Genomic DNA, 66686 nt, shown 5'->3' with positions numbered 1-66686 from the left:
AATACTAAATAACACACACATTTCCTCTATGTAAATTAAGCATAAACACATTCTTTTCCAATACATAAACAAACTCCAGTTATTTGTCGAGCGTCCAAGATTGGAGTCTTATAGTTAATTAATTACTATTGACTGTTCTTTAATTATATTGTGGAAAGTCAGTAAATTAAGTGACTTTTTGAGGAATACGTATCTCTGGACAAGTGGCCTATACATAATATTCTTTATAAAATATAGTTCCGGTTTACTAGGTTGCCTTGTTCATAAAATCAAAACTTGCTGGGTAAACTAATCAAATGCCAAATAGCTATATGCCTATCTGTTGTCCACAAAAAAAGTGTAGTGAGCAAAAAAAGTAATTCCAATTTCATAACTTTCTTCTAGAGGTAGAGTAAACAATTATTCAAAGTAATTGAAACACACAAAACAAAATCTGAATCATAAACTTTCGCTTATAAAACGTCACTGTACTAAATTCTAGAAAACTCGTTGGCTGATAGGTACTTCTTCGAAAGTAGCATTTATCACCCAAGCATGACGAATTCATAACTTATGAGTTTTGGGTTATGCTATTACAGTATCAGAGAAAACGAAATATTGTATTTGCGGTTCGGGCAATATTAGAACAGATAACGTATTTATCATAAACTTAAGCTCATTACGTCATTAGCCCAAAGGAACAATTTGTTATCAATACCGGTTTTAAATGTAATTGTAAAAACATCAAAACCAGCACGTGACGTGAACACTACGTGACGTCATTTGTTTTGGTTTACTATCCATACTGTTTCTGTTCTAATATTCGTGGGTTCGTCGGTGGTTCGGGGAACATGTTCAATTTTGTTAAAAATGTAAACTAATAATTATAGTCTAATTATTATTATTATTATTGAAATTAGTAATTTATGTAGAGCTAAACCTCAATCAAGGATATTATTGGGCATCTATATTAATCTCCTTAGGCATATATACAATAATAGACTATTTATTACAATTTCCCTCTCATAAATTTCTTTTTCTTGCAACTCAACAACATATTTTGAGCCACTGATCTTAAAACAAACTAGGTGAACCTGTGTGAATTCGCACGAATAATAAACTAGGATATATTGCTTTCAGAGCGGTGAAAGCCAGTTGAGCGGAGAAAACTTGTTTTAATATTAGTGTAACTAACTAAATAAAAAAAAACAATATATGTACTAATGCTCTTTTTATTGATTAAAATTATAATAATTTACCTCTTGACTACAACTTGTGATTCAGATAGGCTACCTCTTGCAAAAGTAGATTAAATTATAACCAACGAGATTTTCTTGTTTATTAAAATCATAGGAATGGTTTAAAAACGTTTAAAAGAAAAGTATAGAAAGTTCAGAAATACCTTATGATTCTCTTGTTTACATTGTAACGAGTTATTTTCCTAGGGGGGTAAATATTTGCTATTTGGCCGCGCACCGATTGTTGAGGTGAGCGAGTGGCGGCAGCGAGGCAAGCGAGCGCCCTTTGACCCGGCTTATCAGTGCCGATAAGCCTGGGATATCCTAGATTTTCAGGATAGCTAGAACGGACATTCTAGTCGTGGATCCCGTGCAGTGAACAGCTGGTTCGTGATTGTCGAGTGAGACGAGTAGTGCTTTGGTGACATCGGTGTGATATTGGTGCTCAAGGCGTGTTGGTGTCAAGTTGGGTAGTAAGTCAGTGACCCACTTGAGGTGAGTGGACGACTTGATATTATTAGTTTGATAATATTAATATCTGATTTATTTGCGAGGGTTAGAGTTGTAACCGTGCTAGTCAAAGCCTGACGATAGTTAGGATTTATTTATTAGTCAGGAATAATATTAAAGTATATTCCTGACGGTTCTGGGCAGGTGCTAGAGCGCAAATAATATAATTTATTGACTGTAGTAGTTATTATTTTGCGTTGTACCAAGAGTTAGTTATATTACTAATAACTCTGAGGCCCGACAAACCTAGGTTGCACGATTTAGCGTGCGTAGTTGGAAACACGTGGCCAGTAGGCTAGTAGCTAATATTATTAGCCTATTAACAGAAGCCCAGCTAAGTAACATAAAGTTGGTAGTAGCAGTAACAGTAGTAGGGTTGTTATTGTATATTCATTCGATTATTTTAATTTAATGGTAGTCCAACACGTTATCTTGGTAGCTTGGATAGCGGAGTACCGGCTATCAGATAATATATTTATCTAGTGTTTGGAACGTAGTTAATATTTATTCATCTGCTACTAAGTTGCTCAATAATTTTAATAGTGCAATTGCCATTTAGTTTTGCTTGTTTAGCTTGGTATTTATTGAGACCAGCTACTAGCGGTGTAGTCACTCTACCTATAGTGTACTTGTATATTATTATGTGGTACGATTATTGAGTGAACTGTTTGATTCTTAGCTTGGGCATTAGAGTTGTGTATTGGATTATAGTGGCCTAGTAGACCCCGCCTGGTGATAACACGCGTTGTGGTTTTTATTGGCAAGTCGTCGTGTAACTCACCGTGTTTTAGGCACTCTGGGCTTAACTATTGGATAGTTAGGACGAAGCCCGAGTTGCGTAGTCAGCAACGACCCCCTAGGAGTGTGGAGAATCGGCGTAGGCCTGGTAGTGATTATTGCACGTTTGTTTTGGTGACTTGTTTTTGACTTGTTCACAGTGCCCGTGTATGAGCCAGTCCTATACCGGTTAGACCCGGCTTTTGGCCTAGTGGTTTCCCTGACCTTGTCGCAGACCCTGGAACTTTACCCAGCCATTGTAGGCTGAGCTATCCCCGGCAAACGGTTGCGACTGCTGCACTTTTAATACTATATTTTCCCAGTGCAGAAAATTTCGTCGCAAGATGGCGCCTGCGAACAGGGACTGAGGTTGGCAGTGGTGCTGAGTTGCTGACGTATTAACGGCGCCCGAACAAAATAATTTTATATGTGTAGATTTGCTGCGGACTTGTGCAGATTGGCTGCGGACCTGAGCTGTTGAGCAGAGTTTTAGGCAGACCTGCTGTGATTTTATAGTCGGTTGGGTAGGCCTAACCTGTTTTCTGTTACAGTGTGGTGTGTTGTGAACCCTAATTTATTTAGTGGTTTTATACATAGATATTAGTTAGTAATTTTAATTTTGCCAATTAATTGAGCCTTAGTGTTGAATATTAACCCTTATTGTGTATTTGTGGTTTGACTTTCACACCCATAATTGGTTTGATTTATTATTTTGCTAATTAATTGAGCTTTATCTTTGAATATTATTTGAGTAAGAACCCTTATTGTGTATTTGTGGTTTGACTTTCACACCTATAATTTGGTTTGATTTATTATAACGGTGTTAAATATATTTTAATTGGTTTCGCTCTTATTTTTGCGGATTTGTCGTGGGATTTGAATCGTAAATATGGTTGTGACTACGAATACGACGTCTGTGCTAGGCGGTACGCCTATTACGTCTGCTATTGCTACGACTAGTTCTGGGGTTAGCTCCGAACTGTCGGTGATGACGACATCGTCATTGTGGCCGGCGTCTTCGCCCGTTTGGCCGACAATTTCTTCGGTAGTGGCTACGACTGTGACAACTTCGTTGACCTATTCCGCGCCAGCGACTATGTCCTTGGGGTCGCAGCCCCGGGACGGTCGCGTGGGTTGGATATATGACCTCTCGAAAGGGGAGCTCATGAGGACGATGGACCAGTATGGTTTGGTGACCACTGGAACTTCTGCGGAATTACGGCAGAGATTTTCGTCGTTTTGGAAGCAGCGGAATGCCCGTCGGTACAGCGAGGATAGGCTGTGTACGGCTGGGGCTGCTGCACCGACATATGTACCGCCGGCTACTACAACTATAGGTCATCCTGACCCCCCGAGAACCGTACCTCAGGTACTGGGTAATACGGAATCGGGCCAAACAGAACTATTCGGACTTAGCAGGGAGTTAGAGGCGATTAAAGAGATCCTTGGGTTGTCTTCGGAGACCGATACCCGGACTCTTAGAGAACATCTGGCATCGGTGGTGCGACAGGCGAGAGGCTCGCCGAGTAATGAGGTCGGCTATGGGTTCGAAAGACCCGCCAACCCTATGTCCCCTGTTGTGGCTGCTCACATGCCTACCTTTGGGTTACCAAGTAGACCCGAGGGATGGCAACGACCTAGTGATCATTCAGAGAGACCAGTCCGTCCTTCTAGTGTTGAGGTGCCACGTGGATCGGATATGCTCTCGAATGGGGCCAGCAGGGTGGAGCCGAAGGACTGCTCCAAGATATGTGACATGGTCCGAAAGTGGGGTTTGAAGTTTGATGGACGTAGAGACCCTGTGTCATTTCTGGAGCGTCTTGAAGAGCTGATGGTCTCGTACGCTATATCGTCGGAGGACCTGCTTAGAGCGCTGCCGGAGCTGTTGCAAGGCTCAGCACTTCTTTGGTACAGGAACTGCAAGGAGCTCCTGTATTCTTTTGAAGCTTTTCGGCATCAATTTGAGATCCAGTTCCTCCCACCTGGTTATCAGAGGAATTTGGATGAGGAGATCCGGAAAAGGACACAGGGTGAAGGCGAGCACTTCCGGGACTACGTTGTTGCCATAAGTACCTTGCTTAGGCGTAGCGGTACGTTGTCAGAGCATGGTAGATTGGACCTAATCTACAATAATATGCGTCCAGAGTACAAGCTGATGGTACGCCGGCGTGACTTCCGCAATCTGGCCGAGATGATTGAGTTGGCTGAAGATTATGAGGCCTATTTGCGAGAGAAGGCCGCCTTCCGACCTCCTCCTTCACCAAACGTAGCGCTGGTTTTGGAAACCGCCTATGTTCCCAAGAAGAAGGCTGAGAAATATTATGAAACGGCCGCGGTTGAAAGACATTATTTTCAGAGACCATCTCTTGAGGATAAGTCGATTGGACAGCGAGTAGATTTTGACTCTAACCGGGTCCGTGAACAAAGGCCCGTAATGACTAGGGAAGTTGCAGATGGTGCAAAGGATGTACGTTGTTTTAGGTGCCAGGAGATTGGTCACTTTGCCAGAGGCTGTGGCAAACTGAGGACCGTCTCCTGTTTTGGGTGTGCGAAACCCGGTCTTACTGTGAACCAGTGTGGATGTCGTGCGGGAAACGGCAGGCCAGCTCAGACATCAGGAGGTCAACTGGGCAAGGCCACCGAAAACGAACGACCTCAGAAGAGTGGTCCGAGTGGCTCGGAAAACTAAACAGCCTGGTTGGTGGAGTAGACGAGAACCGGCTGGTTTCGGAGACAAGGCCCTTTGTTGAAGTTGTGCTGATGGGCAGCGTTTTTAAGGCGTTATTGGACACTGGGTCCGTAGTTAACCTGGTTGGGCGAGGAGTCGCCGAACATCTTCGACGCCAGGGGATTGAGCCTTGTAAGATTACCGCTCCTCTAAGGATGGCAGATGAGACACAGTCAACGGCCGAGTATTCGTTTCGGCTAGCAGGAGAAGCTGCGGGAAGACGGTGGATAGGAGATGCCTTGTATGTCCCCACTCTCACCACGGACATGATTCTGGGTATGGATGTCATCCGAGACCTCGGATTGGTGACATGTGGGACAGAGGTAGTAAGAATGGGCGTGGGTGATGACTGTTCTGGCCAAGGTGGCCGCATGGACAGTGTCAAAATTGGTGACGAAGACCCCGAAGGCCCTTGCAATGGAAATCCCCGTCTGGTTCCTGATGACAAATCATTCAGCACCATGTTGGCTGGTAGTGGCGAGTAGAAGAGTTTTTCTTTGTTTTAAGTTTGAGACCTGTGGTGTAGGGTTCACCATTGGGTTAGGGGTTGGAGTATTTTGTTTTGGCCGGAGTTCAAAGATTTTTTTTTTCTTTTTGGCCGTTTTCTTTTTTTTCATCCCGATGTAAGTGGGGGATGTAACGAGTTATTTTCCTAGGGGGGTAAATATTTGCTATTTGGCCGCGCACCGATTGTTGAGGTGAGCGAGTGGCGGCAGCGAGGCAAGCGAGCGCCCTTTGACCCGGCTTATCAGTGCCGATAAGCCTGGGATATCCTAGATTTTCAGGATAGCTAGAACGGACATTCTAGTCGTGGATCCCGTGCAGTGAACAGCTGGTTCGTGATTGTCGAGTGAGACGAGTAGTGCTTTGGTGACATCGGTGTGATATTGGTGCTCAAGGCGTGTTGGTGTCAAGTTGGGTAGTAAGTCAGTGACCCACTTGAGGTGAGTGGACGACTTGATATTATTAGTTTGATAATATTAATATCTGATTTATTTGCGAGGGTTAGAGTTGTAACCGTGCTAGTCAAAGCCTGACGATAGTTAGGATTTATTTATTAGTCAGGAATAATATTAAAGTATATTCCTGACGGTTCTGGGCAGGTGCTAGAGCGCAAATAATATAATTTATTGACTGTAGTAGTTATTATTTTGCGTTGTACCAAGAGTTAGTTATATTACTAATAACTCTGAGGCCCGACAAACCTAGGTTGCACGATTTAGCGTGCGTAGTTGGAAACACGTGGCCAGTAGGCTAGTAGCTAATATTATTAGCCTATTAACAGAAGCCCAGCTAAGTAACATAAAGTTGGTAGTAGCAGTAACAGTAGTAGGGTTGTTATTGTATATTCATTCGATTATTTTAATTTAATGGTAGTCCAACACGTTATCTTGGTAGCTTGGATAGCGGAGTACCGGCTATCAGATAATATATTTATCTAGTGTTTGGAACGTAGTTAATATTTATTCATCTGCTACTAAGTTGCTCAATAATTTTAATAGTGCAATTGCCATTTAGTTTTGCTTGTTTAGCTTGGTATTTATTGAGACCAGCTACTAGCGGTGTAGTCACTCTACCTATAGTGTACTTGTATATTATTATGTGGTACGATTATTGAGTGAACTGTTTGATTCTTAGCTTGGGCATTAGAGTTGTGTATTGGATTATAGTGGCCTAGTAGACCCCGCCTGGTGATAACACGCGTTGTGGTTTTTATTGGCAAGTCGTCGTGTAACTCACCGTGTTTTAGGCACTCTGGGCTTAACTATTGGATAGTTAGGACGAAGCCCGAGTTGCGTAGTCAGCAACGACCCCCTAGGAGTGTGGAGAATCGGCGTAGGCCTGGTAGTGATTATTGCACGTTTGTTTTGGTGACTTGTTTTTGACTTGTTCACAGTGCCCGTGTATGAGCCAGTCCTATACCGGTTAGACCCGGCTATTGGCCTAGTGGTTTCCCTGACCTTATCGCAGACCCTGGAACTTTACCCAGCCATTGTAGGCTGAGCTATCCCCGGCAAACGGTTGTGACTGCACTGCACTTTTAATATATTTTTCCAGTGCAGAACACATCGTCGCAACATCTTTCTTGTAAACAAAAAACTGTCATAGCTACTTTAGTCCCATAAGCCTAATGTTAAAAATTTGAAATTTTAAGTTCGTTTTAAATTGCATTAGCATTATCTAATTGAAATTTGTTTGTTTACAAACCATCTCATTATTAGTCTTAGTAGTCTTGTTAAGTTTGGCTGAAATGTATTCAGCCGTTATTGAGTGATGGTGTTATATTGTTTGCATTGAAGTTGATCCCAAAGAGCTTAACCAACTATTCCATTCCAAAAGATAAAAATTATATGGTGCAACACAAATAAACAACCCGATCACCTACCTATAACCTACACTTTACCTTCCTAATCTAACCTTACTTCAAAACACTTAATATAGTCACGAATACTCATAAACCCCGACCTACCTCCCCACATGCCTAAATTAGATCAGTGTTCAATCTGCGTTTTATAAATTAATAAGTGTAATAACTTACTGTACCATCGATGCAATTCAACATAATATAACCTATGAGGTATTATCGGATTAAATACAGATTTCGATGCGGTTCGATATATCGCTTATTAAATCCTGATTTCTAACATTGGCTGTTTCTAATCAGCTGGCAACACAAATAGGTTCCCAAGAAAGTAGTCACCGGTCTGTATCCCTCCGCTCCTTGTTTATGCTCCGCGCATTGAGAAAGTAGTTCCGTATATTTTCTCGATTTTCAGTGAATTCCGCACCTTAAAAAATGTTTTAACGGCATTTTCTTGTTTATTAAAATCATAGGAATGGTTTAAAAACGTTTAAAAGAAAAGTATAGAAAGTTCAGAAATACCTTATGATTCTCTTGTTTACATTTTTCTTGTAAACAAAAAAACTGTCATAGCTACTTTAGTCCCATAAGCCTAATGTTAAAAATTTGAAATTTTAAGTTCGTTTTAAATTGCATTAGCATTATCTAATTGAAATTTGTTTGTTTACAAACCATCTGATTATTAGTCTAAGTAGTCTTGTTAAGTTTGGCTGAAATGTATTCAGCCGTTATTGAGTGATGGTGTTATATTGTTTGCATTGAAGTTGATCCCAAAGAGCTTCGCTCGCTTCGCTCGCTCCGCTCAATTAGGATATTATAGCAACGTCATTAGAAGTTGCGTCGTTGTATCGACGTTGGTCTTGAGCTCGATCGTTGACTATATGCGTTCTAAGTTCTTTTTGCTGTTCAGTAGGGGTATTTTGCAGGACGGAGCTCATCATGCTGAAAACTTGCGCATATGGATTAATATCAAGTTGAGTCAGTGCTGCAAGAGCCATTAGCTTTGTTAAGCATTCTTTCTTGAACAGCGGTTTCGACGTCCGTATGTATAAATTTGGGCATAAATGTGGAATGCTCCCCTTCTGACGGTTGAAAGGTGACAATTGGGTGATAAACTGTGTCTTGCACCTTATACATGAAAGGCCCTTCACCGTTATGTTCTTCAATTTTAGCTCGAGTGCTGACCATTGCTAGCGCAGAGTTGTACGATCAAATGTTCTCTTTGTAGTTTCTGCTCAAATGATTTGCTCCATTAAGTAGGCTCTTAATATAATAGATTTCTTGGTATGGTGGTAGATTCACTTTTCCTTTATGGCAGCAGGATGAAAATCCTTCGCCTCGTCCTCTTTGTTCTTCTTTAAAATTTAGCGCACCACATTTCTGACATTTTAATGCCATCTCGCCAAGTGAATGCTGTTGAATTCTTGTTCTTGTCAGTGTAATTTTGTAAATACGCGTTGCTAACTGTTCCAGCTCTTTGTCTGGGCTCCTACGTTTTGCATTGCTTGCCGTATGTTGACTCGCCGTGTCCGACCGGCAATATTTCTTTGTCGTCGGGTCCTTCCCTAGTGGAAGAGATCGATAAATATCAATACAAAAATTGTATATTGATTATTGATACGTATTGATACGTATGTGTATTTGGGCCAATACACATCAATACACATCAATACACATCAATACACATCAATACACATCAATACATATCAATACAAGTAAATATAGGATCCGAGTCATTAGCTTGATTGAAAATAATTTGTAGCTTGTTAAAAAAACAATTTTTAATTTGTTTCAACACATTGAATCACATCTACTATGCACTAAAAATAAAATAAAAATGATAAAGTAAAAAAATTCTTTTCAAAATGCTTTTGGTGTTCCCATGATTTGAACCTGGGACTCCAGCGTGGTAGCCTACTGTCTAATTACGCCATTACGCCACGGACGCTTCATGTCTCAGTCAGTAGTGATAGCCACATTAAATGTGAGAAGCTGTGTTAGGCCTCATGATAAAACTTTTTAAAAGATTTTTCAATAGCATTTGTGTCATTTCAAGCATGTACCTATTCATGTAATTATGCTTTAACATGTTTCAAAACTGTTTTATTACCAGTTCAAACTGTTTTCTTGCTCCTTGGGTGATGTGAATAGTGTCAATACAATTTATTTTTATTGATTTTTATTGATATTACAACAATGTTGATATAAGATTGAAACAATTTTAAAAATGTTTAACAATAAGTTTTTTGCAGCTGAAAAAAATAAGTTTCAATACGAGCTGTAACTGTTTTACAACAATTTTAAAATTGTTTTACAATAAGTTTTTTGAAGTTTAAAAAAATTAGTTTTAATACAAGTTGTAAACTGTTTTACAACAATTTTAAAATTGTTTAGCAATCAGTTTTTGGCAGTTTAAATAAAAAGATTTAATACAAAGTTGTAACTGTTTTACAACAAACTTTTAAAATGATATATTTTTAAATTATATTGAGTTTTAGGTACCTCAGCTAACGTCTATGACCTAAAACTAGAGTATTTCCTTTTTTCAAAAAATAACATTTTTATTACTGTTTATTTAACCACTTTATATTGATATTTTGTATAATCCATAATGCTCATATGTGATACATTTTAGAGATATTTTGAATTTTATCTACCCGTATTGCGATGTCTATTGATTTATATTTACATCTAACATATTAAAAAAATATTCTCTATTGATATCAATGAACGATTTGTTTGCTCTAATGATCTATATTGATATATTTTATGTTTATAGATGTCTAGTGATATGTATTGACTAAGTTTTCAGTGATGTCTATTTGTTTGTATTTACTTGTAATGATATCCATGAACATCTATTGATATCACTAAGCATCTAGTGATATCAATAGATTTTTTCTATTGATGTCTTCCACTAGGGTTGGCATGTTTAAACGAAAATATAATGTAAAACTTTTCTCCCGTCGTGTCCTATAGGTAACATTTGATTTCTTTGCCGGGTTTCAAATTATTTTTAAAAACATGCAAACTGTTTACATTTCAAAACCAAACAAAACAACTGGGATTTAACTTTTTTAATCTAATGTATTGACATCTGTTTCAGAATATAATAACATTCAAATAAATCACAATGTTATCCTTATGGGAGGAACTTTGAGGGCAGCCCACGCCCTTACAAATATATATTTCGAAAATCTAAATCCAGTTTGCACATCTACACACCTAGACGAACATTTTGGTATAAAATATGTGGGGTTAAATCTTAAAATAAAAAAGCCTTATTGTTCACAAAGTTGCATGTCGCGTATTAAATATATAGAAGATACCAATAACGCAAAACTTTTCTAACAAAAGTTTATAGATGCTACAACTCTAAACTTAGCCCAATCACTAAATATGTAAAAGACCCTGTATTGATTTAGTTTCACGAATGTAGCTTTTGTCATTGACTAATTGTTTGTAGATTAACAAACAAATTTCACGTCAAACCTATCCGTTGATCCCAACGAGCACATCGTTGGTTGATCCGCGTGAACCAACCAAGGTTTCGCAAACGCAGATTGGGCAAGTTAAAAATCTAGGAAGTGTTTTCCCGTTTAATCGAAAACACCTAAGCTAGAAAGATAACACGGGTTCTGAAATGAGGACAAATAAATAACTGACAACTTGAACGAAGATAAGCAGAGTAAATACCCTTGCGTGGTGACCTTCAAATATAGCGCTGCTTGTTAAACTGGCTTCCTTGGATTGTTCGGGAAATGGAAGTAAACTTACTTATTACAACTTCCTATTTATAAAATTCCTCTTTTATGTATTCAAAACGTTGTGGTTTCTTTTCTCTCTTGTAATGATGTTTATTATTATTATTTAATAGTATATTTCGTACCTAGGGTCAAAAATGAGGTTTTGCCGGCTCGAGATAGTTTTTAAGTTCGAGACGAAGTCGAGAACTTAAAACGATCGAGAGCTGCAAAACCATTTCGGTCCGTGGTACGAACGCAATTTCTCACCACACTATACCCTATTACCACTATTCACCACAATAAAAATGAAGACTCACAGTCAACACGTTTTGATAAAATTTGCTTCTTTAAATTTACAGTATTCTATAGTATTACACATCTACCATAGCCATAATGTTTTACCACTTCACCTAAACAATAGAGAAAATAAATATCAAAAATGTTTAAAATATCACAAATTACTCATGAAATTAACATAAACAATACTGTAAACAATCCTACTTTGATAGCTCTCATTGCGTATCACAGTTTTTTGTTGCAGCTTAGTTAAAATTAGCTGTTTTCATAAATGCAAAAAATAATAGTGCTGCACCCTGTTGGTAAATCATAAAATTTTTTAATGATTTTGCATATCATAGAACTAACTTTTTTAGTTGAAACAGCTGACTAAATTCTTTAATTCCCTCCAAAGATGAATACTCATAAGGTTAACATGGGGAACTACAGAGCCACTGGGGCGGAGCCCGAAAGGATTTTTGAGATAAGAATATACCTATATGTTAATCGGGAATGTGATCTATCATCATGCCAAATTTCAGCCCAATCCGTCCAGTAGTTAATGCGTGATTGAACTTCAAACAAACAAACAAACACACAAACTTTCACATTTATAATATTAGTAAGATTCATGTTTTAAGAAAGTAAGCGAGCAGCTGATACAGCCCTAGGGATGTAAAAACCTGCTTGGTCCCCAAATGACGATGACAGCTGGCATGGCCAGTAAAACGTAACTTTCAGCCACCGATTAACAAGTATGTAAAACAGCTAAAAACATCATAGTGTGGTGAAAACTTATTATGATTGCTCTGTGGCTAAACAGGCATTGTTTTAACTCAATATGGGCCTAATTCATTAGGCCACTATGTACAAATTGTCTACAAATTAAATACAGGGTGGCCTCCAAGACCCTTCCTTTGGAATGTCTATGTACCCCTTAGCTACATTAGTCAAAGGTGTGGCGGTGGCACAAAAAATATTGGGGGACATACTTTGGATTTTCCAACTATATTACACCGATTTCCCAACTAATTAATATTAAGTTTAAAAAGTAAGAAGGATATTGGACCTAAGGGGAGTCTCTTTATTGCTGACATCTACAAATAACAAGAAAAAATAATGGTTTCTCACACATTATTGAGTTGACTGTCACTACACTGTATTGAATACTGATCAATCATACATTAAGTTTACATTCTCTTTAAATCAATTGTTTAATAAACACTATAAATACATTATCACTGGATACAGCCATTGACTAAACAAACACAGAGTAGACTTTCCACCCAATGTAAAAATTTAAAGAAAAAAACGTGGTGCAATCTGTTGAGATGTTCTGCCGACTAATGACAAAAATTCTGTGTAAAGTGATAAATCAATCAGCAGTTTTCTTAGAATTTTAATTAATATTTAACCATTATTTAACCTAACACCCCCCCTGTTGGTGAAGGGGGTTTAGCACCCTCTGGTGAGATGGTCCTCAACTTCATATATTTTCTTTGCTTCAAATGTTTACATTGGATGGGAAGTAATACAGCTCTCCACCCACAGCTAAGAAATAAATTGTCCTAAAAGGCCTTGAATTACTGTGTACTAATGATACGTTACGTAACGTTCTGTAGTTACTCGAAATATGAAATTTCCAACACTTTTTTACTTCATAAATTTATGTACGGAAGGGTACCCCTAGATGTCAGTTCAGTTTGAAAAAAACCTTTTTTTGTTGAACAAGTCGACAATTTCAAACTTCCCCAAAATCCCAACTCATATCTTCAAAAATACCCGAAAATTCCCAACTTTACCACTTTTCAAAGATGATTGGGGGCTCCCCTACCCCCCCCCCCTCCTTTAGTCGTCTCTGTGTCATTAGGTAAATAATTCTGGTTATTCTAAGGTTTCCTGTAAATGACTAAGACTAGGAAGGTTGATATATGCCTCGCAAGGTTATGTGACAGTGTCACGGACTGATAACATTGTCACAGTCAGTTGAGTTGCCATGTGCCACGGGTGGTTGGGGCTTCTGGCGCTGGCGTTATGGACTTCAGGTAAATACACCTTGGAAGAGGTAGAAAATCAGTTTTGTTGGTAGATCATTTTCAATTACTTTTGTATAAAGAAGTAGCATTGACTATACACAGAGTAGACTTCCCATCCATAATGTAAAACCCCGAAGCCAAGAAAATAGATGAAGTTCAGAACCATCTTACCAGACAGTTCTACTGTATTTGGTTATCCATGCCAATAGCTGATTAATTTATCACTTGACACAGAATATTGTCAGTAGTAGGTAGACAATCTCAACAGATTGCACCACGTTTTTTGGCTTCAAATTTTTATATCGGATGAAAAGTCTACACCGTATTTGGAAGTAGACATCCAATCTACATGGACCAGCTGTTATTTTTTTTAGCTAATTTATTTTTTAAAACGAACATAGTTGAATGAACCACTCCGAGTGCGCTACAGTCTGAAATTATATTTTCCACTATGAATTTGTTTCCGAGATAGTTGAAGTGATACAAAAGATGTTATAACAATGAGGCCAAGTTTGACTTGGTCAAAGTTCTTGAGTATTTGACAGAAATCAGTTATTCACATCTGCACACTATGTTGTGGCTAAATTAAACTACATCCATTTTTATTCTAAAACTTAAAAAATTACAATGGGGAATATACAGGTCTATAAATAGTCAAAGTTATTATTCAATAAGAACAATATAGTTTTGTTACTAACAACATTAACAATAAGAGTTTTCACTATACTGTATAGATCTAGATTCTAGATTCTCTAATGTTAAATTTGTTAGTTTTAGGATAAAAATGTTCGGGTGAATTAATTTATTCTCCTAGTATACTGCTGTAAAAATTGATTTCTGTTGCATAAAATCAAATTCTTACCCGAGCCTAATCTGTACTTATTTAATAAGCAAGCAGATTTTTTGTAACAATTACTCCTCCGAAACTACTGAACCGATTGACATGTTCTTGGTGTCAATGGAAAGTGTGTAACATGAAGTTGTGCAGGAAACATTCCTTTTAGGAAAAAATAGAGAGTGAGGTCCTGGGGCCCTTTAAAGTTTTGTATTTCTCCACAAGATTAACATGGGAAACAAAAATTGTTATGAAAATCCAGCTGTTGTCAGAAATAAAAAGTGAGAAGAAGAACATATGTTAATTGTAAACAGTCAATAAGTTTGCTAATTTAACACAGTTAGTTTGCTACAAACATATAGGTACTTACTTGGTTGAAATAAAATATTTACTTTTTGAATTTGGGTTGTAAATATTACAATGGAAAAAAACGAGAGAGCATGGATAAATCGATATACTAAAAGGAAAACTGAATTAACACTGTTCTGCATTTCTTAGTAATCATTGAAAGAGCCGATTTGCAAACTATGGAAACATAGGAAAGTCATAGAACACCACCAAGGAGAAAAAATATAAATAATGTGTTTTTTTTAAATATTTATAATGCGGCTATGAGTCAGGCTATTTGTAGAAAACACTAAAAAAAAGATCAGCTTTTGAAAGCCAAATGCAGTGTAAGCCAAATGCATATACCAAATGCATGGAGGAAAGCTCGTGTGGCTGCACTGCTCAAACCTGGGAAAGATCCAAACGATCCTAAGAACTTTTGACCTGTTTCTCTCTTATGCCACACATATAAAATATTAGAACGTCTGATACTCAATCGAATCGGCGATTTTCCGGAACAAAAGATCATTCCACAACAGGTAGGCTTTCTATCAGGCAAGTCTTGTTGTGGCCAAGTTTTAAACCTGACCCAGCACATTGACGATGGTTTTGAGAGAAAACAGATCACGGGGGTCGCTTTTGTAGATTTAACAGCTGCCTGCGATACCGTAAACCATCGAAGACTCTTGGGAAAAGTGTACAGCATTACCAATGACTATCAGCTGACTTCAATGATAGGCACTTTTCTTCAAAACAGGCGGTTTTTCGTGTCCCTTCAAGGCAAGAAAAGTAGATGGAGGAATCAAAGAAATGGATTGCCTCAGGGTAGCGTCTTAGCCCCAGCTCTTTATAACATTTACACTAACGACCAACCGTTGCCAAACACTACACGTCAGTATATGCCGATGATACGGCGGTGGCGGCACAAGGTAGGAGTTTTGAAGAGGTGGAAACAGAAGCTGACTGTGACTCTAAGGCCCCTATTAGACGAGGTAGCCTGGCGACGTCGCCAGCGACCAAACTGGCTACCCAGCTTGCCAAGGTCATTGATTCTTATGGATGTTATTACACTAGGGTAGCCAGCGACGCAGCCACACTTTGGCGACCGACTGGCTACCGAGCCCCGTCGCCACTGTGGTAGCCACTGGCTACCCATTGGCGACGCTGCGTTGTAGCATATGGAGCTTATTACACTAGGTCGCCAGTATATCATCCTTTATGAGACCTAACAACTCGAAGAAACTTGATTGTGACATACAAAAATAATTGAAACATTTTGTATTGTCCGCACAGAGCTCATCAAAAAGGGTGTAATATAACCCTTTCGATTCTCTTGCACTAAGCATTGGATGAACGTATATTTTTCTCTTCCTTTGCCTCCTTTTCTTCAGAAGTAACAGAAGGAGAAGATACTTATTATCACTCATTATTCACTGTAAACATACCGCTCATAACAAGTACAAGTTCAAGATAAGCACTCACAACAAAATGAGTAACAGCGGTAAAATTCTAGCTACTCAACTGGCTACTAGGTTTGGTGGCCAGTGCGTCGCCAGCTACTGTCGCTGGCGACGTCGCCAGGCTACCTCTTCTAATAGGGGCCTAAATTAACTTTCCCAGTACTATGACGCAAATCACCTCAAGCCGAACCCTGCTAAGACCCAAGTTTGTGCCTTTCACCTAAACAATAGAGAAGCAGGCCGTGAGTTGAATGTGAGGTTGCGGGGAGACCGCCTTCAGAATTGTCCTACACCCAAATATCTTGGTGTCGGTGTCATACTGGACCGCACACTGACATTTAAGGCGCATTGTATTGCGACAAGAGGTAAAGTCTCAGCGAGGAATAATATCATCAGGAAGCTCACCAGCAGATGCTGGGGTGCTAATCCTAATGTCCTCAGAACCTCAGCTTTAGCGCTCAGTGTGTCGGCTGCGGAGTATGCTGCACCAGTATGGAATGCATAGCCACATGGAAAAAAGGTTGACATTGCAGTCAATGACATGGCTCGGATTGTAACTGGGTGTTTGAAACCAACCCCAGTACACAAACTCTATCCTATCGTAGGAATCGCCCCTCCATCAATCCGACGTGATGTCGCTGCCGAAAGGACTAAGCAAGAGACAGACCCTCGTCACCCATTACACGGCCACCAACCTGCAGAGCGACGGCTCCGGTCCAGAAAGAGCTTTTTATCATGGACACGAGTCCTGGATGGATCACTCTCAAGCAATCGGGTGGCAAGTTGGGAGGCCACGTTGACTAACCCTCCCAAACCAGCCAGGGAGGAACTGGCTCCTGGTGGAGGCCTTCATTACACGGTGTGGAAGACCCTAAATCGAATCAGGTTTGAGGTACCAAAATACAAGACAAACATATAGAAATGGTGTCTCTTACCAGACGAAGAAAACATCTTGTGCGCGTGTGAGGCTGTTCAGGATCCTGGCCATCTGCTGATCTGTCCACGCCTAGACTAGTCTTGCACATTAGATGATCTTTTACAAGCGAGTGACAAAGCCATATAGGTAGCTAATTTTTGGAAAAGCGAAATCTGATTTCCGGACACGGAAAGTAAGTAAGCTTTTGAAAAATGATAAGATATTTACAAGAAGTGTTGATTATATCGGTCTGTTATGTACATCCTGAATACGGTATTAAATAATCTTTGAGTGGAATCTTTTAAAGTCATCAAAAGTTATGACTGTTATTCGTTTTAAAATAACGCCTGTAACACTTAGCAATTGCTCGATTTCGAGCAACAGGGACACTAGTATAACTTAATGGTGAACTTATATTGTAACTACATCCTGGTTTATATTATTTAAACTAAAATACTTGTAATGTATAAACAACTAAGAGAGATATATAGAATTTTGAATGTAGCTCACTCTGACTCATTCAATTATGTTTTATTTCAATAAAAATTTGACTTCTTATGGCCTAATAACAATGTCTACACCATCGATCTCTATTATTATAGAGATCGATGGTCTACACATGTATCTAAAAATCAATGGTAAGAATGTCACCAGTAGTATAAAGAAGATTAAACTATTTTCTTAAAATGTTCAAACAATATGATTTAATTTGAATCATGAGTAAAATTTTCGCATCAAGATTATTTGTACAACTTTTTCAAATAACAGTTACTTTCCGATTTCCCAAAATGTATATATCTAACTGTTTTTACAATCTTTCTCCTAGCTTTGTGCTTTGGGTTTTCTTTACTTGAAATGCTATAATCCATCAGCATTTATTAAATTTAACTTATGATAAATTATGGCGTATAAGGATGTTTTTTTCAGGAATAATGGAATATAAAAGTAATATATGACTCTGGGATTTATTTTAAAGTTATATGGAATTAATATGATTCTCTTGACAAAAAATTAAACAAGAAGTATAAAATAAAATAAAAGGAGTAAAACTAAGTGGATGGCAATCATTTACATAGCTTACTGGTGATAAACTATCATTGACTACTGACGTCAAAGTGGAGGTAAACTATGCTTATTTAATTAGTGAACTTGTTAGTTACCCAACATATTGTCAAGCTTATTGTATAGAAGTATATTTTAAATTAGGAAGCAAGCTGGTCTTGTGTCGGTCCCTGAGGTCCCAAGTTGAAATCCTGCCAATCACCAATATTTGATTTTATCTTGGACAGATAAAACTGTTGATATTCAATACTCTTGTCCCTCAATAATCCGACACTTTTTAATGACATTTATTGACATTTAAGTGACACATAGCCACAGTTTTATCAGTGAAAAACCAGTCTTTAGCAACATGAGTTCTGCTTTATACTCACCGTCACTGTATTGCCTAGTTTTAGTTACCGGTATATTTTAACTTTACTATGTTTGTAAACTGCACCAAATGCTTAATTTATAAAAAAACCAATCTAGATTATTTTCCAAAATTATAATTAATTGTAATCTAACATCTCTCCTCCTTACCTGTCAGAATATCAAGGTTCTACTGTATATACAATGCTAATCTATCAATTTCTTAAATTTACAAATTAAAAAAATAAACGAAACCCTTAAAACATGTGGTTAGCGACCATAGACTTTGTATTGGTTACCTCAAAAAGTCACTGGAGCTCTCTGTCCTGCGTTTTGTAGAACCTCTGATGATTTTTAGCGAATTTCCCTATAGGGAAGTAGCTATTACCGTAGATGGCACGGTAAGACCTAGACCCGGGACCGATTTACTTTTTCATTTTGATGTCCCCAGAGGCCAAAAACACCATTCGTACAAATTTTTATATATGTATATATATATATATATATATAGACATATATCTATATATATATATATATATATACGTCCGTGAATGCGATAACTTGAGTAATTTTTGTCCGATTTTGATGAAATTTGGTTTAAAGGTGTAAAGCGGGATAAACTTGAATGAGTTCGCGAACCAGCACGATCGGACCATGGGAACAGGGCTTTACGGGCGGTTTTATGGGGTAAAAATTGGTTTTTCTCACTTTTGACCCTCAAAACACAAAATTTCCCGATTTCTCTTTAGACCTTATTAAAGAGCTTAAAAAAACAAATAATTTAGTATATAAAAGTATTTTTGTTTCTATTATTAGTAACAGAGAAAATTAAAAAAATTGTAAATTTAAAATTCCCATGTTATTCTTATGGAAAATATTGTCAAATGTTGTAGTTTGCTTGTTTGTGGATATATTTTGATCAAACTTGGCAAATTTATTTATTTTGTACTAAGATATCAATATTTTACTCAAAAAAACACTTTATTAGTTTCCTTGTAGCAGCAAACCTAGGTACTCGTTAAACCTAATGTTATTAAAATATATTTAACTGAAAATCAATTCAAACCCTCTGTAGACAGTTTGTAGGATCGCTGGAGTTCCCCTGGTATGTAACCGTGGTGTCTCCCACTGTCTCTTTTACACTCCAGGTGTTCTGTCTCTGTTTCATGTAGCGGTGGCAGGTCAGCAATGTGGAATGGCGGGGGGAGTGACCAAGATTGTGGGAGGACAGTCTGTAGGATCGCTGGAGTTCCCCTGGTATGTAGCCCTGGTGTCTCCCACTGTCTCTTTTACACTCCAGGTGTTCTGTCTCTGTTTCATGTAGCAGTGGCAGGTCAGCAATGTGGTATGGCGGGGGAGTGACCAAGATTGTGGGAGGACAGTTTGTAGGATCGATGGAGTTCCCCTGGTATGTAGCCCTGGTGTCTCCCACTGTCTCTTTTACACTCCAGGTGTTCTGTCTCTGTTTTATGTAGCGGTGGCAGGTCAGCAATGTGGAATGGCGGGGGGAGTGACCAAGATTGTGGGAGGACAGTCTGTAGGATCGCTGGAGTTCCCCTGGTATGTAGCCCTGGTGTCACCCACTGTCTCTTTTACACTCCAGGTGTTCTGTCTCTGTTTTATGTAGCGGTGGCAGGTCAGCAATGTGGAATGGCGGGGGAGTGACCAAGATTGTGGGAGGACAGTCTGTAGGATCGCTGGAGTTCCCCTGGTATGTAGCCCTGGTGTCTCCCACTGTCTCTTTTACACTCCAGGTGTTCTGTCTCTATGTTTAATGTAGCGGTGGCAGGTCAACAATGTGGAATGGCGGGGGGAGTGACCAAGATTGTGGGAGGACAGTCTGTAGGATCGCTGGAGTTCCCCTGGTATGTAGCCCTGGTAACTCCCACTGTCTCTTTTACACTCCAGGTGTTCTGTCTCTGTTTCATGTAGCGGTGGCAGGTCAGCAATGTGGAATGGCGGGGGAGTGACCAAGATTGTGGGAGGACAGTCTGTAGGATCGCTGGAGTTCCCCTGGTATGTAACCGTGGTGTCTCCCACTGTCTCTTTTACACTCCAGGTGTTCTGTCTCTGTTTTATGTAGCGGTGGCAGGTCAGCAATGTGGAATGGCGGGGGAGTGACCAAGATTGTGGGAGGACAGTCTGTAGGATCGATGGAGTTCCCCTGGTATGTAGCCCTGGTGTCTCCCACTGGCACTTTTACACTCCGGGTGTTCTGTCTCTGTTTCATGTAGCGGTGGCAGGTCAGCAATGTGGCATGGTGGGGGAGTGACCAAGATTGTGGGAGGACAGTCTGTAGGATCGCTGGAGTTCCCCTGGTATGTAGCCCTGGTGTCTCCCACTGGCACTTTTACACTCCAGGTGTTCTGTCTCTGTTTTATGTAGCGGTGGCAGGTCAGCAATGTGGAATGGCGGGGGGAGTGACCAAGATTGTGGGAGGACAGTCTGTAGGATCGATGGAGTTCCCCTGGTATGTAGCCCTGGTGTCTCCCACTGGCACTTTTACACTCCGGGTGTTCTGTCTCTGTTTCATGTAGCGGTGGCAGGTCAGCAATGTGGCATGGTGGGGGAGTGACCAAGATTGTGGGAGGACAGTCTGTAGGATCGCTGGAGTTCCCCTGGTATGTAGCCCTGGTGTCTCCCACTGTCTCTTTTACACTCCAGGTGTTCTGTCTCTATGTTTAATGTAGCGGTGGCAGGTCAACAATGTGGAATGGCGGGGGGAGTGACCAAGATTGTGGGAGGACAGTCTGTAGGATCGCTGGAGTTCCCCTGGTATGTAGCCCTGGTAACTCCCACTGTCTCTTTTACACTCCAGGTGTTCTGTCTCTGTTTCATGTAGCGGTGGCAGGTCAGCAATGTGGAATGGCGGGGGAGTGACCAAGATTGTGGGAGGACAGTCTGTAGGATCGCTGGAGTTCCCCTGGTATGTAACCGTGGTGTCTCCCACTGTCTCTTTTACACTCCAGGTGTTCTGTCTCTGTTTTATGTAGCGGTGGCAGGTCAGCAATGTGGAATGGCGGGGGAGTGACCAAGATTGTGGGAGGACAGTCTGTAGGATCGATGGAGTTCCCCTGGTATGTAGCCCTGGTGTCTCCCACTGGCACTTTTACACTCCGGGTGTTCTGTCTCTGTTTCATGTAGCGGTGGCAGGTCAGCAATGTGGCATGGTGGGGGAGTGACCAAGATTGTGGGAGGACAGTCTGTAGGATCGCTGGAGTTCCCCTGGTATGTAGCCCTGGTGTCTCCCACTGTCTCTTTTACACTCCAGGTGTTCTGTCTCTGTTTTATGTAGCGGTGGCAGGTCAGCAATGTGGAATGGCGGGGGGAGTGACCAAGATTGTGGGAGGACAGTCTGTAGGATCGATGGAGTTCCCCTGGTATGTAGCCCTGGTGTCTCCCACTGGCACTTTTACACTCCGGGTGTTCTGTCTCTGTTTCATGTAGCGGTGGCAGGTCAGCAATGTGGCATGGTGGGGGAGTGACCAAGATTGTGGGAGGACAGTCTGTAGGATCGCTGGAGTTCCCCTGGTATGTAGCCCTGGTGTCTCCCACTGGCACTTTTACACTCCAGGTGTTCTGTCTCTGTTTTATGTAGCGGTGGCAGGTCAGCAATGTGGAATGGCGGGGGGAGTGACCAAGATTGTGGGAGGACAGTCTGTAGGATCGATGGAGTTCCCCTGGTATGTAGCCCTGGTGTCTCCCACTGGCACTTTTACACTCCGGGTGTTCTGTCTCTGTTTCATGTAGCGGTGGCAGGTCAGCAATGTGGCATGGTGGGGGAGTGACCAAGATTGTGGGAGGACAGTCTGTAGGATCGCTGGAGTTCCCCTGGTATGTAGCCCTGGTGTCTCCCACTGTCTCTTTTACACTCCAGGTGTTCTGTCTCTGTTTCATGTAGCAGTGGCAGGTCAGCAATGTGGAATGGCGGGGGGAGTGACCAAGATTGTGGGAGGACAGTCTGTAGGATCGCTGGAGTTCCCCTCGTATGTAACCGTGGTGTCTCCCACTGTCTCTTTTACACTCCAGGTGTTCTGTCTCTGTTTTATGTAGCGGTGGCAGGTCAGCAATGTGGAATGGCGGGGGGAGTGACCAAGATTGTGGGAGGACAGTCTGTAGGATCGCTGGAGTTCCCCTGGTATGTAGCCCTGGTAACTCCCACTGTTTTTTTTACACTCCAGGTGTTCTGTCTCTGTTTCATGTAGCGGTGGCAGGTCAGCAATGTGGAATGGCGGGGGGAGTGACCAAGATTGTGGGAGGACAGTCTGTAGGATCGCTGGAGTTCCCCTGGTATGTAACCGTGGTGTCTCCCACTGTCTCTTTTACACTCCAGGTGTTCTGTCTCTGTTTTATGTAGCGGTGGCAGGTCAGCAATGTGGAATGGCGGGGGGAGTGACCAAGATTGTGGGAGGACAGTCTGTAGGATCGCTGGAGTTCCCCTGGTATGTAGCCCTGGTGTCTCCCACTGTCTCTTTTACACTCCAGGTGTTCTGTCTCTGTTTTATGTAGCGGTGGCAGGTCAGCAATGTGGAATGGCGGGGGGAGTGACCAAGATTGTGGGAGGACAGTCTGTAGGATCGCTGGAGTTCCCCTGGTATGTAGCCCTGGTGTCACCCACTGTCTCTTTTACACTCCAGGTGTTCTGTCTCTGTTTTATGTAGCGGTGGCAGGTCAGCAATGTGGAATGGCGGGGGGAGTGACCAAGATTGTGGGAGGACAGTCTCTAGGATCGCTGGAGTTCCCCTGGTATGTAGCCCTGGTGTCACCCACTGTCTCTTCTACACTCCAGGTGTTCTGTCTCTGTTTCATGTAGCGGTGGCAGGTCAGCAATGTGGAATGGCGGGGGCAGTGACCAAGATTGTGGGAGGACAGTCTGTAGGATCGCTGGAGTTCCCCTGGTATGTAGCCCTGGTGTCTCCCACTGGCTCTTCCACACTTCAGGTATCCTGTGGTGGATCTCTCATCACTAGCAGACATGTCCTCTCTGCAGCTCACTGCTTTCCCAGGTAATATAATTTAATTTATTATTTTTCATTAATTTTTTGGAAATCAGTCTGATTTGAAAATTTATTTTAATGTCGGTTACACTTATCTATTTAGAATTTAATTAGAAATATATCCTGAGAGTTATGGAGGCAAAGGACAGGATAAGCAGGCTTACCTTAAAAATTGTAGGCATCCCACCTCAGAGTAACAAATAAGAATTTACAAAAGAAACACTGAATATTTTGAGGCCCCTGGCCCCTTTCTTAACATTGAGAGTCACATATTGGATTCTGGAAGTCTTACACTGGTACTAGAAAAAATTATAGATATAATAGCTGTACCCGCGGGCTTTGCCCCGTTTAACTTTATAAGTGAGCTTGTTCGCATGGCTCAATCACGTCCTGGTTGAAGTTCGTTCGCTACGCTCACTCACCTTTCGGTTACAAATTAGCTGTTGTCATAAATGTAAAAGAAATAATACTGCTGCACCCTGTTGGTAATCTTTGTAACTTTAATGCTATTGAACATCATAGAACAGAACCAAATTGTTTAATTGAAACAGCTGTTAAGATTCATTAATTCCATTTAAATATGAGTAGGTACTTATAAGGTTAACATGGGAAACTCCAGAGCCACTGGGGCGGAGCCTGAGAGTCCGATCAGAATAAAAACAGCTTAGTTTTCCTATTTAATGCCTAAAGAATAAGTGTACCAAATTTCAGCCTCATAGGTAAATGGGAAGTAAGAGAATTAGTGATGAGTGAGTGAGTCAGTCAGTGAGTCAGTGAGTGCTTTGCCTTTTATATAAATAGATAAAATAAAACATTTGTTGTTCCTAGGTCATCTGGCGTACAACCAGAGCAGCTGTACCGAGCAGTCCTAGGTCTGGTCAACAGATGTTCTCAGCAACATCCTGACATGGTCACCATCGCAAGGGTCAGAGTTCATCCGGAGTACAACCCTCAGACACAACAGGCTGATGTCTCAGTGATCACCCTGGCCAGAACTGTATCCTACACTCCAGTCTGTCTACCACCTAGGAGTGAGTTTTACTATTGACTTTTTGGATACTGAGCTTTATTTTAGAAATTCAGTTGTTATGTTCAAAAAGTTTAGCAAAATCGACACTAACACTTTAGGTTACTTTAAAGTGCAATATAATTCTATTTAACTAACAGCTGGTTTTCCTATTAGCAAAAAACATAGTTTGATGAGTAGCATAGACAAAAAGAAAATAAATAATTAAATATTCTTTTTGTCTATGGTGATACTTGATGCGAGATACCATTTTACCATTACTAATTGAGATGGTTAAGCCGCCTAGGTGCCTATTTCGACCCAAATATGAGTAAAGGATGAGTGTAGAATGAAGTGAGATACCTTGTATAGCTTTGATGCAAACTATGATCAAACCGGTGACCAATGATTACTAGGTGTGCATTATAGCCACTCAGCTACCTACACAACATATTGAAACAGAGATGCAGACGACATCAAAGATCCCATAGCCTGCGATGAAGTTGTCCAGTTAGTTTTCTTTTTTCAAAGTTGGCGTATTTAACAGAAATCAGTTATCGACATCAGCACATTCCACTACAGTAGACTCCCTCTTAACCAGAAACCTTTTAACTGGAAATCTGTTTAACCGGACTACACTTGATAGAAGGACATCTCTTTAACCAGACAATATTTATCAGGACATCGATTTAACCGGACTGGATCAGCAGGAAGTGGGTGTTAGTACCGTACTGAAACGGTTTCTTGTGGGAAAGATTTGAGACCAGTGATGATCACGTGTCTAAATACCTCTCCCAAATTTAAATAAAATATTTGGATAATTTGTAAGTGATTACTAGCTGTGGCGTGTACATGTATTGTTTGTCACGTTCATGCAGTGCATACTTTAAATTGTGATTGTTGTGAACGTTTGTACAGAACATTATAGTACAGATAGATTATAGTATAATTGTGTATTGTCCAGTATACTGATGTGTGGATTCGCCTTTCTGTAGTTTTAATGCAATTTGCCATTTTATATAAGTGTTTTCTTTTTTAGAAATGAGTGACAAACGTAGAAGTAAGGAGTTTTAGGACAATGTCTGTTTAACGAGAAAAACTGTTATCTGGACTAGCCTCGGTCCCTAAGAGTTTGGAAAAAACATAGTTTACCGAACCTTCAATTTTTCCCCAAACTGGTTAGGCCTACACCTATGACAATGGAATGTCCTCTTCTATCTACAGTCAACGTGTCAAACTCAGTGCAGTAATTACTTATTTTTATTCTTACAGATTATCAACCATATGGGCCCGCGGTAGTGATCGGGTTTGGATCGACCCTGGCCAAGTCGCAGTACCCCTGCACTCTGATGCAGGCACAGGTGGACATATACAGCAGACGGCAATGCGCTCGCAGCAGTCTCGCTCCAGAGTATTCCCATGTCCCAGGTACCATCTGTGCTGGAGTACCTGCCGGGGGCGTTGACTCTTGCGATGTAAGTGTTTCCACATTGACTCTCGCCAGATCAGTTAATGAGGCGAATGGGGTAAGTTGGAGACTCAGTTGATGGTGTCCGAGACTACAAGCTCAAGGCAGTAATATCATGGTCTAGGATCCTGATACCTGTTACTTCATTTTATCAGTACATTTCACCCTTGTAACGTACCGGCTCACTTCTTGATTGCTAGATACTTTCCTAACACAGGCCTTTGTGACCCACATTATGTACAGGCAAGCCTACCAACCTCTTAAAAAATATGTTTTTTTAGAGCTTAGTAGATCCTTTTTCATTGCATTTGCATTTCATTTCATTTCATTGCAACCTACCATACAGGAAAGGGATGATCCGATACAGTACTAGAAATGAAGAGTAAACATTAAATGTGCTTAAAATAAATTGCAAAAAGGGTAGAGCGAAGTATTTAAAACATACTGAGAAGGGTTCATATGGTTTTAAACCATTTAGAACCACGTTGACTATATTCTATTCTCTAAAGGTTATGAATAAACAATTAATTATTAATTCATGTTATAATTAAGGATTCAACTGCTTGCAGGGGGACAGTGGTGGTCCTATAATGACAGTTGGTAAAGATGGAGCATACATTGTGCAAGGTATGATGTTTTATAAATATGTTTTCAAATATGTTCATTAATTCTCTGTTTTTGGGTCCCCGGGAGGGAATGGCATCCCCAAACACTCGAGCCTCAAAAAATATACGTAGATAAAAGTTATATAACCTGTTTGGCTAACCTAACAGTATACTAAAACTTCTTTGTGCAAATTCCCTTCAGGGTAACTCATTACTACTGTACCGGTACTTGTTTTAAATTACTATCTTTCCCTCTTCTTAAAACCCCATCCCATCTAATCCTTCTACATTTATACTCACAAACTACATCCGTACCGTATCTTTATACAATTATTCTCTTTATTCCCTATTGTGTGTCTTTCCTCCAACCTCCTTCTTAAAAATTCTCCTATATAAAACAGCATGTTAAACAGTTACCTGGTCTTTTTTTGTACAAAATATATCAGTTCAGTAGTTCACATAATGAAAAAGGTTGCTAGAACAGTGGTTATAGCTTCTTGGACTTCAGTGCAAGAGGGACGGGTTTTATCTTTGATCCCTGGCATATCAAAACAAGTTTTTGGAATTTTTATTACTTCCCCTTAAAATAATTTGGTTTTTTTAGATACAAATTGTCACTGGCGCATATAGAAATAAACAAACATTAAAATTATAGCAAATAATTACAAATATCTAACACCTATTAACAACGCTGGAAATTAACCGGTTCGGTTTTCCTCACAACAGTAAATAATTCTTTTTGATAACAGGTATTGTATCATTTGGAGAAGGGTGTGCCCGGAAGAACTTGCCTGGTGTCTATACAAAAGTTTCAGCATACAGAGAGTTCATAGATTCTTCTGTGAATAGGTAAGATATGACACAGAAAAGCAATTAAGGCTCAGAGGAAATACTTAATGGTACATTTTAGTGGTGTCTAGCACTAGCTGCTGGTGTCTAGGACAAATTCCAACACCTCTCCCCTTTGCCCTAAGTACCTACAGCACTTACGGTGGAGGAAGACCCTATACCCTTTGCGATAGGAATTTCTTTTCTACTCAGTGCTCGAAACTCTGGCTCTTATTCCTTGTTCGTCACAACACAAATATATTTCCGACACAATATACTACAGCTAAAAGCGCATGGTCGGCCCATAGGCAAGAGTTTTCTGCACATTGTTTCTCTTTGAATATGATGAGGTTTTTACCAATGAGTGTTTAGGTGTATGGTAGTTTTGCAAGGTCTTGGCACATTGATCCTGATGTCATGACTAAACTTAGTCTTGAGTAGTTTCCCTTTTTGTTTCAGGAGAAGGCACCATTTTGGAAAGAGAAAATTTAAACACTAAATGTAAAATGCGAAAAATAAAAATACCAAACCAGTCCAGTTCTAATCATCAAATCACCAAACACTATCCTTATATGTACTGGTATGCTTTGATACTATTACAGATTTCTAAATTGTAATTAATACAATAAAACTATGTGTTTGTAAGGGAACTAACAAACCACTGTAAAAATAAACAACAGATTTTAAGGGTAGCGTAGTTGTTATAGGGCTCGCACAGGAATTATAGAAGAGATAACTAATTTGCTTTTTGATGGTTTGATACTGTCAAACAGCTGTCCTTGGTCACTGGGACTAAAACACAAAATTACAGCTTTAAGCACAAAATAACAGTCAGTAAAACAATAATTTATATGTTATACTCCGTTCACAAAATATAGGCGGTTCGGGGAAGAAATCTACCCCCTCCACTTTAGCCTACCTCTTTGAAATAACAGCTGAGGTTTTCCAAAACATCAATCAACTTTGCCCTATATTATACCTATTAAGAAAAAAGTAGTGTGGAAACTTCCCCTCAAACCGCCAAAGTATAATAAAATAGGTACCGGTAGTTAAGAAGTGCTTACTAATAAAGTAGGACTTGGATACTAACTTGTAATTTATGCAGCTCTTTAGGTATAACTAAAACAATAACTGATGAAGATTCTATGTTCATTGGAGAGCAGAAAACATACCTTATTATCGGAGGTAAGCCTGAAACTGGGGGTTTGTGTTCGATGCTGTGCTGTGATGTTTTAAATTGGATTACTATGGATGTCATGGTAATACTTGCAGTTCTTCGGCTTGTTAATAGCTATAGCAGACTTTTAAATAAGAATTTAAAAAATAAACTTTTGTGCTTTTACTTATCTTACTTCAACACTACATTAACAACTCACAACTATCCATTTTTAAACTGGTGATTTTCTTAGCATATAGCTTTAGAGGGAAACACTTTTTTAGCAACCCACTTTAGGCTTACCAAGCTTGAAACACAGCAAAACATGCTTTAGTTTGTTTGCACTGTCTTCTATTGCAACTTTATTAAAAAAATAAAAAAAAACTATTTTGGCTTGACTTTCTGAAATGAATATGGATCTATTGGGGGAAGGGGGTTATTGATAATAAAAACACTATAGGTGACGCTCTCTGCCTAGTTAACCTGAAGCCAATGCTAATAGTATAAGGAGTATGCTCTAAATGTTGTGCTTCTTAAATGCTATTTGAATCTCATTCTAATTCTTCTTCTTAAGAATTAGACTTTTCAATTTTCAGAGACATAGGCATCCAATTCCAATGTCAAAACTGTAGCCAGTTTTAGAATGAAAATTCGAAATGGACGGAGTTGAATTGAGCAACCGACAAACTGTGCTGAAAGTAAATGAAAAAAAAAAAACCGAAATCTTAAAAAAGCCTAATAAATGAAAAATTAAGAGAGAACATCAAGTGTTAAGAGTACAGCACTTCTGTGAGCAGCTCATATAACTATGTTCTGAAACAAAGTAGTTTCACTTCAGCAATATAGATGATAAAAAGTCTACTTTTCTACTGCAGTAGCCTATACAAAAACCATGCTTATACTCAATATTTTATTCACTCCCTTATTCCTTTCACATTTTCACATTTCTATCCTTTTTGCACTTCAAACTGTGTTTTGGGACAGCACAAGTTCTTGTTTCAGCACTGATGGTGAAGATGGAGACTTTTCAACCCCTCTTGATACCGATCCTACCACATCCTCTCCTCCTTCCCTCCTAGACTCCCTCCTGACTCTCCTGTTCTCCTGGGTCAACGTTGAATCGTCCATCGGTTCCAGTGGTGGTAGTGATGATGCTTCTGGTGACGGTAGTTCTACTTCGCGTCCGCTCTCTGCTTGGGAATATTTCTTGCTGCAGCTCTTCAACCCCAACCACCGCAGAAGAACCCGTCCCTCACACCAGAGGGTCTTAGGTGCACAGTAGAGTTGAGCTTTCTGTATAATCAGGTACGATGTAATTTTGAGTTGTATTTAAAAGTTGTTGTGTTATACTCAATTCACCGTTCACTGTGTTGTTCAGTGAAGTAAAGGTTCACAGGAGATTTGTCCTATTAATTAATATTACTGAAAAAAGTATCTTAATTTTCATGCATTTTGTGTGTTCTGTCCTTGTTACCCTTGTAAAGGTACCTACTAAACCTTACTTATTTCCATGACTTTATTATGTTTTTCATAGATTTTTTATGCTTATTTTACTTTTTATGCTTTTTAGTTAATATTTTTTTAAATTTGGTGGGAGAGCTGGGGGTAGGTGATAAATTTGAAGTTAAGAGGCATTTGTGGGTTTTAATGTTTTAGGCTAGTGTTGCATACTATTGGGCACTCCATGCACAGTGAAGGTATTTTCTTAATTGAAAAAATCATAAACTAAAATGTTATGAGTTCATATATTATATATCATATATACAGGGCGAGTCTTCTAATCTGTCCTAAACAGATTACAGACGAACGGCTTGACATACAGAGATGAAACAACACTTTTCCCCACTAATTCATACCCAAGGAACAACGTAAAAATATTTTTACAATTTAAAAAAAAATAGGGTGTTCGAGAAACTGGGGGTCATGGGTTCGAATCTCAAGAGTTTTCAAAAGTAAACATGTGCCATGTTATGCATCATTTTAAAGCTCTAGACTAGACGAACAATTTAGTTTAAACAGAACTCTTTTTTCTTTGTCCGTTTCAAAATGGCGGCCATTTTTATTGAAAATATTGATAATTACAGAATACCCTGCATCTTGGAAACCACTAAACTTATTTTCGTTCAGTTTGAAAATTCTTAATCCTCGTGGTTTGAGCTTTAATTTGATATACGACAAGTCAACATTTTAAAAACTAAATATTTTTTCAATGATTTTATATTTTTTTTAAGTTGATAGCTTTGTAAATTAAAATTTTTAAATGGCAACATATATAAAATTGTGTATCATTTTGAAGGTCTTGTAAAAACAAACAACTTTTAAACTTAACCCTACCGTCTATCTTTGGTCGTTTTCTAGTAATTAACCAAAAACTCCAATGGGAATAGTGTATCTGCATCCACTATTCTCCAGTACTGCACGTTTAACATGAGTTTTATATGGGCAATTGGAGTTTTTGGTTAATTAATAGAAAACTACCAAAGATAGGCGGTAAGTTTAAATTTAAAAGTTGTTTGTTTTTGCAAGACCTTCAAAATGATACACAATTTTACATATGTTGCCATTTAACATTTTTCATTTACAAGGCTACCAACATTAAAACAAAATAAAATCATTGAACAAATATTTAGTTTTTAGAATGTTGACTTGTAGGCCAGTAAAAATAGGTTTTTGCCCGGAAATAATTCTCGGAAAGCTGGAAATCGTTTTATTCCTTTTGTTTTATATAGAAGTAAAAGGATTTGAAGTTTGTCCCATTTTTCCAGGGGAGCTTCTGACCTGGGACCACAAAAACCTTGAAATTAAGGTTTTTTTTTTAGTTTTTATTAAAACGTCAAAGAACCGTCCAGCCTACAGAAAAACACGTAGTTAAGGAATTGTAGAGTATAAAATTCCGCATCCATTGAGTATCTGCTGATGAATATCGAACCAATATTAGTTATTTATAGTAATTTAAATAAAGTTATTTTATTAATAAATTATTGAACATTGCATATTTAACATTTATATTTCTTCTAGAAAATGGATTCCAAGTACATTATTATTTACAAAGTAATTAATACGAATTACAAATACCCTCGCCGCAGCAAACCTGCAGACTAAGTGATTTTCCATTTACCTGGCTGGATTTATAGTAAAATATTCCCTAAAAAATGTCAGATTTATTTCCTATTTAATTAACATTAATTTTAGTAACATCTTAGGTTTGCTGCTACAGGGAAGATATTGAGATGTGTTTTTATTGCAATGTCGATAGCTTAGTATTAAATAAACAACATTTCCAAATTTGGTTTAAATATATCCATAAACAAGCAAACTACAACAGTTTATTTATTCTTCATAAGAATAACATAGGAATTTAAATTTCCAATTTTTTAAATTATCCCCGTAACCGTTGGGCATACAAACACGATTTTGATGAAATTTGGTACACACGTGTAAACCTACATTTATTCTAATGAGTCCACCAACCATCATAATCGTACTATGGGAGCGGGGGTTTATGGGGGGTTTTATGGGGTAAAAATAGATTTTCCCTAATAGATAACATTTCATAATTTCTCTCCAAACCATTTTGTAGAGCTTAAACAAATAAATAATTGATTTGTATATTGAAGCGTTGTTGTATACCCAACGGTTACGGGGATAATTTAAAAAAATTGGAAATTAAATTCCTATGTTATTCTTATGGAGAATAAATAAACTGTTGTAGTTTGCTTGTTTATGGATATTAAACCAAATTTGGAAATTTTGTTTATTTAATACTAAGCTATCGACATTGCAATAAAAAACACATCTCAATATCTTCCCTGTAGCAGCAAACCTAAGTAGTCACTAAAATTAATGTTAATTAAATAGGAAATAAATCTACCAATTTTTAGGGAATATTTTAGTATAAATCCAGCCAGGTAAATGGAAAATCACTTAGTCTGCAGGTTTGCTGCGGCGAGGGTATTTGTAATTCGTATTAATTACTTTATAAATAATAATGTACTTGGAATCCATTTTCTAGAAGAAATATAAATGTTAAATATGCAATGTTCAATAATTTCTTAATAAAATAACTTTATTTAAATTACTATAAATAACTTAATATTGGTTCGGTATTCATCACCAGATACTCAATGGATGCGGAATTTTATACTCTACAATTCCTTAATTACGTATTTTTCTGTAGGCTGGACAGTTCTTTAACGTTTTAATAAAAACTAAAAAATAACCCTAAATTTCAAGGTTTTTGCGGTCCCAGGTCAGAAGCTCACCTGGAAAAATGGGACAAACTTCAAATCCTTTTACTTCTATATAAAACAAAAGGATTAAAACGATTTCCAGCTTTCCGAGAAATATTTCCAGGCACAGCCAATTTTTTAACTAATTTTACTGGCCTATTGTTGTACATCAACTTAAAGCTCAAACCACGAGGATTAAGAATACTCAAACAGAACGAAAATAAGTTCAGTGGTTTCCAAGATACAGGGTATTCTGTAAATATCAATCTTCTATATATATAAAATCCAATTTATGCTTGTTTGTATGTTTGTTTATTTGTTTGTTTGTTTGTCCTTTATGGACTCCGAAACCGCTCGACAGATTGTAATGAAACTTTCAGGTATTATTAAGCATTATTCAAGGATGGTTTGTGTGAAGTTTGGTGCAGATCCGTCAAAAGGGCTCTGCCCCATTGGCTCTAGAGTTTCCCATGTTAACCTCATGAGTATTCATATTTAAATGGAATTAAAGAATCTTAACAGCTGGTTCAAGTAAAGAATTTGATTCTGTGATGTTCAATAGCATTAAAAATTTAATAGGCTTACCAAAAGGGTGCAGCACTCTTATTTTTTTTAAATTTATGACAACAGCCAATTTGCAACCAAAAGGTGAGTGAGCGTAGCGAACGAAGTTCAACCAGGTTGTGATTGAGCCATTCGAACGAGCTCATCTTGAAAATGAACGAGCATTTGACATAAAACCACATTAGGACAGGACGACGTCTGTCGGGCCAGCTAGTATTTTCCATAAAAATGGCCGCTATTTTGAAACGGACAAAGATAAATGAGTTCTGTTTATAAAATTGTTTGTCTAGTCTAGAGCTTTAAAATTATGTATAACATGACATATGTTTACTTTTGAAAACTCTGAGATTCGAACCCATGACCCGCAGTTTCTTGAACACCCTGTATTTTAAAAATGGTAAAAACATTTTTACGTTGTTCCTTGGGTATGAATTAGAGGGGAAAAGTTTTGTTTCATCTCTGTATGTCAAGCCATTTGTCTGTAACCATCCCACTTTCAAAAGAGTATTTAACCTGGCTTACTGAAAAAATAAAGTATTCCCAACTAAAAGAATAATATGTTGATCTTGTCCCTGAAAGTTCATATAGATTTTCATATAGATGTAAATAGGATGGCATGTGGGAGAGATGAGGGAGAGGTTCCTAACAACACTTAAAGTCACGATATAGATGATGGTGGTATTGAAATAGGTATGGACAATTAATAGATAAATAACTGTCCAATATAAGGAAGTGACAAAGGGCTCTTGCACTTATGCGTCCTGCTCACTATAAATGACACAAGCTGCCATAACTGAAACCTAGCAACAATCAGCTAAGACTTTTCCCGTCTATTCTACACCATCCCATAAATTACCACTACACTATATTCTGGTTCCTAATACAAAAGCAGCACGGTTAAACAGTGTACAATACAGGGTGAGTTTTAAATGAGTTCCTCCCCTACTTTTTTCTACATTTCTTAAGATATCAACTCCGGACCACGTCAGATCATTGTAGAGTAGTAAGTACCTCATTTTGACTGGGTATAAATTTTTGGCCGCCATCTTGGATCCGCCATATTGGATACAAAGTTTTTTTTTCAAATGTAAAGGTGGGGTTGTGACCCATCGTTTTAAACTAGATTTTTATTCTGAATACGATGCTGCAATTTGTTTTAAAAAATCTTGATCCATTCTAAAGTTATGAGAACTTTTTATAACATAATTTTTAGCCCATTTTAACATTGTGCATTTAGAAACTAAGAACATAATCGCAAAATAGTGCTGGATAAAGATTTATGTATATTATGTGGTGTATACTTATCTTTATCTAGCACTATTTTGCGATTATGTTCTTAGTTTCTATTGTCGGGACCACGTAAGTTTGCAGTTGGTGGCAGCCAATCATATGACAAGGCTAGTGCGACGTTGCCACATCGCCCTTTGACAAAACTAATTAAAATACTAAGCAATATTTTCAAATCAGCTGGTATTATTAGATTTTGCAACACCGCACGGTTCTCATTGGTTCATTAAAAACCATATGGAAAATAGGCTCCTCCCTCAACTGCAAACTTACGTGGCCCCGACAATAAATGCACAATGTTAAAATGGGCTAAAAATAATGTTATAAAAAGTTCTCATAACTTTAGAATAGATCAAGATTTTTAAAAACGAATTGCAGCATCGTATTCAATATAAAAATCTAGTTTAAAACGATGGGTCACAACCCTACCTTTACATTTGAAAAAAAAAACTTTGTATCCAATATGGCGGATCCAAGATGGCGGCTAAAAATTTATACCCAGTCAAAATGAAGTACTTACTACTCTACAATGATCTGACGTGGTCCGGAGTTGATATCTTAAGAAATGTAGAAAAAAGGAGGGGGGGAACTCATTTAAAACTCACCCTGTATAAATATTTCTACAACTTCTTTCTTCAAAATTGTTTTGAATAAATACAAAAATCTTTAAAATGAAAGGTTTTGTAGGAGAGTATTAAATAGTATTCCACTGATGTGAATATAAGTATTTAGGATATATACCCTTTAACATGATAGAAATGACACACAATTTTAAAAAAATCTTTGAAGGAAACAAATAAAAAACAAATATAAAAAACCATACAAAGAAAACATTTTATTAAAATCACAACCGCACACCCTGAATAAGTTATTAACACTAATATCACAAATTTCAGTTTGCAGATTGCAGCCTTATAGACTAGAAACGACCATCAAAGACCAGTACTTCTGAGCAACTTCCTCTCAAAAATCTCCTCAGAGCTGAATTGATCCTCAGTGGACCACGGATGGGTGCCATCCCCTCGCCGCTGTATCCTGTGTAGTACCATCGCTGGGGAGGCTGCACGGAGGTCGTACGCCCAGCCCCAGCGGGCAAAGGTGTCAAGCAGCGTGGTGGTCAAGTTCCACTTCTGTCCGAGCTCAGCCGCCTTGTAGTCCCATGGGAATGTGTGGTGGTAGTTGTGCCAACCTTCTCCCATCGCTATCATAGACACAAACTGAGATTCCACTGGAACTATGTCTCTGTGAACAATTGAAAGTTTTATTATACTGTGTTCTAAGAATGTTTTTCTACTAAGTTATATTCATGGATAAAATAAGTGATTTCTTTAAACACTAGATATCCACTCCTACGGTTATCACAAGATGGTGAATAAATGAGATTAGGTTGTGTATGACGCCGACATGTCAGGGCATGTATTTGTAAGTGTCTAGCTTTGTTAGTGACTGCGTTCATGTCGGAGCTGCAATAAACGATTGTAGCAACAATGAGAGCAGAGATGCTAGCGGGGCGAAGCACTCTGCTTCTATCAGCTGTTCAACACTCACGCTGAAAGGATGATTTATGAGTTGGTGTTTTGCTCAAAGTTAGTTTTTGATGAGTGCATGATTCTGAAGGAGATTAAATTTTTAGCATAATATGCAGTAAGAATTATTTACTAGGATGTAAAAATAAAAATCCTATCAATGTAGAGAGGAATGCATTTGGGGAGTGCCATCATTTTGTATAACGATTTAAGACAGCATCCCAGAAAATTTGTTAGCTACACATGAGATTGAAATTAGAAAACTTCAACTATATATTGTCAATATTAAATTGTCAATATCCATATTCGGAGCCTTTACTAGCTGATAAAAAGTAGGCCTCCTGAGCTAACTGCTGCCCTCATCAATGGTTGGAACCCAAGAGCGAATAACAGTGTAGACTCCAACAAACAGACATAAGAAAGAAAGCACATTTTTGGATGTTTGCAGCTTGTATCACTAGTCGCAGCTCCAACATGAATGCACCCTAAGATCAGGTGGTCAATAATCAATGACACCTTGGTCTATGTTTCTAACCATCCAATAGCTACTGACTTCTCTCAAGATTTACACCGTACTTTGATATGAGGGATTATACTGGCAAGATTTAAAGAGTCATAACAAATCATCATAGAGACCTACCAAAGAACATTTTAATACAGTAAATATATCTAAAATATATTATTAATGAAGAGTTACAATATAAAGGTATTTTTTTCTAGTAGCAATTAAAAATAGCCTATTTGTTATTCTTGTAAAAGTAACATCTCAAGTCAAAATGTTGTTTGTATATTATTTTATGACAGAAAGGTAAACTTCTTGCATTGTGTATAGTTATATCCGAGGAAATACTTGTGTGGAGATTGAGTTGTAAAACTTTAAGCTTGTAAGGCTTAAAGTAAACCAAAAAGATTTACAGCTTTATATGTCCGGTATTTTAACTCATAAACAGGTATTTTTTTACAAAAAGTATTGTTAATTACGAATTTAAGTTTTAATAACACCTAATATTGCCATATTGCTACATAATATGTATTTCAGCAAATTAGACAATAGTTTCTTCGTCAGAGAAAGGCGAAATCTTGTCTAAGTTTTTAACTTCATAAAGCTTTTTAAATATAATTAATTTGAAGGTATAATACAATTTATCCTGATTCCAAGATAGCTGTCAAGAACTCTGTTTCTTATTAGCAAGTAAGGGTTGAATACAGATATATCTGTGGCTCAAACTATAAATTTGAAGATTTGATTGATATAGGTAATTTATGCTTTATTTTATTTTGTTAATATCGTAATTTTTTTAAATTAGGAAAAACTGTGATAATAGAGTGGACCACAATAAATGATCTGATAAGAATTGTATGTACAGACGTATTGCTCATAAATTTAGAACTTTTTGGATAAATTCTAATTGGACTACTAAGGGGTTCGCCGCAATATAATAAATTTTAGAAATACAATTACTATCAGTTATCAATTATTTAAGATGGGGACGCCACTATGTGCGTATTTTAACCCAAATATGAGTGAAGGATGAGTGTAGAATGAGTGGTGCGATCTTGTAGTCTTGTTTAAGGCCGACATATTCCTTAGACACAGCTGTTAATTAATAGCCCATACAGCTAATGGCAACTAAGGGACCTACAGTTATATAGTGGAATCCGAACCACTTTTCCTTGTAATTAACGAATTGGTCTAATTATCAGGATAGTACTGCGGATAGTCGTAGTACTCACTAATGCGGACGTTAATCCACACCAGGGAGCATCGCATCCACAATGCATGCCTATAAATATCCACAATTCGTGGCCTCCTAGTAGCTGGATTACAGGACGACGCCACCCGTCCCAGTCTTACAGTATTACACTATTGTAAATAAGTTTAGAAGGAGAAGGTCCTTAAATGTATAAAAATGTTAGCTCGTCTTAAATTCAACTTGTTTTCAGACAATATAAATATACATTATAGTTATTTTTCAACTTCATTTTTTGTTCAATATTTGTTAGTGACAATCGATTGCACAAAAATTGAAACTAAATGTTTCTCTTCTCCTTTTCTAGAGTTGATTTTAAAAGATTAAAAGAAGACTCCAACCTCTTAAAAAATAAAAAAAGTTAAGACAAGCTGTTTCCTCAGCCATGACACCATTTCCAATGAACAATGCTGGTAGCTAGGTTCAGTCTTGAACCACCAAAAAACTACTGACAGTAATAATTTTGATCTCTAATCCCCATCACTCCCCCATACCTGGTGTATGGTCGGTTGCCAAACTTGTGAGCTGCGCTGTTCACCAACCACGTCAGATTGAGACTGAGGATGGTTCTACCGAGGAAGCAGGTCATAAATGAAATATAAGGGTCTTCACCCCACAGCCAAACAGGGACCATCATTGGCAACCCCAGCGACAACAGCGTGTACAATGTCTTGTAGTACCTGTAGAGTACAAAAATTGTTATTACTATGAAGGAAGTGCTTAACAGTAAACAATAACAATATTTTAAAATGGCAGCAGGAATGAGTAAGAATTCGTTCTGAGTGGCTGCATGTTATTTTACCCACAGTAGATTTACAATAATTTACCTTATTCTTTTCAATCTTGTCACCCTGAATGAGCTGGTACAGTACAAGATTGAACTACTGATGTGAAAGTGACAGCGCTGGGACGCGAACTCACAACATCACTGTGATGATTGCACAATGCTTCTGAACATCCAATGCTTTAATCTCATAAAAACAGATCTAAGTCTTAAAAATGTATTGCAAATTATAATCTTAACTAATCTAAAAATGATCTAAAGGGTGGGTTTTCATAATTTAAGTACAACAATTAATTACTGTAACCTTTGATTCATTCTTAGAAATGGAACACTTCAAGAAAATACAGATGGTAAAAATTGTCCAAATTATCTGAAACCGCCGTGACGTTTGAACCTCCCAAAACTACACACACAGACTTCTTACTTCTTCTGGAACATGACGAAGGGGTCGGCCTCCAGGTCACTCATGTTGATGGTTTTCCCCTTGGCAATGACCTCAGGGTGTTTGCGACACATGAGCCACCCGATGTGGGAGAAGAAGAACCCTCGTCGGGCGTTATGGGGGTCTGCGTCCGTGTCGCTGTACTTGTGATGCTGCCGGTGATCTCTCACCCAGATGTAAAGGCAGTTCTGCCGAAAAGAGAGACAAGTTTACAAATGAGATGGAAGTACTTTTGGTTATAGCCTTAGTCTGGACAGCCATAAAAAATTGCTATCCGGTTTAAGAATAGAACCAATTTATAGAAGTTTTTACAAATTTCACACAGCTTAGTTAAAAAATGTGCCATTGTAAGATTTTCAGTTCAGCTCACGGTGCTTATCTAGTTTAATTTTTTATTTATTTTTTTATTCAGAATATACAGTTAAATCTTTTTTATGTCAAATCTCATTATATACCAGGATTATATTCTATTCTATTCTATTATATTCTCACCACCCTGGTACTAACAAACACGAGGGACATAATTTCCCTAAGACCCGTTACTTTGTTTGCCCATGTGGTTACCTGCCCAGCCATTGTCTGAAGAAGCACCAATGCAAGCCTGAGCCCAGGTTTGGCTTTGAATGCCTTGTGAGAGTAGAGCCTATGAGCTCCCATAGTAACACCTTGTCCTGCTAATACCATCAAGCATACACCTGCAGAAAAGCAAACGTTTTACTCATTTTATATTATACTAAATTTGTGATCTTGATCCGTATTTTTTTTATGTGATTAAAAGATCCAAACAAACAGCAGAGGATCTCCATCTTTTTAAATTGTATATAAGCTCACCAATAATCAATCATTTTAAACAATTAAAATGTACCTTACCAACATTACAAAATCACAACTTCTCGATTTTCTAGCAGAGTTGTCGTGTCAGTGCTACATACAGTTGAGTTCAGTGTGGACGGGTTTAGTATGAATTATCAAAAAATCTGCTGAATTTTTTCATGATATAATCTCATAACTATACTATATCTCATATTGAGGCAAGCTGCCTGATTGAAAGAATGAAAGGGTAGAAGAGAGCAAAGCCTGGATTGTCCCTAAGAGAAAATGTCTTTGGTCAGGTCATGTCTCACAGAGTACACCCTTTAATTGTGGAAATAATGTAAATTCCAACTTGTTATCTGAGCAAAATAGCCTCCTGTATTTCAACCTCGATTTTGGCATATTGCCATAAAACCAACAATTCTGTAGCTGACTCATATGATCAGTGATCATCCAATTGCAAGTGTTGGAATAAAAAATTAAAAATGTGTAGTTTGTTGAAAAAAGGTGTCAGGGGAACTATTTCGATCTTCAGTATATTCAAAGATATTTACGTCTATTACCTCTGATGCAGACACAACTTGAATAAGCTAAACGGAATAAGCTTACACCAGATAAGTGTGTAGGCCTTTGCATAAACAAGTCCCAGGAATATGCCGTAGACAGCCCCGACATGGAGGGCCAGGAAGCCAAGAGCGTTGGGGAACCAGACGATTTGCCTCTTGAAGACCTGAGGCTCTGCAGTCTTGACTGGAGGCTCTGTCCATTGACGTAAGTCATCCATCAGCTCCTCGTGGGTGGAGGTAGTCTCCCTAGCAGAGTCTAGGTACTGTACCATTGTCTGGAAATGAAACTATAGTTTTTCTTTTGCTATTTTGTAAACGTTTCATTACCTACTGAACTGGGACACCGACACCATGCGGACAAGGAGTGTCAAGAGAATGGGGTGAAATTTGTGTTACCACAGAGAAAAAAGGAACAGAGGATACACTCCATGGTACAGTGCTTAAGTGGTGTCTAGCACAATTCCTGGTGTCTAGGGCAAAGTTACCGCGGGGTGCAGAGCGTGGGGCTTCTGTGACTGAGGTTCTGGGTTAAAATCCCACCAATCACCAATGGATTTTATCTATGTGATAATGCCGCAACCCTCTTGGGCTAGTCTGAAGTAATGTGTAAAACAGTTCCAGGATAGAAACTAGCGTCATAAGATGTAAAGATGGGACAAGAAAAAATCTCCACCCCCTCCCTTGTCCTCATGTACGACAATGCTCACCGTGGAGGAAGCCACTGTGGGATAGGAATTTCCACATGCTCTCCCTTCTGGCTTTTGCTTGCTCCTCCAAAATATATTTTCGGCACAAAATGCCAGAGCTGAAAGTGCACGGTTGACCCATAAGCCTGTATCCTTTGCATCTCCATTTTCTGTGGTGCTACCATGGAAAAACCACGGGTCGCCTATTATTATGTATGTAGCCTATTTTTTAGGAGCCTATTAGGATTTTTATCGTCCCTTCCCCACTACGCCCAAATATTGACCAAGTTTTTGTTAGTAGGATCCTATTTATTCACGTTCTTGTTATTTTCATCAAAATTTGTTAAGATTCTAAATTTATCTGATTAAAATTCATAGCCGGGGATAGTGAATTTACATTATTACAGAAATACTATGTACATTTGGTGTTTTCTCAGACTTTTTGACATACGAAATTATAGATTAAAGACAAGTTTTACATTAAAGATTTATCACCCAAATTAAGTCAATTTGAAGGTTATTTTTCGTCCGGTCTGTGAGGAGGGTGTCATCATATTCCTCGTTGGTTATTTATTTATTGTTAATCAACTTATTTAAAATCAATTTTCACGAAATAAAAACAATCAAACCGGCAATCCTGTATAATAACTAACAAATAATGCAAGAATCGTTAAATCAACCCGTTACGAGAGAAAGATGCACGGTAGTTGGAACCAGCGCAGTTAAACGACACCAACATGAAACGCAATAGAATAATAAGTCTAAATAATCAAACTATTTAAAGCAAATACTGAAAAAGATAAAACTATTTGTATTTTTGATGTCTTGTGTTAAGACATAATATTTTTAGAAACATATTACACAACTCAAAATAGAAAACAAACTCACAGTTTTCAAATTTAATTAATGTAGCTTATGTTTACGATTGAAGTTCTATAACGTTCTGATAAACACACATTTTCGGCCTTTTTTGGGACATTTGCAGCTATTTAGGTGAAAAAAGCTGCAGAAAACATGATCTATTATAAATAATTACGCTGGTATAGAGCAATGGACGCAACTGAAAGACAGTCAATTGATAACATGTTATAACCTCCCAAAGATTTAATGTCGGTTTTTAAACCCCTTTTTGAATGTAGACTTTTTATCCTATTAGAAAATATTAAGCCTGTTTTGTGTGTATAATGTTGGTAAATATTACTGCTCTGATGACGTCAACTATGGTTTTTCTTAGGTTGACCGTAGATTTAACGAGCTGTGCTCTTTAGGCATAAATACTAGAGAAAACCAATTGTTTAAGTTTTACATAGTTTTTATTGGTATCATAGTAGAAATAGCTGTGTAGCGCAGCGGATATAGTGCTCACATAATAATCAGCTGGTTTGATGTTGAAAAAAGTCAAAAGCTTATCAAAGGCTCGAAACTTGCATCAGCTGACGTTATCATTAGGATTTTTAATAAATGGTATCGTTAAAACAATGTTATTCTTAAATTTTAACAGTGCTACACGGGTATCTCACTCCATTATACACATATCCTTCATGCACGACTACTTGGGATAAAATACGCCTATAAGGGGTTTCATCGTAACTGGACATGTAATGACAATGAATAATACATTCGAAATAGGATGGACAAGACACAAATAGTGAACAAAAAACAACCGTCTATAAACCATACGGAACCAATCTGAAAACGGCCTTTAGATCCACGAGAATGATAACTTTATAAGTTAGGCCTATGTCTAATCTGTAGAATAAACCAGTACCGGTACCTATTTTGATTTTTGAAGTTAGTATAGTTCAAACAAACAATTTTAAGCTACCAGCTACCACCAATGATTAAATGCATAAAAACAATGTTATCGCAAGATAAATCTATTACCTTCTAATGGTATTTCTATTAATCTATGATATTTTCGTATAATCTATGATATTCCCAAAGATTAGAACGTGTAGGCTACAGTGCAGTACTCACATGACTCTGTCAACTGTCCAGCTGGTACACGACTGACCACTGAGAGTCCTGGGTATAAGACAATGGTCACTACCTTGACCCTAACTTCCGCTTATCTTGGCTAACTTCCGTCCCGAGATGTGGCGCAACATGTGTAACATGGAAATGATCGGTCTAGATAAACATGACATAACCGGCTCTAGGTTAATGTCGTAAAAGATTTGGGATAGCATGAACTTTCGCACTAGTTCAAAAGGAAGATGGACTGGAAGTCTGGGGGAGTCAACCATTAGGCGCGTCACTAGCCCAGAGCGTTTCAAACACTGCTTCCAAAGAATCGAGTTCGGTCCCCGGCCTATCCAAAAGAATTTTGGACCACTTTCTTGCAAAAGCCTCAGCCTCATCTCGATTTGTCCATAAAAACCTTGTAGGATTGCTGGTAATATTAGGTTGTAATGCATTTAAAAGTTTTAAAACTTATTTTGGAGACTGAGTGCGATAACAGTGCCTATAAGTAGTGGCTGGTACCAGGATCTGAACCCATGATATCGCTGCTTTGAGCCCGAAGTCCCCAATTCCTCTAGTTGACAACAAGTTATCCTTTCAGTTAAGCGTGGTTGGAATAGTAGTTTACGCAACGATTGCGTTAAGTGAGTCTTTACGACACGAGTAGAAAATTTAAGGCACGAGCCTTGGCGAGTGCCTTAAAAACTTCTACGAGTGTCGTAAAGACTATTAACGCGAGTTGCGTACACTACTTTACCTACGACCGTTTTTTAACTACTATCAATCTGGATTTAATTACTAACAATCACTAATGATAACTTTTTAGAGAGGTTATGTTTTCGTGTATTGTCATTGCCACTGAAAGTGATGCAACGACTTGTTGTATAATCAGCTGATTTCCTGTAATTACGTGTTTGTTAAACTTAGTTAAATATTACATTGCTAGCAGCATTCTTACCATAAATAATATTGTATCAGGTACAATTTGGCAGATATTTCATTTATTTTTGGACTTCCACCAACTTAATTAAGAATACGCGAGTATCAACATGAACAAGTCGGATCAACAATTAAATTGGTCAACTGATCAGCTGATCAGCTGATTAGTTGACGTTCGAAGCATTAAAATTTTAATTCTTTTCTCTCAATACTTGTTCCTCATTGGTCCATTACCTGTGTGGATATGAGAAAACTATGCGGATATGAAATGAAACTATGCGGATATGAAAGTAAACAGCTGTAAAGTGAAACTTTTCAATTCTAAGAACTGGACTGAAATGGCTACTTTAAAAAACGGTCGTAGGTAAAACTTTTTACCTACGACCGTTTTTTAAAGTATCCATTTCAGTTCAGTTCTTAGAATTGAAAAGTTGCACTTAACAGCTGTTTAGCTGTTTACTTTCATAACAGCATAGTTTCGTTTCATAACAGCATAGTTTTTCTCATTACAACACGGGTAACAGACCAATGAGGTTCAAGTATTGAGAGAAAAGAAGTAAAATTGTAATGTTTCGAACCGTTTCGAACTACAACTAATCAGCTGATCAGCTGATCAGTTGACAATTTTAATTGTTGATCCGACTTGTTCCTGTCGATACTCGCGTATTCTTAACCTAAGTTGGTTGAAGTTAAAGGAGGTAGATTAAACTGATTTAAAAATGTCAGTTAGTGAAAGTGAAGCTGACGAGATGGAAATGAGAGCACAAAAAATCAATATTTCCCTAATTGTACCTTATACAGTATTTATGGTAAGAATGCTGCTAGCAGAACCTATTCCCTGAAAAAGGTAACGTATTATTTAATGAAGTTTTACAAACACGTACAGTAATTACATGAAATCAGCTGATTATACAATAAGTCGTTGCATCACTTTCAGTGGCATTGACAATAAACGAAAACATAACCTCTCTAAGAAGTTATGAGTAGTGATTGTTAGTAATTAAAAACCAGATTGTTAGTAATTAAAAAAACTGTCGTAGGTAAAGTAGTGTACACAACTCGCGTTAATAGTCTTTACGGCACTCGTAGAAGTTATTAAGACACTCGCCAAGGCTCGTGCTTTAAATTTTCTACTCGTGTCGTAAAGACTAACTTAACGCAATCGTTGCGTAAACTACTATTACAATAAGGCAACAATAAGCTAAAATCGATTAAACAATCAATACATATTTTTGATACATGTGATTGTTAACAATCGAAATTTACAACTCAGTTGACAACAGCTGATTTTTGGTCCCTAGGATCCCGCAACGCATGCATTAAAACCTGCTGTTTTTGCTGCAGTATGAAACATTTATTTTCATAAATTGTTTCGTCTCTTGTCTACAATCCAACTGAAGGATCAGCTGTTAAATTACAATTTACATTGAAGCCCGTTACCAAGAATGTTGGTCAGCATAACTGGATCTTTGAACTTGGACTCAACATAAATCCGAACACTAGGGGGACGAGGACGTAAAGAAAGCGACCCTTTTGGTTACCATTCGTCACTCCACTATATTATAAGCTTTACAATAACACTTCAATCGTAAAAATCGATTAAGTTGGGTGAAAAAGGGATTTTACAGAGAAATCCCTTACTGCATGAGAAGATTTGTAGCTGTTTTAAATTTTGAAGCTCGTTTTCGTGTCTAGTTCATGTCCGGTGACACTGATCGCTAGTCACAACGAAATTGTGTTACTATAATTTTATGATAAATTTTATAATTTGTGCTCTACGGTTTCGTTATATAACTAAGGAATGAGTTATTGTTTATGGTTAGATAATTTTTTTTTTTGTAAAACAAAGTTTTACTTACTGAATTAACAAGAAACAAATTGTAAACGAAACACGACCCCTACAGTGCACCGTACAGAACTAACAATATAAATTGTCTTCAGCTGATCTATAGGAATGAGAAATCTACCAAGAAAGTGTTTTGTTTTATCCATAAACAAACTTACGCGTTAAACATAAATTTGTCAAAAGGAACCTTTAGAAAAAACACAAACATCGTATCTGCTGAGTAAAGATTGGCTTAAAACAATGTGTCACATGGAGCGTGTATAGTGCTATATCGGACATGTATTGTTTATCAAATAAACAATAATACGTGATGTCTGAGTGGATGAGAGCTTATACGACCACGCGGGGCTAAAACACGCGTGCGCTGATTAAACACGGGGAGTATGTAGTGTCCGTGATGTATATAACCACACAACACTAGTCCATGTAAGTGGCATAATCCTAGTAAAATAAACGGTGTATCAGCATTGTGACACATACTTTCTCCCATAAGCCTGTCAAAAACCTTTATCAAGCGGTGGGAGTAACTATAATATTTTATTGGAAAAAATCACAAAAGCTGCAATAATCTTTGAACATTTGAACTGTAATTTTTTAAGGCAATGGGGTTTGCACAATTTTTTTTAAAATATAGGGATCACTAGCAGCTATACCCGTGCCTTGCAACGGGGTCAGTATGCAAAAGAGAGAGTGTTGGTTCTATGAAAATCTTAAAATGCCTTAAAAATGAATGTCATAAAAATGGGTTCCCTCCTACCATTCAATTTATAAACGAAATTGAACCGTATTACTTTACTTGGTCATAGTCTGGTTTTGGATACAAAATCAATGCTAGATTTTAAGGTATAGTAAAATAACATGTTAAATGGTCTGTATTGTTAAAAAAGCTATTACAATAGTTCCAAACCTGTCTGTAGTGTAGTGTAATTTTACAAAATATTTTAGTAAAATTATAATCAGGCAAATGGAAATTCGCATAGTCTGCAGGTTTGATGCAGGGGGTTGACATTACTGTTCGCACAAAAATATAACTAAAAAATAGTTCTCACAAAAATCAGGATAAGAGCGTAGACAGCAACGATTATAGAATCTCAATTATTTCCTATATCCAAGAATGATTTATTTTACAATGAATTATTCCCTGTAAAATATTATTACAGGATTTCACAAATTTAGAACGGATCCAGTATGGATCATAAACATTAACAAATGAAGTAACTGAAAGAATCCTATACTAATGAAATGGCATTATCATATGGTTTGACAGCTCCATGTAAATAATGTTAAATAGTGTTTACATTCGGGCGAGTGACATAATTATTTTATTCATATGATGATACATACAGTTTTGTTTTAATATTCGTCCAGTATTTAATATGTTTGAACCAGCTGTGTGGAAGTGTGAAATCAAAATTAATTTGACAGTAAGTTCTGCTTGTTTACATTTGTGGGTTTGTTCTTTGTTACCATGGTGACAAATCAGTATTTACATTTAAAACTCTCACCTCAGAACTTTGAAAGCCCGCGGGGCAGAGTCCTAGGCAATATCGAAGTGGGAATAGCTCTATATGTATCCTCGGAGGTGTAGCTTTATTTTTGTCCAATTTGAGCCCAATTGGTTCAGTAGTTTTTTTAGATTAGCTGATACAAACACTCAGACACACAGACAGGCAGACACCAACTCTTCTTTATAATAGTAATAGATGGATAGACAACATTCTAATTTCAACCAAAACCGGCCGTTTTGAAAAATCCGATTTTCAGTTATTTCATGGGGGTTTGTATGGGAAATAACATAAGTTAGGTACAATTTTAAACCGTAATTTTTTCAGCAATGGGGGTTATACAATTTTGCTCAAAATGTAAAGGACCATAACACACCAATGTTTCGTCAACATTCTTTTGGGCCATTTTCGAGGAAATTAGATTTTTCTGTTAATTTATGGGTTTTTATGGGAAAATCCCCATTAAAAATCAAAATTAGGAAACAAATCGAAAAATAGTCCGGAGGTACCATGGACCTTCATACCAAATTTCATGAAAATCGGACTACAGGTGTGTGTGTGGGGGGGGGGGGGGTAAACGGATATATCTACTCAAAACCGAAACTCGAAAATTTGGACGAAACAATACTTTTTCCATATACATGGTATAGGGGGAGAAAGTAAAAGTTTTCAATTGTTTTGAACATGTGGCAGATTTAAATTTACATGTTATTCTCAGTATAAAAAAATATTGTTATAATATGTTCCTGGTTACGCATTAAATTTGTAAATGGGTGTGGATTTTTAGCCAAATTTGGGGAATGTTTGAGGCCGGAAGAAGCCAACTGATCCAACCCATATCAATATAGTGCCAAGGTTTTTAGGCACTTAATGCAACGTTAAATTACATTAAGTCATCTAAAAAGGTTAGTAATTTTATCATACAGTTATGACAAAGATTGTTTTGCTAGTATGCATATAGAATTTTTATTTTATATTTTGCCATATTTTGAATTTTTTTTACATAGTTGGATGATAGTCCGGGTTTGAACGATATTCTTTTATTTAGTTTGCGAACTTCTCAGCGCAATTACAACTCCGAAATATAAAAATATGTATTTTTGGACCACCAATTTATCAATGCCAATTTATTGGTATTCCTAAAATATTTTGTAAATATTTAATTAATATCATTGAACAATTTATATAACTATATAGATTATGTTTATTTCAGAAGGATAAAAGTGTATTTTATTCATCAATTCATTCTTTTCAGTTCTTTATTTGTAGATAATTTCTATGAAACTCAATTAACAACTGTTTGAAAATTCTCATTTTGTAAAGAAAATTAGTTTTGGTTATTTTTGTTAGGATAGATAGTTAATTTTCCTCTTATTTTTTAAATTTATTTTAAATTTATTCACAGGTACTTCATATACTACCTAGACTCATAATCGTAGACTCATATAGTTGATTTAGAAAGTAATACGTTCAAATACAGATGAATATTTTTGAGGTTTAATTAAGTTTAGCGGATTGGTGAGAAGTTGATGCCATAGTACGTGAGTTGGGTTTGAATATCTTCAACATTTCCGAACAGACCTAGCCTTGCTGATCTAACGTTGACGTCATCCCGCTGATACCATCAGCGTTTCAGAGGGCAACATTGTGTTTCGTTGAATCTGGAGTAGAAGAAAGTAGACGAACATTGGTTGTGGAAACAATACTAAACTGTACTTAGTTTAACAAAATATCATAGCTTTAACTCAACCATGTGACAATAAAAACAGTCAATTACAATGCTCATGGATACAGCTTGTGTATTAAATATACATTAATTCAGTAAATAAGATAAATATATATTTATTTACTTTTTATTAGTGAATTTACCAACCTTTTTTCATGAATAACTGTAATTGGAAAATGTCATTTATTTGAATTACCCTTTGAGGGAAAAATCAATAAAGATGTCTATATATATAAGTAAACAAGCGAACAGATGATTTTCGGCCCTAGGGCCGCAAAAACCTGCTTGATCCTCAAATTACGATGACAGCTTACATGGTCAGCAATACGCAGCTTTCAGCCTACAATTGACGTTTGTAACACGGCTAAAACATCTTAGTGTGGTAAAAAGTATATTTTTGAAGTAGATGTATAATTTAAATACAAATCGAGTCCTAAATATTAATAAAATTACAGTAAAATTGACTGTCATGTTTTGCAATCAAAAAGCTGCAGATTGTCTAATATGTTGGTGACGCAAGCTACTGGATATCTGAGGTCCTTGAACTCATCAGTATAATGTATTGATTACTAGAAGTGTCTTAATAATCAAAACAAAACTTCAAGCTTTCACTGACTTATCACTAAACGACTACTTAGAAAAAATACAAGGCTTCTCAAACCAGACCTTTTACCAAATTGTAGCCTCCTCCAATACAAGGCCGAGGCGAGACAAAAGTGGCAACGCCGCAGCCCCAGCACTATAAATGGATCTTCTCTGTAATGTTTGTAAAGTGTGCATTCGTACTTTTGTTGAAGAGAAGCTAAAATGGAAAATAGGTACCATACTCAGACATTTGGGTAAGAACACATGGCCCAGTTATTTTTATTAAATTAATTTCACATAACTATTTTAGTATTTTTTCTTTCTAGCTAGAAAGAAATCTGATCGTCTTAAAAACAGTGAATAAATAGAAAGGTAATGAATGGGTTAGGTAAAATAGTTTGTACAGTATTTACAATAAATAATTTTATTGGGTACAACCATTACTATTTTGGTTAGTGCTCGTATGTTCTCTGATTTAACAGGAAGGTTTTATCATGTAAGTTAATGAAAGACACATTTTTTTTTTATTGTTGGATCTTGTAAAAATAAGCTCGAACTGACCTTTATACTTTACTTGGCCTGTTTGCATATCGAATTTGTCAGCTTATTTGGTCAATCGGTTCATGTAACTTGAATAGAAATGGTCTCTTTGCTATCTAGTAGGTCCTTTTTGGGCTTCAGTTTTGCTCGGTTTCTCAGTCATAGTCTGAGGGTTCTTATCTACAGTTTCTTCGGTAGGTTTGACTGTGGATGATGTTTCTGATTCTTCTGGGTTTACTACCACGACCTCCTGTAACGGCGATGCCAGGTCACTCCCGGAAGCTCCTGATTCCTGAGAACTCCCAGATGTTCCTGATTCCTGAGAACTCCCGGAGGTCCCTGGCTGCTGGTTACTTCCAGAGGTCCCTTCCTTGTCCGAGGGGTCCTCGCACCAGCAGCCTCCCGCCGTGTTGCTCCTTATCCAGTCCAGGAAGCGGGTTACCCTGGTGTAAATACCAGGGAATCCTGGTCTGGCACACCCGTTTCCCCAGGACACTACTCCTGGAAGTACGAAGAAAGGTCGTTAGTTATACAATGACACAATACGTCTAAGTTTTAGGGCGATGCAGTGATGGCGTGTAACGTTAGTTACCCAGTTGGATGTAATTGGGTTGGACGAACCAAGCCAACTTTTGTTCGTGAAAGAAGACGAATTGTGCTAAATTAGCTAACGTATGTACAACAATAATTGGTGACTAAGGCGAGGGAGCCTAAGATGGCCGAAGGGGAAGCCGAAGAAGACTAAAAAAAATACGACTCATGCGGATCTGTTTCAGTCAATACGCGAAAAATTATAGAAACCGATTACAGTAAATGTTGAGTAGTTTGTGTGGAATAAAAAAATTACTTCTAATAATTGTAGTTTTTTGAAGATTGTAAGTTATTCATACTTCATACTAATATTATAAATGTGAAAGTTTGTGTGTTTGTTTGTTTGAAGTGCAATCACACATTAACTACTGGTCGGATTGGGCTGAAATTTGGCATGATTATAGCTAACATTCCCAAATAGCATATATGCATATTCTTATCTCAAAAATCCTTTCAGGCTCAGCCCCAGTGGCTCTGGATCCCATCTAACCTAATCTAAGTTGGTTCTGTGATATCATAGACAAAAAGAATATTTCATTCTTTTTCTCCATGGTGATATTCAATAGCATTAAATAGCAATTTAAGGATTTCCAACAGGGTGCAGCACTATTATTTTTTTGCAATCCGTATCCATATATAAAGCCCAAAGTACCCATGAACTTTTGAGAAAACTACAAGTCACACCCCCATAAACCATATACTTAAAATGTTTGTCATGACGAATAATATAATATAAATTGCCCTTTCAGGTCGTAATTGCTTTCCAAAGGGAACTTTCCATATACCTATGATAAAAATACCTCAGCTGTACTTGTATGTTATTCTTTCAATTTATTACCGTATTAAAAACAGGTTTACTTATTTGTTTGTATTACCGTATTCTGTAGTTTTGTTTATATCAGCTTAACTTAACCAATCAATAGTTTTATTAATACTTATGAAGTTAAACAGGGGTGAAGCCCGTGGGGTAACAGCTAGTATGTATAAATCCCAAAGTACCCATGAACTTTTGAGAAAACTACAAGTCACATCCCTGCGCAAAACTATCCATTGTTTCATAAATTGCCCTTTAAGGTCGTAATTCCTTTCTAAAGGGAACTTTCCATGTACCTAATGTTAAAAATACCTCAGCTGTACTTATTTGTATGTTATTCATTCAATTTATTGCCTTATTAAAATCAGGTGTGATTATTTGTTTGTATTACTGTATTATGGTTAGTTTATTTCAGCTTAACTTAACCAATCAATAGTTTTGTTTTATTAATACTTATGAAGTCAAACGGGTTGAAGCAAGGCCCCACTAGAAAAACGGTGAAGCCCGTGGGTAACAGCTAGTTATGATAACAGCTAATTTGAAGTAAGCAGCTAATTAGAAGTAAAAATCTGTGATACACGATGAGAACGGTTAAAGTAGGATTGTTTAAAGTTATCTTTATGTTTTTAATTTAATAAATAAATTGTGATATTGTGAGTATGTTTAAAAAAATTTGTTTGTTTAGGTGCAGTGGTAGAACAGTATGTCTATGGTAGATGTGTAATACTATAGCATACCGTAAATATTAAGAACCAAATTTTCTCAAACCTTATCCTCCCCCCATTGCAAACGCAAAGCACGAGTATAACTGCAATAAGCATTTTATACTTTTATACGCCAGCCCCGTATGAAGAACGGGTATTCTGCTAGTCGACTAGTACATTTGTGATCAACCATAGTGGGGTAAGATGAAATATAAAATAAATTGACTATAAGTCAACTGACCTATAAGTTCGTACCGCTTGTCTTCTTTCTCCCTGATGAGTGGGCCACCGCTGTCTCCCTGAAATCAGGTTTGATGGTTTTTACAACACAGATACTTACAGGTCCTCAAGAAAACATGGCAAAAACAATCATATCTGTTCAGATATTTTTATACCATTTTGTTAATGATAAGCGATAATAATTTGCAGTTTAGTTTACTACTAAACAGTATTATTACCGTATGTATGTAGAATCAAAATACAGAAGAGTTAAACTAAGGTTCTTCTTTTGGTATTAAAATAGTTTTTCTACTCCCAGTTCTTAGCATCAAAATACAATATTAAATTGCACACGCATCTTAAGTGAGTTTCAACATTTATGCAGTGCAATTATTTATTATTTATGAGTGCAATTTTGACAAATTGTGCCATTATTAAACAAATTCATGGTTGTATTATTTAAATGGAACATATTAAACCGTATTGAGATCGGCTGTCCCTACTGATATTCCGGGACATGATCCCTCCCCCAACCACCCCCATCTGGTACCTCCACTGAATAGCACCCTGAATAGTACCTACGACAAAATTATGAAGGCAGCGCCAATGTGGGCATAAACTGACACGACCGGCCTCCTTGATTATCATTCCTGACAGGTTCCACGGTGGAAGTGGTGCGGTCGCGTGTGTATGTTTGTGTGTCAGCGAGTTCATTGACCAACAACACTGATTCTTTTGACGTTTTGCCGTGATTATTTTGCTAAACAATAGAAGTGCTCATACATGCACGAGATGTGTGAAATCATGTTCTGATGCTGAAGAAAAGTTGGAACAAAATTGTGTCAATATTACATTCAAATCCAAGCTTTAGGTGGTTTCCTACAAACTAAGCCAATATAAATTTGATGAATGTGTTACCAATCATATATTTAATTTGGTATACACATTGGAAATTTCCATATAGTCTTGAATATTTTTAACCATTTAATTGAATTAAATGTTACAATGCCTAAAAAATTTTATGGCACTGAGTTTTAGACAAGCATCTTTAAATATTAAATACCCTTAATTTGACCAAATTTTTATTTTAACTACATTTCAAAGCCGGGTTATGTAAACAGATCACAAATTGCAGCCCTCAACCTTCATTTATATACACAATTCTTTATGAATCACTGAAGGTAGAAATTACATTGGTGTCAACAGATAATTTATATCACCAAGCGGTAAGTATCACGAAATTCAATTAATAACTTACCACCTTATACAATTGGTGCGTACTCAATCATTCATTATGCCAGAAAAAATGACTTGTGTAGTAACTATTACATTTCTCCATTCATTAATTATTTCCAACTGCAGGTTTGTCGATATAGTAAGTAAGTAATCAATAATCAATCAATAATCAATCAATAAGATGGGGACGCCACTTAGGTGCGTATTTTAACCCAAATATGAGTGAAGGATGAGTGTAGAATGGTGTGAGATGATCTGTGTAGCTTTGTTACTGACTAAGATCAGCTGTTTCATTAGCCAGGATCATTTATTTAAAGCCCAATGATCAGGAACAGCTGGGTCCAGTTTCGAACCATCAAAAAGCTACTGACTTTCCTCAGGATTGAACCGGCGACCTTTTAAGTAGTAAGTAAGTAAGTAGAATCTATGGCCCTTTTTGGCCACTTATTTTGATGACGGGTCTATTGTAACTATGTTATTTAATGACCAATAAAGATCTATGATTTATGATAAAGATTTATGATATCCATTTAGAATACATGAAATATTTTCTTTCCTTAACGTTACCTTTACATCCTAGGACGCTAAGTTCTAGTCCGGAACTATTCTACACATTACTTCAAGAAAGTCCTTAAGGGCGAGCAATTATCACACGGATAAAATCCATTGGGGTTTGGTGAGATTTGAACCCGAGACCACGGGTTCTGTAGCCCCGTGCTCGCTCTCCAGGAAACACAAAGTATAGTGAAGCATAGCATGAAGTAGTGCATGAAAACGGTTCTGGACAAAAGCATCCTGTGCCATGAAGGAAGAACAAAAGTACAACAAAGACTGCAAAAATAATATAAAAAATGACATCACAGACCTGACAAGAATCCCTGAGGCCCTCTGGATATCCAGCACACAGCATGTTGTCAGAGATGATCTTCTCACTGTAGTTTGTCTTCTTGCAGTCCATGTTGCTCATTACAGGCACCTCCACCTCTTGTAGGATACACGCTGGCTTGCCATCCTCCTTGAGCGTTCCCCAGCCCGAGGCGATGGCTTTCTTGCCCACGTAAAGGTTCTCTGAGGCCAAGAAAAATTCGTAGTCCTTATAATTTGGTTTTGTGGCAGAAACACCCTTTATAGTTAATTATAACGAAGGCGGTCAGACATGAGGCATACTTGTGGCCAATAAATACAAATCGACTGCAGGTAGGCCCCATCCCCATCCGCCTTCGTTATTTGACCAAACTATAGATGCGTATTTTAGTGCTATATAAATGCAAGATTAGAGTATAATGGAGTTAGGGAATCTTTTCACTAACTTTATAATATCTTAATAATATTATATACCAACTACATCGAGAAGCTGTTTCTTTAGCTATGGACAGTTGGGGCCCAGTTTAGAACGATCACCTACTAAGCTTTTTCAGGATCTTACCATGACCTTTTGTCTGTAACCACGAATAGTGTGAAAGTGGTTTGGTAAACTTCATGAGCTATACTAACTAAAACAATTAAAACTCTATACGATGCCTTAGAAGCAACCACGAAAAAAATATAAGCCTAGTTCTTAATATTCTTTTAACTGAGGCGCAATAATTTTAGTTTTAGGAAGATAAGTGTAGGATGAGTGCCTTTAGTACAATTTTATTTTTACTCACTAAGACCAGTCAAAGCTTAAAACGATCAAAGACAGCATACACAAGACAGTATAATATTTTAATCTAGCCTACTTTCAACCCTGAAGACATTTGGTACGTGCAACAACTAGATACTGTGTTGACAATCATATTTACCAGGATTCTTCGGCAGACAGATGGGTCGGATGGTCTCTGTCATCGGCACACGGTCGTTGAGACGCAAGATCGCGATGTCGTTATCAAAGTTGAGGTAGCTGAAGTCTCCTGTGATGGCCCGCAGGACAAATCTAGACTCTGGCTTGAGACTCTTGTCACAACGGTCGTGCTCTCCAAACGTCACTTTGATCATGAACCACATGAACCTGCTCAATAAGATCGCAAGTTAGATTTCATATTGAAGCTATTGACATAATACTAGTGCTCGCCGAACGTCACTTTGACCATAGTTAAAATGAACGTAAAAATCAGATTCTACTTTATTGTTTGCAACCTTAAAACGTCCCTGTTTTCAGCTAGTAGGGATTACTATGTAAAATATGTATAGGTACTATAATTTTGTAATATTTTCAATCATAATTTTTTGAAACAAATATAAATTTATAGATAAGATAAGGTGAGACTGAGCTTCTGCTTAGTTAGCACTGTCCTGTCTTTGTTTTAGCCATTTTATCTCACATTACTCTTCGGATGAGGCAACAGCTCGTTTCCTAAACAAAAGTCTCTAATAATGTAGAAGTGTTAGGGATATACATACATTTAGTAGAGTTTCCCTGACAAAATACTGTCCAATGATTTGAAATAATTGCAGCAATTTATTTTTGGAGAAAGTTACAATTCATTAAGCTGCGTTTGAAAAAAGTACAATTCGTCAAATTGTTACTTGCCCCAAAGATGGGTTGATGGCAAGTATAATAAATTTTGGCCAGCATGTTTGCAAGTTCAATGGCTTAGTCACATCTCAAAGACCTCCTATAGTCTGGATGATGGATATTGTCTCCTAATCCTCCATCTTGCCTGGGACTGGCCTGGGCCTTAAACTTTGGTCAGTCCCCAAGTAGACGGAGGTTCAGATAGGTTCCATCATAGTTTAAACTTGATGATTGTCTCAATAAGATGAGACAAATCTATAAGAGGATTTTCAATCCACAAATTAACTTAGTGGTCCAACTACTCTCCACAGTGAGGGAATCAGTAATCAAATTGTCTAAGATTCCGAAGAGGAGTCCAAGAGTCTGCTTGGTAACTACTCTACTACACAGACTTGATTACAGTTCTACCCAGACATGCCACCAAGTGATCAGCTGACTGTAGATTACCCCTTGACACAGTGGGCTGCCGTCAGCACGTAGCGGTCGTTTATCAGCATGCCAGCGCAGTAGAAGCGGTTGAAGTAGGAGAGCCGGACTATCCAGGGGAACTCGTTGGCGCCGGCGGGCTTCCCTCCGACAATCCTCGTGGCATCGTTCCTCTCCCCGCAAGCTGCAAAATCGTTTTACGGTCAGGTTTGGTTTGAAAAGTCTAGACATTCATTTGAACTATCAGTTATCAATTAGTTGAGATGAGAACGCCACCTAGATGCGTATTTTACTCGGAATATGAGTGGAGGATGAGTGTAGAATGAGATGATCTGTGTAGCTTTGTTACTGACTAAGCTTAGCTCTGTCGTTAGTCAGGCTAATTTATTTGAAGCCCAATGATCAGGCAAAGCTGGGTCCAGTTCCGAATCATTAAAAGCTACTGACTTTTCTCATGATCGAACCGGCGGCCTTTTGGTTGTGAGGTGAGCACTATAAACGCTCAGCTACCCAGCCAGTAGTACACTTTTGGGTACTAAGCTCAGTATACATATATTATAATACCACCTATGTGGATCAGCTATAGACAGTTATTTATTTATGTAAACCTACATTACCAAATAGGCATACACTTTAAACAATGAATACACGTATGGGCATAAACACGTAACATAAATTAACACCATCAGTTATACAGGCTTTTGTAATGTTTTAAGTTCATTCATTAAGTTAAATTCATTAAGTATCTTAGTTTTATTGCCGTTAAACTGGTACGGTTATGCCAAGAAATCAATTGCAATACATATTTATTTATACGACAAAAATACAAAATTTGAAACTGTACTTAAAATTCTTATTCAGTTTGTTCAACATAATGACATTCAAGGAAGTATTCAAATAAACAAAAACTGAAACAAAGAACAGATTTTAAGTGATGAATCACCCTTACTCTTGCTTTCAATCATAATTACCCACAGAACCTTAACTAATTTGATCGGTTACGTTAAAATCTGATTAATTTGAGTGAGCCCACATGTTGCACGTTAGCTAATATGTCTACTAGTAGAATTCACTTCCTTGTGTTTGTGATGTTATCCCCAAATTATTCACAATGTTGCCCTAACGTTTTTTTGTTATACTGCAGCAAAACAGCTGTTTTAATACATGTGTTGCGGGAGTGAAAGCCAGCTGTTGTAAACAGTTGTAAATTTTGACTGTAAGCAATCGCATGTATCAGGATTATTCATCGATTGATTTATTCGGTAGCTCACTGTTGCATTATTGTCAATAGTTCGACATATCGACATATCGATAGTATAATATACAGTAAGACAATCGTAATAGACGAAATTATCGAATGAATTAATAAACAGCTGCTTATTTGCATTGGCAAAATTGAAAACAATTTACCTAAACCCCTGATTATACTGTAATAGGTATAACTATGGTATAACTATAAACAGATTTTAATGAATGCATGATATGCTGGAAGTCTATTTGAGATGTTATCTTCACATGACAAGTATTTTTGTTCTCTAACTGAGTTTTCTAACTTTGTAAATAATGTTGCAAAATGACGAAAAATAGAATTCATTACACGGACGAAAAGTGTCTTTTCAATCCTCGTTCATTTACCAACCAGGACTTCGGTCGAAAAAAGCTCGCATCGAAAAGAGTAATTTTACGCCCAGTAATGAAATAAACAATTACTAGTGTACCTGTTGCTCGAATTCGAGCAATTGCTAAGTATTATAGGCGTTATTTTAAAACAAATAACAGTCATAATTTCTAATCTAATATAGTAGTTTACGCAACGATTGCGTTAAGTTAGTCTTTACGACACGAGTAGAAAATTTAAGGCACGAGCCTTGGCGAGTGCCTTAAAAACTTCTACGAGTGTCGTAAAGACTATTAACGCGAGTTGCGTACACTACTTTACCTACGACCGTTTTTTAATTACTAAAAATCTGGTTTTTTATTACTAACAATCACTACTCATAACTTCCTAGAGAGGTTATGTTTTCGTTTATTGTCATTGTCACTGAAAGTGATGCAACGACTTATTGTATAATCAGCTGATTTAATGTAATTACGTGTTTGTAAAACTTTGTTAAATAATACGTTACTTTTTCAGGCAATGGGTTGTGCTAGCAGCATTGTTACCATAAATACTGTATCAGGTACAATTAGGGAAATATTGCATATATTTTTGGACAACTGAATAATATAGTGAAACAGTTAATTTACAGTTAGATCTCAGCATCGAATATGTGGTCCACAACGAGTTGGGTGAAAAAGTGGTTAAGAGGTTTTCAAAATAAACCAGAAGAACATTTTCATTTATCAATTTAACCTTATTTTGTTTCGTTCATTTAATGAATTGCTGGTATGTAATTGCATATGGTACCTTTGTTTTGATTTTGGTGGCAAAAGATTAGCACAAACGGTTTGTGCTCTCATTTCTATCTCGTCAACATCACTTTCACTAACTGATATTTTAAAATCAACCTTCATTTAACTTCCACCAACTTAGGTTAAGAATACGCGAGTATCAACAGGAACAAGCCGGATCAACAATTAAAATTGTCAACTGATCAGCTGATCAGCTGATTAGTTGACGTTCGAAGTATTACAATTGTACTTCTTTTCTCTCAATCCTTGAACCTCATTGGTCCGTTACCCGTGTTGATATGAGAAAAACCATGCTGATATGAAATTAAACTATGCTGATATGAAAGTAAACAGCTGTTAAGTGAAACTTTTCAATTCTAAGAACTGAACTGAAATGGCCACTTTAAAAAACGGTCGTAGGTAAAATCCTTTATATCACATGTCTCCAATTTTAGAATAACCAGCTATTTCAAATATTAGTGTCAATTTCAAAGTATTCATCTGTTCAAATGTAAACAAACATTTTCTCCCTAAGAATAACATGGGAATTTTGAAGGCCACTGGGGCAGAGCCCTGATGGAATTCCAAAGTGTTTTGCTTGATGACAAAACTGCTATGACCTTTCTAACGACACCTTGGACATGGTGATCGGTAGCACCACCGCTCCAAAACAATTATGACAAAAATATGCCTAGCGTATTAAATACAGTATATAGATTTCAATTTGTGTTTGGTTTGGAATGGATTGATTTTAAATACTAACAAATCATGTGCTCTTATGTTAATATAAGATGTTCTACTCACTACAACTACAGGATCTATCCTCCCGCTCGACAGGGGTTGGTCTTCTGTTGAAAAGGTTCTGGAGGAATCTCCTTTCCTCCCGATCGTCGGCATCTCCCTACACAGGGAAAAATAACAACACCAAACATTAATATAAACACAACAGAAAACTATGAGTCTTCTAAACAATATTCTTGTATTAAAAAGCTACTCAGTAACCACGTGCCGTTACGTCATCGGGAAAAAGATTGTGCCAATATTGTGACGTTGACGACTAGGGGTCCATAGCTCCAATTTCTGCCCTTCACCTCCGTTGTAATTTGACCTCAACCATTACCCTATGCTGTGCACCATTCATAACTAATGTCCTTCGTTGTCGTGGTCTTCCCCTAACACGATAAATTTCAACTCTGCATTATTATTCAAAAAAAAAGAAAGAAAAACGCAATGTTTACAACAGTCGGTATATTTAAAACAGCTTATAGAAACACTGTATCAGTATTTTCATTAAAAAATGACTGGATCTATGACGGCCTGCGGGGTAGAGCAGGGGTAATTTTGGACACTTCTGATATTTTTCCCACCGTCCTTGGATCTTCAGCTTTAGAATATATCCTCAACAGCCATGCCACCTTTTTTTCTAGCCTGAGATATTTCGTTGGGACCAATTTTCGCTTACGGAGTTAAAAATATAGATAGATAGAAGATAGATATTGTGACATTAACGTGAGGAAATAATGTTATGATGAAGTAATCGTGACAATATTGTAAATATATGTAAAATGGATTTTTCCTACAGTCACCCGACAAAGTTGGCTTCCTTGTATTGTTTATAGTACAGAATGCTGCTAATTGCTGCATATTTATACTTTGCCATACGGTTTATACTTTGTCATTCGGTTTATACTTTGCCGCACATCAGGATTCCAACGAAACAACACAAAACAGCGTGGTTCTATTATGCACGTAATCCGTGTACGCTTGGAAATAGGTTGGCAACACTTAAAGATAATAATACTATGAGCAGCTGATTGACTATTATAACTACGATTCAACCTGTCATTTCGTGTTTATAGTTTCGGTATTTCTGAACTTTTCTTTTAAACATTCCTACGATCTTAATAAACAAGATCAACATTTTTTTAGGCACTAAAACTACTTCAAATTACAAAAACATACGGAACTATATTCTCAAAACGCGGAGCACATTTCTTGCCGAGGAAAAATAGCGGAGTGAAACGGACCGCGGGTACTACTTTCTCTAGGGCACCTATTTGTGTTGCCAGCTGAACCTAAAAACGTGTTGTATAGTATTTGAAAGACCAATTATTTATATGCTTTATAGTGACTGTAGGAAAAATATAATGTGTAACACGAGTGCAAAAGGCCTTTGCTGCACTCGAGATCATTCCGCACTCGCCTGCGGATCGTGCGTAAACATTGCTCTCGTGTGCAGCAAAGTGCCACTTTGCCCACTAGTTACACAAATAACTATTGAATCGCGGATGAAACAAATAAGTAAAAAAACACACCAGCTGTATTATTACATAAAATTGTGTCATTATTATTTAAATCGAACTAGTGTAACTGTTGCTTAAAATCGAGCACTTGTATTTCAGGAGTTATTTTAAAACTAATAACTCAGATTGTTTTTTTAAAGTAGTTGAAACCATTCAATGACAACTTTAGTAAAGGCTTCTTGGATGTAGTCCTATTATTCTAAAATCACTTAATGTTTATGGAAACTGAGATAAATGTCCTTTAAGTCCCAGTTTTATTTCACCTTAGATTAGAGGGGTTTCCTTTGCAATGATCACAAAGTCCCCACTATACATGTTTCCTTCCAAAAATGATAGCACTTCGACTAACATTCTCATTCCCGTTTGTAGGAACCAATGTTGTGTTCTACATTATCTAGGCTAATGACAATAATAAAATTCGGAATAAAACATTATCTCTATTTCTTCTACTTGGTGACGTTCTATAACTTTTCTATGTTTCCACTATCCATAGTTTCCAAATCGGTTCTTTCAATGACTGCTCAAGAAATAAAGTAACTGTGTCAATTCAGTTTTTTTATTTAATGAAATATAAAATTGCCCAGGCTTTCTCGCCTTTTCCATTATAATTTATATGCGCCTAATTTAAACTAAGTCAGTAAATGTGTGTAGCACCTAGGTTTCCTTGAATTGCAACTTAAAATGTTTGTTGATCAGCTGATCATAATGTAAACAAACAAATAATGATAACATGGAAACTTTAAATGCCACTGGGGCAAAGCCGATGGGACTTTTTCAACAAGTAAGGCCTTATTCAATGAGATCTTTACAATGAGCCATAAGCTAACGAAAACGGTTGAGAAACCACGGAGGAGTTCTGCCGACAAAAACCTGACTGCCTTTTTTATATATAACTAGCTGTGTACCCGTTCTACGCACGGGGATCTTTTAGTATTCAGTTGAAACCTTCATTTATAAAAACAGCAATTGGTTTGCATATTTTCAGATATGCTGGCCAAACTATTATACATAGATAACTTCATTTTATATTGTTTGTTGTTGTTTCGGATCGGTATGAAAATCAATAAAAGGTTAAACTACCTGTGTCCACCGGTCGATCCTAATGTATCCTATTACAGGAAATGCATTTCGGCAAAACTAAATCGCCATCATCAGTCCTAATATAAGGTCTTGAGCTTCCCCATTAGGTGCGTCTTGGAGTTTTTGAAACACATACACGAACTGTACACTTATACACATGACGAATAAAACATAAATACACGGTATGCCTACTTTTATTTTTACTATGGACAGACGCGCGTCGGTCTTGTGCCGAGTCTCGACTGAAAACGCTCATTTAAAAAATGTAAGTTTCCCAGCCATAACTTATACAACACTGATTCAAGGTCTTTTTCCCGGTTATCAAAACTCAAGAACAATTTTATACACAAAGAATCTCTATTTACATTTACGGATACCCTACAAATTATGCACTTGCGATTAATTAAACCCGTTATGTAAGGAAAAAGTTTTTAATCTCACTTGGTTTGGATTTGCTTTCAAAACGTGATCGGAAATGGTTGCGGTATTTGTAAACAACATTCAATGTAAATAAATCGCACAGCTAGAAGAAATAATCTTGATTCGAACAGCTGTTCGTTATTTCATAGATGAATATGTAATAAACAGTGGGAAAACTGTACAAAATGTCACACAAAATTGGGTTTTTAAACGTCCGTCATTTTATTTACAAAGCTGTGACGCCATATTTTAATGGCTAAAGACAATCCCGCCAATCCAGTGAATACATTAAAATGATTTGGAACTTGATAGGTACTCTCGTTTTTCAGGAGAAGGCCGCGTAAAATGGCTCATGGGCCGTGACAGACAGGAAGACAGACAGACAGACAGACAGAAATTTAGATGAGACTTGTTTCGGTCTCTTTAATGTATAAAACGTAAAAATAACCTAAAAGTTTATGATTCTGAGCAATGTACAGATACAACTCTAATTTTATTTATATAGATAGATGAGTAGACTTCATAAACATCATACACACTTCAAAACAGGCTTTAAAGTTTATGACACCATAAGAATTTAACTTCCAATTTCCAAATTAAATACTTAAATATTAGTTTAACTTTGCTGGGATCCAGGAGCTAACTCCATAGTATAATGAACTCCATTCTATAGTAGTTTAGGGTCTTTACATTTGGACGATTAAAAATTTTGTATACATTACCAAAGTCAAAAATTGACAGCAATACAATTTTTAATAAGTTTATTTTTGTTTTATACCTCCCCAAAATTACATCAAATTTTACGTTTATGTCAAAAATCGTCAAAACTTATGTTAATGTTATTAGTATATGATTCGGGCCAGTAACGAAAAATGTTTATGTTTATGATCCGTACCGTTTCTGTTCATTCGTGGCGCATACTACACTATCAAAACCCACTTATAAAAATTATAACGACGCCTCCAGAGCCATTAAATTTATACACAACTCAAATAACCACTATGAAAAATTTCCCAATGTTCCCTAATCCATCCCACATGACTCACCAGGACGGAGGACAGCAGCAGGACCGTGAGCAGGAGGAGCGGTAGCGGGGAGATCCTGGGGGACATCATCACGAAGACACTGACCGAGGAGACATCGTGATAGCTCTGTTATCAGTCATCGTTAGCACTAGAGTCGTTAGTGACCGCCACAACACTGACACTGACACAGAGTAACACTGTGAGGAGAAACCTCCACAGAGTAAGACCGACTCGGAGGAGAAACCGCCATAGAGTAACCGAATAACGGAGTAGGCGTCGCTAGAGGAGCCGGTTTACTGTCGGATGATACAGGGACTTGCACTAGGGGGAATCATTGTGGAGGTGATTAGCAATGCTGTATGAGTATTGAGTAGGCTGGAAGTGTTTTACACCAATTGTGACCTATAGCAGACTGTTTAATTGGGTCGGTATATTTGAGCTGGTGTTCCTAGGGTTTTTTTTTCAAGATGTAAACCCTTTCTGAATTTTGTGAGCAACCAAAGAAATTGGTGTTTCCCTCTTCAATAGGCTCTCGATAATCCAACATCTAACTTTGCAACTGAGCTGTTTCCTCATCCAAGTAAATTTCCTTAAAGCCCAATTATCACAGAATTTTCTCAGTATCGAACTAGTAACGTTCTAATCAATATGAAGGAGGACAACTAAGGAGGCAAGCATCATAAGTACTTTTATGTTAATCTATATGCATACCTCACGCTAATGTATGCATGCTCCATAACTTTGCATATCGCACAGCTATATGCATACCTTACAGCTTTACTAATATTTCTCACCCAATTGCATACTTCACAATTATATGCGAACTCCATAGCTAAATGAATTTTTCACAGCTATATGCATACTTTACAGCTATATGCATATTTCAATCTGTAGGCCTATTCATATTTTACTTCTAAAACTCAATTTCTGCAATGTACACTCGACCTACTGTCGAACTACCCTGAATAATAATATTTCAGGAGATATTACTGGCTGAAAAGCAAGCTAAGACAATAAAGTGTCATGAATTCACCAGCACGACAGTAATATCTACGGTTCAGCTCCCTAGGCCCAGTTGGCAGATGAGTTTATATAAAATGCATGACGTCAATACCTCCCTTTGATTAACTTCAGTTTTAAATTACTCTGGGTGATTAGATTACGATTCGACAAAAAAACTAAAGAATGGGACTTGACTCCAAGGATACATTCTAGTGATACAAATACTATTTAGATAAAGATTATTACTAATTTGTATTACTATAAATGCATGTTGTATAAGAAGACGAATTTTATACAAAGATATTTCGTGTAATGGCAAACGTATTTAGTTCCAAAATAGAAATACTGTATTTGCACGAGCATTAATAGTCATGGAGAACTGATTAATACGTTTACGAATCCTCCACATTAAGTCACTCTTAATGACTGTTTGAATGTAGCAATAAAATTCCACGTGTTTATGAAAAGTAAAGGGGAGCCGAGCCTTGCTCGGTTGTAGTTAATTGGTTTTAATAGTTAAAACAAAAAAATATTGTGAATAAACACTTTATAATTTACGAAAAACAGATGTAATTAGTTTACTTGGAATGCATCAGTACTTCAGGGCTAAAGTTTTGGGGGAAGAGGGCTAAGTAAAATAATCAGTATTTGATCGGAACTATTTTTCCCTATATCGAGTAATCTTCAGTTTAATCTCAATCTTTGCTCAATAGTTACAACTCATGTTTTCCCTTTTTACTGTATTTTGTAATTATTTGCTTTTGCTAGAGTATACTGTGGATGGCTTGATATAAACACTTGTGTGTAGTTACAATTCTTTTGTTTACTTTTTCCTTGTTATTTTCTTCAACCAATATAGTTACTTAGCAACCCATAAGGCCTATGTTAAATCTTTAAGGTTTAAAATGAGTTGTGTAGCGAAGTACGAATTTTTTGAGGTAGTAACTGTCACCAATCACGTTTTTAGGGCTATAATTGCCTAATTCCTAAATTTATTCAAAATCTTCCCGCTGGATTTCGAGATATATATATATTACAGACAGACAGACTGACAGACAGGCAGACAAACAGACAGACAGACACAATACGGCAAACGTTACCGTTTATCAAATTCAGTTACAGAAGACTGACCAACATACAAAAACAGATAGTTGTAAAGAACAATATAGTTTGTAGCAACAATTAAAATAAATTTATAAAAAAATACAGTTAATAATGCAGTTTTAAAAGGAACAATCCATATAGCATACTTAGGACAAATACAGTTAGTAATTCAGTTTCAAGGAACAATCCAAATACAAAAATTTAGATACAAAAACCCAAAGTCGTTAATCGAGTTGTGAGGAACAATCCAAATACAAATGTTCAGACAAGTTATCTTTGTGTTTTTCTATTATTATAAATGTCTTTGTTCCCCACAGTCTATCTGTAATTCTCATCACATGACCATATGTAAATGTCCATTGTTGCATTCATTCATCTCGAACCACCTCTAATACAAACATGTACCCATTTTCCCTCGTAAAATAAACCTCTTTTATATCAAAACCATAGATTTTTTCCTGTC

At 37.3% G+C, this 66686-nt stretch overlaps 3 protein-coding genes across 7 annotated transcripts; 1 reads left to right on the top strand and 2 right to left on the bottom strand.

Annotated features, from left to right (window-relative positions):
• Positions 1 to 23428: 23428 nt before the first annotated feature.
• On the top strand, positions 23429 to 36023 carry LOC128988734 (trypsin-like). 5 transcript variants are annotated; one of them, XM_054410328.1, is made up of 8 exons: positions 23429 to 23606; positions 24426 to 24628; positions 25876 to 26078; positions 26641 to 26698; positions 27426 to 27525; positions 28610 to 28689; positions 29798 to 29965; positions 35637 to 35769. In XM_054410328.1, exons 1-7 carry the CDS (start codon positions 23437 to 23439, stop codon positions 29929 to 29931), a joined length of 948 nt encoding a protein of 315 aa, XP_054266303.1. In that variant the 5' UTR covers positions 23429 to 23436; the 3' UTR covers positions 29932 to 29965; positions 35637 to 35769. The 5 variants fall into 5 exon arrangements, with proteins under 5 accessions (XP_054266303.1, XP_054266304.1, XP_054266302.1 ...); XM_054410329.1 differs by lacking the exon at positions 28610 to 28689; XM_054410327.1 differs by lacking the exon at positions 28610 to 28689 and having other exon boundaries at positions 29663 to 29965.
• LOC128988733 (acyl-CoA Delta-9 desaturase-like) lies at positions 35551 to 43309 on the bottom strand. Its single transcript, XM_054410326.1, has 6 exons — positions 43286 to 43309; positions 40666 to 40897; positions 39808 to 39938; positions 39226 to 39431; positions 38512 to 38697; positions 35551 to 35982 (listed from the first exon to the last, which is right to left on the bottom strand). Exons 2-6 carry the CDS (start codon positions 40892 to 40894, stop codon positions 35673 to 35675), a joined length of 1062 nt encoding a protein of 353 aa, XP_054266301.1. The 5' UTR covers positions 40895 to 40897; positions 43286 to 43309; the 3' UTR covers positions 35551 to 35672.
• Positions 43310 to 50335: 7026 nt separating this feature from the next.
• Positions 50336 to 64346, bottom strand: LOC128988731 (venom protease-like). The gene is made up of 7 exons (XM_054410324.1): positions 64139 to 64346; positions 60094 to 60190; positions 56920 to 57082; positions 55760 to 55965; positions 54841 to 55043; positions 52762 to 52819; positions 50336 to 50912 (listed from the first exon to the last, which is right to left on the bottom strand). Exons 1-7 carry the CDS (start codon positions 64205 to 64207, stop codon positions 50524 to 50526), a joined length of 1185 nt encoding a protein of 394 aa, XP_054266299.1. The 5' UTR covers positions 64208 to 64346; the 3' UTR covers positions 50336 to 50523.
• Positions 64347 to 66686: the final 2340 nt, after the last annotated feature.

Source organism: Macrosteles quadrilineatus, unplaced genomic scaffold, assembly GCF_028750875.1.
Source record: "Macrosteles quadrilineatus isolate MER2022 unplaced genomic scaffold, UCM_ALF_1.0 Scaffold_3__2_contigs__length_128488019, whole genome shotgun sequence".
Taxonomy (NCBI): Eukaryota; Metazoa; Arthropoda; class Insecta; order Hemiptera; family Cicadellidae; genus Macrosteles; species Macrosteles quadrilineatus.
The sequence above is the reverse complement of the archived record's forward strand: the minus strand, read 5'-3'. Positions and strand labels throughout refer to the sequence as shown.

Excerpts from the sequence above, each read along its gene's own strand:
- LOC128988734 (XM_054410327.1), top strand. The coding sequence starts at position 23,437 with ATGGCGGGGGCAGTGACCAAGATTGTGGGAGGACAGTCTGTAGGATCG. Across the intron at positions 26,079-26,640 it reads GGGGCGTTGACTCTTGCGAT|GGGGACAGTGGTGGTCCTAT; the intron begins GTAAGTGTTTCC and ends AACTGCTTGCAG. Across the intron at positions 26,699-27,425 it reads TGGAGCATACATTGTGCAAG|GTATTGTATCATTTGGAGAA; the intron begins GTATGATGTTTT and ends TTTTGATAACAG.
- LOC128988733 (XM_054410326.1), bottom strand. The coding sequence starts at position 40,894 with ATGGTACAGTACCTAGACTCTGCTAGGGAGACTACCTCCACCCACGAG. Across the intron at positions 39,939-40,665 it reads GGCCTACACACTTATCTGGT|GTGTATGCTTGATGGTATTA; the intron begins GTAAGCTTATTC and ends GCTTTTCTGCAG. Across the intron at positions 38,698-39,225 it reads TTCGTCATGTTCCAGAAGAA|GTACTACAAGACATTGTACA; the intron begins GTAAGAAGTCTG and ends TGTACTCTACAG.
- LOC128988731 (XM_054410324.1), bottom strand. The coding sequence starts at position 64,207 with ATGATGTCCCCCAGGATCTCCCCGCTACCGCTCCTCCTGCTCACGGTC. Across the intron at positions 60,191-64,138 it reads TGCTGCTGTCCTCCGTCCTG|GGAGATGCCGACGATCGGGA; the intron begins GTGAGTCATGTG and ends TTCCCTGTGTAG. Across the intron at positions 50,913-52,761 it reads CAAGCGGTACGAACTTATAG|GAGTAGTGTCCTGGGGAAAC; the intron begins GTCAGTTGACTT and ends TCGTACTTCCAG.